At 40.3% G+C, this 60,948-nt stretch overlaps 1 protein-coding gene across 1 annotated transcript; it reads left to right on the top strand.

Moving 5' to 3' along the window:
- Nucleotides 1-393: 393 nt before the first annotated feature.
- LOC142185551 (uncharacterized) lies at nucleotides 394-48,323 on the top strand. Its single transcript, XM_075260980.1, has 14 exons — nucleotides 394-458; nucleotides 869-1,635; nucleotides 2,329-3,078; nucleotides 3,664-3,678; nucleotides 3,880-3,999; nucleotides 4,294-4,527; nucleotides 4,939-5,175; nucleotides 5,266-5,394; nucleotides 12,097-12,225; nucleotides 13,231-13,380; nucleotides 14,563-17,328; nucleotides 45,664-45,732; nucleotides 46,950-47,026; nucleotides 48,150-48,323. The coding sequence occupies exons 1-14, from the start codon at nucleotides 394-396 to the stop codon at nucleotides 48,321-48,323; spliced, it is 5,682 nt and encodes a 1,893-aa protein (XP_075117081.1).
- The last annotated feature ends 12,625 nt before the right edge of the window (nucleotides 48,324-60,948 follow it).

The following is a 60,948-nucleotide window of genomic DNA, read 5'->3' as shown; positions in this document are numbered from 1 at the left end:
TGACCCCACACAATATAATCTTCTGCAAAGTGGCCCCAACATAGTACAATTTCCTCCACAGTGGCCCCCACACAGTATAATCTGTTCCACAGATGAGTTCCCACAGAGAGGCTCTGAGTGCCACCTCTGGCACCCGTGCCAAAGGTTCGCCATCACGGGACTAAGGCTAAAATAACTATAAATCTTATCTTTAGACCTCGTTTTCATGATTTCTTATAATAGGAATGTCTCATGTTTCTATATTTGCACACCATCACCCATCCTGATCCAATTCATACACACTCATACGTTCCTTATTTATACCCTTAATCTCCGGATATCTGACAAGCTGTATTCTTGTTCTGTCTATCACCTGTTCATTGCACAGAACAACAAATTCTTTCTCAGTAAGTTATGGACAGACTGAGCCACACCTGCATCACCTTGCCAGGTTTATATGAGTCTTGCTGCCACTCCTGGTGCTTCAGTCCTTATAATACCAATATTAGTGTTCACAAAAAAGTCTGACGCACCACAAGAGGATTGATTTATGAACCGGGTAAAGTCTATTATGAAGTGACTTAAATAAAATAGATTTCATGACTCTCCTGTGTTATCAGTTGTAATGTGACCATTTTAGAGACTTAATGTGATGCAATGATGAAACATAAATCAATGTTCTTACCAATAATTTTTTTTTCCAACTACTAGCAACTACTACTTCTACTACTATACCAACAAGTACTGATTCAACAACAACTACTGAACCAACAACTACTACTACTACTATACTAACAAGTACTGATTCAACAACAACAACTATTCAACCATCAACCACATCAACAACTGTTGTAACAACAACTACTGAACCAACAACTACTACTACTAGTATACCAACAAGTACTGATTCAACAACAACTACTGAACCAACAACTACTACTACTACTACTATACCAACAAGTACTGATTCAACAACAACTACTGAACCAACAACTACTACTACTACTATACCAACAAGTACTGATTCAACAACAACTACTGAAACAACAACTACTACTACTACTATACCAACAAGTACTGATTCAACAACAACTACTGAAACAACAACTACTACTACTACTATACCAACAAGTACTGATTCAACAACAACTACTGAAACAACAACTACTACTACTACTATACCAACAAGTACTGATTCAACAACTACTGAACCAACAACTACTACTACTACTATACCAACAAGTACTGATTCAACAACAACAACTACTCAACCATCAACCACATCAACCACTGTTGTAACAAAAACTACTTCTCCAGAAACTACTACTACTACTATACCAACAAGTACTGATTCAACAACAACAACTACTCAACCATCAACCACATCAACAACTGTTGTAACAACAACTACTGAACCAACAACTACTACTACTACTATAGCAACAAGTACTGATTCAACAACAACTACTGAAACAACAACAACTACTACTGCTATACCAACAAGTACTGATTCAACAACAACTACTGAACCAACAACTACTACTACTACCATTCCAACAAGTACTGATTCAACAACAACAACTACTCAACCATCAACCACATCAACCACTGCTGTAACAACATCAACTACTTCTCCAGCAACTACTACTACTACTAGTATACCCACAAGTACTGATTCAACAACAACTACTCAACCATCAACCACATCAACCACTGTTTTAACGACATCAACTACTTCTCCTGCAACTACTACTACTACTATACCAACAAGTACTGATTCTACAACAACTACTCAACCGTCAACCACATCAACCACTGTTGTGACAACAACTACTTCTCCAGCAACTACTACTACTACTATACCAACAAGTACTGATTCAACAACAACTACTCAACCATCGACCACATCAACCACTGTTGTAACAACTCCAACATCAACTACTTCTCCAGCAACTACTAATACTATACCAACAAGTACTGATTCAACAACAACTCAACCATCAACCACATCAACCACTGTTTTAACAACATCAACTACTTCTCCAGCAACTACTACTACTATACCAATAACTACTGATTCAACAACAACAACTACTCAACCATCAACCACATCAACCACTGTTGTAACAACAACTACTTCTCCAGCAATGACTACTACTAGTATACCAACAAGTACTGATTCAACAACAACTACTCAACCATCAACTACATCAACCACTGTTGTAACAACACCAACTTCAACTACTTCTCCAGCAACTACTACTACTAGTGTACCAACAAGTACTGATTCAACAACAACTCAACCATCAACCACATCAACCACTGTTTTAACAACACCAACTTCTCCAGCAACTACTACTTCTACTACTATACCAACAAGTACTGATTCAACAACAACAACTACTCAACCATCAACCACATCAACAACTGTTGTAACAACAACTACTGAACCAACAACTACTACTACTACTATAGCAACAAGTACTGATTCAACAACAACTACTGAAACAACAACAACTACTACTGCTATACCAACAAGTACTGATTCAACAACAACTACTGAACCAACAACTACTACTACTACTATTCCAACAAGTACTGATTCAACAACAACAACTACTCAACCATCAACCACATCAACCACTGTTGTAACAACTGCTTCTCCAGAAACTACTACTACTACTATACCAACAAGTACTGATTCAACAACAACTACTCAACCATCAACCACTGTTGTAACAACAACTACTTCTCCAGCAACTACTACTACTAGTATACCAACAAGTACTGATTCAACAACAACTACTCAACCATCCACCACATCAACCACTGTTGTAACAACACCAACTTCAACTACTTCTCCAGCAACTACTACTACTACTATACCAACAAGTACTGATTCAACAACAACTACTCAACCATCAACCACATCAACCACTGCTGTAACAACATCAACTACTTCTCCAGCAACTACTACTACTACTAGTATACCCACAAGTACTGATTCAACAACAACTACTCAACCATCAACCACATCAACCACTGTTTTAACGACATCAACTACTTCTCCTGCAACTACTACTACTACTATACCAACAAGTACTGATTCAACAACAACAACTACTCAACCATCAACCACATCATCCACTGCTGTAACAACAACTACTTCTCCAGCAACTACTACTATTAGTGTACCAACAAGTACTGATTCAACAACAACAACTACTCAACCATCAACCACATCAACCACTGTTGTAACAACATCAACTACCTCTCCAGCAACTACTACTACTACTATACCAACAAGTACTGATTCTACAACAACTACTCAACCGTCAACCACATCAACCACTGTTGTAACAACAACTACTTCTCCAGCAACTACTACTACTACTATACCAACAAGTACTGATTCAACAACAACAACTACTCAACCATCAACCACATCAACCACTGTTGTAACAACTCCAACATCAACTACTTCTCCAGCAACTACTAATACTATACCAACAAGTACTGATTCAACAACAACTCAACCATCAACCACATCAACCACTGTTTTAACAACATCAACTACTTCTTCAGCAACTACTACTACTATACCAATAACTACTGATTCAACAACAACAACTACTCAACCATCAACCACATCAACCACTGTTGTAACAACAACTACTTCTCCAGCAACGACTACTACTAGTATACCAACAAGTACTGATTCAACAACAACTACTCAACCATCAACTACATCAACCACTGTTGTAACAACACCAACTTCAACTACTTCTCCAGCAACTACTACTACTAGTGTACCAACAAGTACTGATTCAACAACAACTACTCAACCATCAACCACATCAACCACTGTTTTAACAACACCAACTTCAACTACTTCTATAGCAACTACTACTACGACTACTATACCAACAAGTACTGATTCAACAACTACTCAACCATCAACCACATCAACCACTGTTGTAACAACAACTACTTCTCCAGCAACTACTACTACTACTACTAGTATACCAACAAGTACTGATTCAACAACAACAACTCAACCATCAACCACATCCACCACTGTTGTAACAACACCAACTTCAACTACTTCTCCAGCAACTACTACTACTATACCAACAAGTACTGATTCAACAACAACTACTCAACCATCAACCACATCAACCACTGTTGCAACAACATCAACTACTTCTCCAGCAACTACTACTACTACTATACCAACAAGTACTGATTCAACAACAACAACTACTCAGCCATCAACCACATCAACCACTGTTGTAACAACAACTACTTCTCCAGCAACTACTACTACTAGTATACCAACAAGTACTGATTCAACAACAACAACTACTCAACCATCAACTACATCAACCACTGATGTAACAACACCAACTTCAACTACTTCTTCAGCAACTACTACTACTACTACTATACCAACAAGTACTGATTCAACAACAACAACTACTCAACCGTCAACCACATCAACCACTGTTGTAACAACAACTACTCCTCCAGCAACTACTACTACTACTAGTTTACCAACAAGTACTGATTCAACAACAACTACTCAACCATCCACCACATCAACCACTGTTGTAACAACACCAACTTCAACTACTTCTCCAGCAACTACTACTACTAGTATACCAACAAGTACTGATTCAACAACAACTACTCAACCATCAACCACATCAACCACTGTTGTAACAACAACTACTTCTCCAGCAACTACTACTACTAGTATACCAACAAGTACTGATTCAACAACAACTACTCAACCATCCACCACATCAACCACTGTTGTAACAACACCAACTTCAACTACTTCTCCAGCAACTACTACTACTAGTATACCAACAAGTACTGATTCAACAACAACAACTACTCAACCATCAACTACATCAACCACTGATGTAACAACACCAACTTCAACTACTTCTTCAGCAACTACTACTACTACTACTACTACTATACCAACAAGTACTGATTCAACAACAACAACTACTCAACCGTCAACCACATCAACCACTGTTGTAACAACTACTTCTCCAGCAACTACTACTACTACTACTAGTTTACCAACAAGTACTGATTCAACAACAACTACTCAACCATCCACCACATCAACCACTGTTGTAACAACACCAACTTCAACTACTACTCCAGCAACTACTACTACTAGTATACCAACAAGTACTGATTCAACAACAACAACTACTCAACCATCAACCACATCAACCACTGTTGCAACAACATCAACTACTTCTCCAGCAACTACTACTACTACTATACCAACAAGTACTGATTCAACAACAACAACTACTCAGCCATCAACCACATCAACCACTGTTGTAACAACAACTACTTCTCCAGCAACTACTACTACTAGTATTCCAACAAGTACTGATTCAACAACAACAACTACTCAACCATCAACTACATCAACCAGTGTTGTAACAACACCAACTTCAACTACTTCTCCAGCAACTACTACTACTAGTTTACCAACAAGTACTGATTCAACAACAACTACTCAACCATCAACCACATCAACCACTGCTGTAACAACACCAACTTCAACTACTTCACCAGCAACTACTACTACTACTATACCAACAAGTACTGATTCAACAACAACAACTACTCAACCATCAACCACATCAACCACTGTTGTAACTTCAACTACTTTTCCAGCAACTACTACTACTAGTATACCAACAAGTACTGATTCAACAACAACTACTCAACCATCAACCACATCAACCACTGTTGTAACAACTACTTCTCCAGCAACTACTACTACTAGTATACCAACAAGTACTGATTCAACAACAACAACTACTCAACCATCAACTACATCAACCACTGTTGTAACAACACCAACTTCAACTACTTCTCCAGCAACTACTACTACTAGTATACCAACAAGTACTGATTCAACAACAACAACTACTCAACCAACAACCACATCAACCACTGCTGTAACAACTACTTCTCCAGCAACTACTACTACTAGTGTGCCAACAAGTACTGATTCAACAACAACTACTCAACCATCAACCACATCAACCACTGTTGTAACAACAACTACTTCTCCAGCAACTACTACTACTACTAGTATACCAACAAGTACTGATTCAACAACAACAACTCAGCCATCAACCACATCCACCACTATTGTAACAACACCAACTTCAACTACTTCTCCAGCAACTACTACTACTATACCAACAAGTACTGATTCAACAACAACAACTACTCAACCATCAACCACATCAACCACTGTTGCAACAACATCAACTACTTCTCCAGCAACTACTACTACTACTACTATGCCAACAAGTACTGATTCAACAACAACTACTCAGCCATCAAGCACATCAACCAATGTTGTAACAACAACTACTTCTCCTGCAACTACTACTACTAGTATACCAACAAGTACTGATTCAACAACAACAACTACTCAACCATCAACTACATCAACCACTGTTGTAACAACACCAACTTCAACGACTTCTCCAGCAACTACTACTACTAGTATACCAACAAGTACTGATTCAACAACAACAACTACTCAACCATCAACCACATCAACCACTGCTGTAATAACATCAACTACTTCTCCAGCAACTACTACTACTAGTGTGCCAACAAGTACTGATTCAACAACAACAACTACTCAACCATCAACCACATCAACCACTTTTGTAACAGCAACTACTTCTCCAGCAACTACTACTACTAGTATATCCACAAGTACTGATTCAACAACAACTACTCAACCATCAACCACTGTTGTAACAACACCAACTTCAACTACTTCTCCAGCAAGTACTGCTACTACTATACCAACAAGTACTGATTCAACAACAACTACTCAACTATCAACGACATCAACCACTGTTGTAACAACAACTACTTCTCCAGCAACTACTACTACTACTAGTATACCAACAAGTACTGATTCAACAACAACAACTCAACCATCAACCACATCCACCACTATTGTAACAACACCAACTTCAACTACTTCTCCAGCAACTACTACTACTATACCAACAAGTACTGATTCAACAACAACAACTACTCAACCATCAACCACATCAACCACTGTTGCAACAACATCAACTACTTCTCCAGCAACTACTACTACTACTTTACCAACAAGTACTGATTCAACAACAACTACTCAGCCATCAACCACATCAACCAATGTTGTAACAACAACTACATCTCCTGCAACTACTACTACTAGTATACCAACAAGTACTGATTCAACAACAACTACTCAACCATCAACTACATCAACCACTGTTGTAACAACACCAACTTCAACTACTTCTCCAGCAACTACTACTACTAGTATACCAACAAGTACTGATTCAACAACAACAACTACTCAACCATCAACCACATCAACCACTGCTGTAACAACATCAACTACTTCTCCAGAAACTACTACTACTAGTGTGCCAACAAGTACTGATTCAACAACAACAACTACTCAACCATCAACCACATCAACCACTTTTGTAACAACAACTACTTCTCCAGCAACTACTACTACTAGTATATCCACAAGTACTGATTCAACAACAACTACTCAACCATCAACCACTGTTGTAACAACACCAACTTCAACTACTTCTTCAGCAACTACTACTACTAGTATACCAACAAGTACTGATTCAACAACAACTACTCAACCATCAACCACATCAACCACTGTTGTAAGAACATCAACTACTTCTCCAGCAACTACTACTACTACTATACCAACAAGTACTGATTCAACAACAACAACTACTCAACCATCAACCACATCAACCAATGTTGTAACAACACCAACTTCAACTACTTCTCCAGCAACTACTACTACTACTAGTATACCAACAAGTACTGATTCAACAACAACAACTACTCAACCATCAACCACATCAACCACTGCTGTAACAACTACTTCTCCAGCAACTACTACTACTAGTTTGCCAACAAGTACTGATTCAACAACAACAACTACTCAACCATCAACCACATCAACCACTTTTGTAACAACAACTACTACTCCAGCAACTGCTACTACTAGTATACCCACAAGTACTGATTCAACAACAACTACTCAACCATCAACCACATCAACCACTGTTGTAACAACACCAACTACTTCTCCAGCAACTACTACTAGTATACCAACAAGTACTGATTCAACAACAACAACTACTCAACCATCAACCACATCAACCACTGCTGTAACAACATCAACTACTTCTCCAGCAACTACTACTACTAGTGTGCCAACAAGTACTGATTCAACAACAACAACTACTCAACTATCAACCACATCAACCACTTTTGTAACAACAACTACTTCTCCAGCAACTACTACTACTAGTATATCCACAAGTACTGATTCAACAACAACTACTCAACCATCAACCACTGTTGTAACAACACCAACTTCAACTACTTCTCCAGCAACTACTACTACTACTACTATACCAACAAGTACTGATTCAACAACAACAACTCAACCATCAACCACATCCACCACTATTGTAACAACACCAACTTCAACTACTTCTCCAGCAACTACTACTACTATACCAACAAGTACTGATTCAACAACAACAACTACTCAACCATCAACCATATCAACCACTGTTGCAACAACATCAACTACTTCTCCAGCAACTACTGCTACTACTATACCAACAAGTACTGATTCAACAACAACTACTCAGCCATCAACCACATCAACCAATGTTGTAACAACAACTACTTCTCCTGCAACTACTACTAGTATACCAACAAGTACTGATTCAACAACAACAACTACTCAACCATCAACTACATCAACCACTGTTGTAACAACACCAACTTCAACTACTTCTCCAGCAACTACTACTACTAGTATACCAACAAGTTCTGATTCAATAACAACAACTACTCAACCATCAACCACATCAACCACTGCTGTAACAACATCAACTACTTCTCCAGCAACTACTACTACTAGTGTGCCAACAAGTACTGATTCAACAACAACAACTACTCAACCATCAACCACATCAACCACTTTTGTAACAACAACTACTTCTCCAGCAACTACTACTACTAGTATATCCACAAGTACTGATTCAACAACAACTACTCAACCATCAACCACTGTTGTAACAACACCAACTTCAACTACTTCTCCAGCAAGTACTGCTACTACTATACCAACAAGTACTGATTCAACAACAACTACTCAACTATCAACGACATCAACCACTGTTGTAACAACAACTACTTCTCCAGCAACTACTACTACTACTAGTATACCAACAAGTACTGATTCAACAACAACAACTCAACCATCAACCACATCCACCACTATTGTAACAACACCAACTTCAACTACTTCTCCAGCAACTACTACTACTATACCAACAAGTACTGATTCAACAACAACAACTACTCAACCATCAACCACATCAACCACTGTTGCAACAACATCAACTACTTCTCCAGCAACTACTACTACTACTTTACCAACAAGTACTGAGTCAACAACAACTAATCAACCATCAACCACATCAACCACTTTTGTAACAACAACTACTACTCCAGCAACTGCTACTACTAGTATACCCACAAGTACTGATTCAACAACAACTACTCAACTATCAACGACATCAACCACTGTTGTAACAACAACTACTTCTCCAGCAACTACTACTACTACTAGTATACCAACAAGTACTGATTCAACAACAACAACTCAACCATCAAACACATCCACCACTATTGTAACAACACCAACTTCAACTACTTCTCCAGCAACTACTACTACTATACCAACAAGTACTGATTCAACAACAACAACTACTCAACCATCAACCACATCAACCACTGTTGCAACAACATCAACTACTTCTCCAGCAACTACTACTACTACTTTACCAACAAGTACTGAGTCAACAACAACTACTCAGCCATCAACCACATCAACCAATGTTGTAACAACAACTACATCTCCTGCAACTACTACTACTAGTATACCAACAAGTACTGATTCAACAACAACAACTACTCAACCATCAACTACATCAACCACTGTTGTAACAACACCAACTTCAACTACTTCTCCAGCAACTACTACTACTAGTATACCAACAAGTACTGATTCAACAACAACAACTACTCAACCATCAACCACATCAACCACTGCTGTAACAACATCAACTACTTCTCCAGCAACTACTACTACTAGTGTGCCAACAAGTACTGATTCAACAACAACAACTACTCAACCATCAACCACATCAACCACTTTTGTAACAACAACTACTTCTCCAGCAACTACTACTACTAGTATATCCACAAGTACTGATTCAACAACAACTACTCAACCATCAACCACTGTTGTAACAACACCAACTTCAACTACTTCTCCAGCAACTACTACTACTAGTATACCAACAAGTACTGATTCAACAACAACTACTCAACCATCAACCACATCAACCACTGTTGTAAGAACATCAACTACTTCTCCAGCAACTACTACTACTAGTTTGCCAACAAGTACTGATTCAACAACAACAACTAATCAACCATCAACCACATCAACCACTTTTGTAACAACAACTACTACTCCAGCAACTGCTACTACTAGTATACCCACAAGTACTGATTCAACAACAACTACTCAACCATCAACCACATCAACCACTGTTGTAACAACACCAACTTCAACTACTTCTCCAGCAACTACTACTAGTATACCAACAAGTACTGATTCAACAACAACAACTACTCAACCATCAACCACATCAACCACTTTTGTAACAACAACTACTTCTCCAGCAACTACTACTACTAGTATATCCACAAGTACTGATTCAACAACAACTACTCAACCATCAACCACTGTTGTAACAACACCAACTTCAACTACTTCTCCAGCAACTACTACTACTACTACTATACCAACAAGTACTGATTCAACAACAACAACTCAAACATCAACCACATCCACCACTATTGTAACAACACCAACTTCAACTACTTCTCCAGCAACTACTACTACTATACCAACAAGTACTGATTCAACAACAACAACTACTCAACCATCAACCATATCAACCACTGTTGCAACAACATCAACTACTTCTCCAGCAACTACTACTACTACTACTATACCAACAAGTACTGATTCAACAACAACTACTCAGCCATCAACCACATCAACCAATGTTGTAACAACAACTACTTCTCCTGCAATTACTACTAGTATACCAACAAGTACTGATTCAACAACAACAACTACTCAACCATCAACTACATCAACCACTGTTGTAACAACACCAACTTCAACTACTTCTCCAGCAACTACTACTACCAGTATACCAACAAGTTCTGATTCAATAACAACAACTACTCAACCATCAACCACATCAACCACTGCTGTAACAACATCAACTACTTCTCCAGAAACTACTACTACTAGTGTGCCAACAAGTACTGATTCAACAACAACAACTACTCAACCATCAACCACATCAACCACTTTTGTAACAACAACTACTTCTCCAGCAACTACTACTACTAGTATATCCACAAGTACTGATTCAACAACAACTACTCAACCATCAACCACTGTTGTAACAACACCAACTTCAACTACTTCTCCAGCAACTACTACTACTAGTATACCAACAAGTACTGATTCAACAACAACAACTCAACTATCAACGACATCAACCACTGTTGTAACAACAACTACTTCTCCAGCAACTACTACTACTACTAGTATACCAACAAGTACTGATTCAACAACAACAACTCAACCATCAACCACATCCACCACTGTTGTAACAACACCAACTTCAACTACTTCTCCAGCAACTACTACTACTATACCAACAAGTACTGATTCAACAACAACTACTCAACCATCAACCACATCAACCACTGTTGTAAGAACATCAACTACTTCTCCAGCAACTACTACTACTACTATACCAACAAGTACTGATTCAACAACAACAACTACTCAACCATCAACCACATCAACCACTGTTGTAACAACACCAACTTCAACTACTTCTCCAGCAACTACTACTACTACTAGTATACCAACAAGTACTGATTCAACAACAACAACTACTCAATCATCAACCACATCAACCACTGCTGTAACAACTACTTCTCCAGCAACTACTACTACTAGTTTGCCAACAAGTACTGATTCAACAACAACAACTACTCAACCATCAACCACATCAACCACTTTTGTAACAACAACTACTACTCCAGCAACTGCTACTACTAGTATACCCACAAGTACTGATTCAACAACAACTACTCAACCATCAACCACATCAACCACTGTTGTAACAACTCCAACTTCAACTACTTCTCCAGCAACTACTTCTACTACTACTACTACTACTACTATACCAACAAGTACTGATTCAACAACAACTACTCAACCATCAACCACATCAACCACTGTTGTAACAACAACTACTTCTCCAGCAACTACTACTACTAGTATACCAACAAGTACTGATTCAACAACAACAACTCAACCATCAACCACTGTTGTAACAACACCAACTTCAACTACTTCTCCAGCAACTACTACTACTACTATACCAACAAGTACAGATTCAACAACAACAACTACTCCACCATCAACCACATTAACCACTGTTGTAACAACATCAATTACTTCTCCCGCAACAACTACTACTAGTATACCAACAAGTACTGATTCAACAACAACTACTCAACCATCAACTACATCAACCACTGTTGTAACAACCCCAACTTCAACTACTTCTCCAACAACTACTACTAATAGTATACCCACAAGTACTGATTCAACAAAAACTACTCAACCATCAACCACATCAACCAGTGTTGTAACAACTACTTCTCCAGCAACTACTACTATTAGTATACCAACAAGTACTGATTCAACAACAACAACTACTCAATCATCAACCACATCAACCACTGTTGTAACAACATCAACTACTTCTCCAGCAACTACTAATGCTAGTATACCAACAAGTAATGATTCCACAACAACTACTCAAACATCAACTACATCAACCACTGTTGTAGCAACTCCAACTTCAAAGTCTTCTCCAGCAATTACCACTACTACTATACCAACAAGTACTGATTCAACAACAACAACAACTACTCAGCCATCAACAACATCAACCACTGTTGTAGCAACACCAACTTCAACTACAACTCCAGCAACTACAACTACTACTATACCAACAAGTACTTATTCAACAACAACTCAACCATCAACCATTGTTGTAACAACACCAACTTCAACTACTTCTCCAGCAACTACTACTACTGCTACTGCAACAAGTACTGATTCCACAACAACTGCTCAACCATCAACCACTGTTGTAACAACATCAACTTCAACTACTTCTCCAGCAACTATTACTACTACTAGTATACCAACAAGTACAGATTCAACAACACCTACTCAACCATCAACTACATCCACCACTGTTGTAACAACACCAACTTCAACTACTTCTCCAGCAACTGCTAGTACTAGTATACCAACAAGTAGTGATTCAACAACTACTCAACCCTCAACCAAATCAACCACTGTTATAACAACACCGACTTCAACTACTTCTTCAGCAACTTCTACTACTAGTGCGACCATACCAACAAGTGTTGGTTTAGCTACTTCAACAACTCCTACAACCCAACCATCAAACACTACATCAACCACTGTTGTAACAACATCAACTTCAACTACTTCTCTAGCAACTACTACTACTACTACTACTATACCAACAAGTACTGAGTCAACAACAACAACTCAACCATCAACCACTGTTGTAACAACACCAAATTCAACTACTTCTCCAACTACTACTACTACTGCTACTCCAACAAGTAGTGATTCCACAACAACTGCTCAACTATCAACCACATCAACCACTGTTGTAACTACATCAACTTCAACTACTTCTCCAGCAACGACAGCTACTACTATACCAACAAGTACTGAGTCAACAACAACAACTGAACCATCAACCACTGTTGTAACAACACCAACTTCAACTACTTCTCCAACAACTACTACTACTGCTACTCCAACAAGTAGTGATTCCACAACAACTGCTCAACCATCAACCACATCAACCACTGTTGTAACAACATCAACTTCAACTACTTCTCCAGCAACTACTACTACTACTAGTTTACCAAAAAGTACTGATTCAACAACAACTTCTAAGCCAGCAACCAAATCAACCACTGTTGTAACAACACCAACTTCAACTACTTCTCCAGCAACTACTACTACTACTACTACTACTACTACTACTAGTATACCAACAAGTACTGATTCAACAACAACAACTCAACCATCAACTACATCAACCACTGTTGTAACAACACCAACTTCAACTTCTTCTCCAGCAACTACTACTAGTAGTATACCAATAAGTACAGATTCAACAACAACAACTACTCCACCATCAACCACATCAACCACTGTTGTAACAACATCAATTACTTCTCCAGCAACGACTACTACTAGTATACCAATAAGTACTGATTCAACAACTACTCAACCATCAACCATATCAACCACTGTTATAACAACATCAACTTCAACTACTTCTCCAGCAACTTCTACTACTAGTGTGACCATACCAACAAGTGTTGGTTTAGCTGCTTCAACAACTCCTACAACCCAACCATCAAACACTACATCAACCACTGTTGTAACATCTTCATCTACTTCTTCCACAAGTACAACACTAGTAAGTTCCAGTTTTGCTGCCTCAACAGCAACCAATATTCAACCATCAAGTACTGCCTCAACCACTCTCTTGATAACATCCACTTCAGTTAGTTCTTCAGCAACTGCATCCACACCAATAAGCAATGTATCAAATGCTTCAAGTACAACCAGTACTATTGAACCTTCAACCTCCTTATCAACCACTGGTGTAATAACATCCTTTTCAAGTACAACCTTACCAACAAGCACTAGTTCATCTGCTTCAACAACAACCATTGCTACTCCATCAACCACAGCATCGAACTCTTCTGCTAGTTCTTCACTGAGCTCAATCACCCCTTCAACTACCGGTTCCACAGTTGTCACAGTGACAACTCCAACGGGTTCATCAGTCAGCACATACACTCCAAGTACTTATTCACCTGTTTCAACAACATTGAGAAGTACAACCACATCAACGGCTACAAATTTAACTTCTTCAACTCTGTCCTCAACCATGACACCTACCACCGTAGCAATACTCAATTCTGCTAGTTCTTCAGGAAGCACAACCACACCAAATACCAATTCGACTGCCTCAACAACCATTACTACTCAGCCAACAACTACTACATCAACACCCATTCCAACCCAATCGTCATCTAGTATAACTTTACCCTCATCATCTTCTATAACTCAGCCTATTATTAATAATTCCTCAGCGACTGTATCAACTAGTATTGTAACTACAACCGCCTCAACTAGCTCTTCCGCTAGTACTACAAGCACTGGTTCAATTGGTTTAGTAACTGGTGCTATAACTAATACCACAACATCCAATAGTACAACTGCTTCAACAACACTAAATCAACCTACTACTAGTAACTCTAGCCCGGTTACAACTAGTGCAATATCATCTACTATCACTACTACTGTAACCACTAATGGCACTATTACACCTGGTACAATGACCATAGGTCCCTCTTCTACATCAAATGCCACTAATAATATTGGCACAACTGGAGCATCTACCAGTTCTACGAGTAATATATTTAGTACTAGTCCTGTAACAGTAAGTGTTGGTACAGGGACTACCACAAATACCAGCTTATCTACAGGATCTACTGGGACTGTGACCACAATGAGTGCAACCACTATTACCCCTGTTACGAACAGTACTACTTCCACCATTAATGGGAGTACTGTTTCTAGTACCACAGGGCTTACAGTTAGTGTATACACTGGTACTACGTCTACAACAGTACCTGTTACCAATAATAACAGTACCATGACTGCAACAGCATCCACTGTTTCTAGGACTGCTACCACATCAGGGCTAAGTACAACCAGCACTGGTGCAGCTGCCACCACAATAAACACCACCACATCTGGATCCAGTACTTCCATAACGCCAATTGTAAGCTCTAATTCTACTGTTACGGCCCTTCCTGGATCTACTGCTTCTACAACCATGTCAACTAATGTTGTATCAACTATAAGTGCCATCACAAACCCCAATAATGGTACTGCTACAACATTTGCATCAACTGGACCAAGCTCATCAGGGAATGTTTCTACAACCACTAGTTCTAATTCTGGTATAAGTAGCACCACGGTTGTCAATAATAGCACTACAGCTACAACATTGGGATCAACTGGACCAAGCTCATCAGGGAATGTTTCTACAACCACAAGTTCTAGTTCTGGATCCACCACAGGTACAAGTGGCTCCACAGTCATCAATAATAGCACTACTGCCACAACATCGGGATCAACTGGACCAAGCTCATCTGTGAATATTTCTACAACCACAAGTTCTAGTTCTAGATCCACCACAGGTACAAGTGGCTCCACAGTCATCAATAATAGCACTACTGCCACAACATCTGGATCAACTGGATCAAGCTCATCAGGGAATGTTTCTACAACCACTAGTTCTAATTCTGGCATAAGTAGCACCACGGTTGTCAATAATAGCACTACTGCCACAACATTGGGATCAACTGGACCAAGTTCATCTGTGAATATTTCTACAACCACAAGTTCTAGTTCTGGATCCACCACAGGTACAAGTGGCTCCACAGTCATCAATAATAGCACTACTGCCACAACATTGGGATCAACTGGACCAAGTTCATCTGTGAATATTTCTACAACCACAAGTTCTAGTTCTGGATCCACCACAGGTACAAGTGGCTCCACAGTCATCAATAATAGCACTACTGCCACAACATTGGGATCAACTGGACCAAGTTCATCTGTGACTATTTCTACAACAACAAGTTCTAGTTCTGGATCCACCACAGGTACAAGTGGCTCCACAGTCATCAATAATAGCACTACTGCCACAACATCAGGACCAACTGGACCAAGTTCAACCGTGAATACTTCTACAGCTACAGGTTCTACTTCTGGATCCACTACAGGGACAAGTAGCACCACACTCACCAATAATGGAGTTACTGTAACCTCATCTGGATCAAGCTCATCGGGGAGTATTTCTACAGCTACCAGTTCTAATTCTGGATCCAACCCAGGCACAAGCTCTTCTACAACAGTTACTGGTAAGTTATCACATGATTTATTGTATGGTAAATATTGCCCCTCCCCTTCTCCAAAATTGGTTACATTGGCGAAATGGATTGCATAGTTCCCCCATTGGTGCCCTCTGTTGCCACAGTACCCTGCCACCTGGGGCAGATTTTCTTTTACGTACTCAACTTATCCTTCAGTTCTTATATTTTTTACACCCTCATGCACGTCATCTCACATCAATATAGCTGGTAAAACCTTCTGCTTTGCTAAAGTGATATCTTCATGTCTATACTTCTTATTTCCTTAGCTTCCAATGGAATCATGTCGACCCTGACTACTACTGACGTCACCCAAACAACCTCAGACCAATCTGCAAGTACGTATAATATAATCTATTTTTTTTTTCAGTGTCAGGGCCAAATCTATATAGGGGGAAGATTTATGTTTCTGCAGTATGTAGTGTATTGTGTTACTATCCTAACGTATCTAGGCCTCTATACAGTGTACACTATGTAGTAGGTAATGTGACTAACCTGGAATATCCAGTCCCCAGCTGTTGAATACGTAGTCAAAAAATAACACTGAAATGACTCTGTACACCAAGTCTCAGTCTATGCAGTAAAGCCAACAGATGAGCTGCAGAAAACGGGAAGTGTTAGCCTTACTTTTTTCTGAATAGTTGCATAAAAAGCAAAACATTTCAAGAGTTTTGCTGATGAGACATTCCTTTTAACTTTTGCCCAAAGATACATGTCTATCCGGTATTGTGCAAAGGTTTTAGGCAGGTGTGGAAAAAAGAATGCTACCAAAACTGGAAATGTTATAGTTTTTTTGCCAATTCACAAAATAAAGTGAATGAGTAATGTCATCAATATTCGGTGTGACCTTTGCCCTTTGCCTTCCATCAGTTCTTCTCACTACTTGCAGACAGTTTTTGGCAGACCTGGGCAGGGAGGTTGTTCCCGCCGCCATCTTGGAGAACTAAGTCCAGATCTTCTGCGGATGTAAGGTTGCTCCAATCCGTCTGTCTCTTCATGTCATCCCAGACAGACTGGATGATGTTGAGTTTAGGGTTCTGCGGGGGCTGGATCATCTCTTCCAGAACTCCTTCTCCATTGGGCCAAAATAATACCAAATATTGATGGGATTTACATTTCTACTTTCTTCATTTGCTGCACTTTGTGAATTGACAAAAATAAATGATTAACCCTTATGTTTCTGAAAACCTTTTTACTCTGCACACCTGGCTAAAACATTTGCACAGTATTGTACACAACTGTATAGTTTGGAATATTTTCAGTTCTAAACAGTTTGGGTCAGCACATGGAGCCATAGACAATAGCCCCACAATATGGCACATTGGAGCATGTGAAAATTTTCGGATACATTGTCTTTGAGTATATGAGATACATTTTGTTCTGCCTTTGTATATGATCAAAGAAAGGATCCATATAACTGTATAACATATCTTGTAAGTCCTCCCCTCGTCCACCATCAGATTCTGCTCCGCCATGCCGGCTCACCACCACGTAGGATTGTCATATAGTGTTCTGGTTTCTGCAAAATAGATACAAAGTAATATAACAGAATGTTCTTTTATTTTGTAGTTCCTTATTGGGGAATTATTCTCCTTGGACTGATCTCCATATTGGGTGTGGCCCTCCTTGTAGGTCTATTATGTGCGGTAAGTACCTACATGTTGAGGTTTTCCCTCTACTCACTAATCATACTCTATAGTAGACATGGGCAAAGCACGACCTGCGAGCCATATCCGGCCCTCTGACTGATTCAGTCTAGGGAGGTGTGTCTAGTGCAAGAAGATGGAGACATGTGGGGTGTGTCCTAAGGTACTGAGAGGGGAATGTGAGATGCAGGGTGGAGAATGTGTGTGTGTGTGTCTGTCTGCATCTGTCTGTATGTGTGTGTGTGTGTGTCTCAGTAACCTGGGGGCAGAGATGGAAGGGGAATGTTCTACTAGGGCAGAGATGGCAGATGGAGGGGGGGCATGAAACTGGGGGCAGATGGAGGGAGGGGGACATGAAACTGGGGGAGAGTTGGAGGGGGGACATAAAATGGGGCAGATGAAGGGGGATATGAAACTGAGGGAGAAATGGAGGGGGGGCATGAAATTTGGGGTAGATGAAGGGGGCACTTAAACTGGGGGGACATTAAACTGGGGACAATTGGAGGGGGAATTAAACCATGGAGGTAGCTGGAGGGGGACCTGTCTGTCCCTAGTTGCCCCCAGTTTAATGTCACCCTCCAGCTACCCCTACGGTTTAATGTCTGCTTTCAACTGTCCAATTTTAATGTCCCCCTCTAGTTGCCCCCAGTTTCATGTCCCGCTCCAGCTGTCATTAATTTATTGCCCCCCTCCAACTACCCCCACTGTTTAATGTCCCCCTCCAGCTGCTCCAGTTTCATGTCTCCTCTAGTTTCCACCAGATTAAACTGGGGCACCAGGAGAGGGACATAATACTGTGGGGCAGTTGGAAGGGAACATTCTAATGTGGGGACATATAATGTACGGGTGACTGTAGGAGGATTATACTTTGTGGGGGCACATGGAAAGATGATTTGGAATGGGCGGAGTCAACGTAGAAGTGGGTGGAGCTAAATTTGCCGTGGCGTGGCCCTCAATTTCTTATGCGGCCTCATGGGAAAATGAATTGCCCACCCCTGCTCCATAGTATGACCACATTGGAATGGAGGACCCTTGTATTTTATCATGGTGGACCCCGATAGATCATTCTTTCTAGAAAGCTGTTTATATTTGACACAATTGACATGACTATTAGAGATGAGCGAACACTAAAATGTTCGAGGTTCGAAATTCGATTCGAACAGCCGCTCACTGTTCGAGTGTTCGAATGGGTTTCGAACCCCATTATAGTCTATGGGGAACATAAACTCGTTAAGGGGGAAACCCAAATTCGTGTCTGGAGGGTCACCAAGTCCACTATGACACCCCAGGAAATGATACCAACACCCTGGAATGACACTGGGACAGCAGGGGAAGCATGTCTGGGGGCATAAAAGTCACTTTATTTCATGGAAATCCCTGTCAGTTTGCGATTTTCGCAAGCTAACTTTTCCCCATAGAAATGCATTGGCCAGTGCTGATTGGCCAGAGTACGGAACTCGACCAATCAGCGCTGGCTCTGCTGGAGGAGGCGGAGTCTAAGATCGCTCCACACCAGTCTCCATTCAGGTCCGACCTTAGACTCCGCCTCCTCCGGCAGAGCCAGCGCTGATTGGCCGAAGGCTGGCCAATGCATTCCTATGCGAATGCAGAGACTTAGCAGTGCTGAGTCAGTTTTGCTCAACTACACATCTGATGCACACTCGGCACTGCTACATCAGATGTAGCAATCTGATGTAGCAGAGCCGAGGGTGCACTAGAACCCCTGTGCAAACTCAGTTCACGCTAATAGAATGCATTGGCCAGCGCTGATTGGCCAATGCATTCTATTAGCCCGATGAAGTAGAGCTGAATGTGTGTGCTAAGCACACTCATTCAGCACTGCTTCATCACGCCAATACAATGCATTAGCCAGTGCTGATTGGCCAGAGTACGGAATTCGGCTAATCAGCGCTGGCTCTGCTGGAGGAGGCGGAGTCTAAGGTCGGACCTGAATGGAGACTGGTGTGGAGCGATCTTAGACTCCGCCTCCTCCAGCAGAGCCAGCGCTGATTGGCCGAATTCCGTACTCTGGCCGATCAGCGCTGGCCAATGCATTCTATTAGCCCGATGAAGTAGAGCTGAATGTGTGTGCTTAGCACACACATTCAGCTCTACTTCATCGGGCTAATAGAATGCATTGGCCAATCAGCGCTGGCCAATGCATTCTATTAGCTTGATGAAGCAGAGTGTGCACAAGGGTTCAAGCGCACCCTCGGCTCTGCTACATCAGAGCCGAGGGTGCGCTTGAACCCTTGTGCACACTCTGCTTCATCAAGCTAATAGAATGCATTGGCCAGCGCTGATTGGCCAGAGTACGGAATTCGGCCAATCAGCGCTGGCCAATGCATCCCTATGGGAAAAAGTTTATCTCACAAAAATCACAATTACACACCCGATAGAGCCCCAAAAAGTTATTTTTAATAACATTCCCCCCTAAATAAAGGTTATCCCTAGCTATCCCTGCCTGTACAGCTATCCCTGTCTCATAGTCACAAAGTTCACATTCTCATATGACCCGGATTTGAAATCCACTATTCGTCTAAAATGGAGGTCACCTGATTTCGGCAGCCAATGACTTTTTCCAATTTTTTTCAATGCCCCCAGTGTCGTAGTTCCTGTCCCACCTCCCCTGCGCTGTTATTGGTGCAAAAAAGGCGCCAGGGAAGGTGGGAGGGGAATCGAATTTTGGCGCACTTTACCACGCGGTGTTCGATTCGATTCGAACATGGCGAACACCCTGATATCCGATCGAACATGTGTTCGATAGAACGCTGTTCGCTCATCTCTAATGACTATATTTGTCTTCCAGATAATGGCGTGTTTCCGCCCTGCTGCCGCATACGCTGTAACCAGTTATCCGGCTTACTTGACTCATTACGGTTTGCGCAATCCTGCAAGACCATCCTTGGCGACCGATGTCGAAAACGGAATAGATCTGAACAGGTTTCAGAGAAGACCCTCAGCTCAGCAACATCACAAATGATAGACCGGAGTGACCTCAAGAACAAGGACGTTTCCAAAATTTGCTACAATTGTAGAATGTATATGAGGACAGTATTGTATTTATTATGAATTATGCTCGCCATGTATAGTCATCAGATAGGAACGTAAAGTTTCCAAATCTATTCACTGGCCCCACTACTGTAAGAAAACACCAGTATTATCCATATTACATGGTAGGGGGCTCGGATTTGCACTGAGAATCAGAAATGAAACCTCCATCAATTTAGCTTTTGCTCTACATGTTGACCATGGATTCCTATTTAAGCTTTACATTTATAGATTTTGCCCTATAGCACGAAATCCATTTATTGTAAATTTGCATATTATACTGTATATAGTAATATTTTATATTTATTAAAATTGTTATTTTTATTATGTTTTATTTAACTATAAAAATATAAACTTGGCATCATTCATCAAGGCTGCAGTTGTCCTTTTTTTTTATTTAATTGATTTTTTTTAATTTTAAATGTAATTATATTTAATTTCATTATAAAATCTTCTAATACAAAAGGCGCAGAGTACAGAAAAACATTAGGTAAAAAATTAAGAATTCTGTAACTGTATTCTGTAACGTGTTTCCAGACACAAGAACAAAGAGGTTCCGATATTCTTCCATCGAATGTAGTGGTGGTGAGGAAGACTCACTGGTGTTGGATACCATGGAGGACCAGATTATTGGAAAACTTGGTTAATCCATTTGGTAGAAAGGCAACTTTTTTTGTTGCAAATTTTTCTTTGGTTTTTGAGCCAAAGCCAAGAGTAGATACAATATGAATGGGGAATATATAGGAAGTTCTTATACTTCTCCCTTCTGCTCAATCCACTCCTGGCTTTGGTTCAAAAAACTGCAGCAAAATCTGCAACACAAGAAGCTGCTTTTCCAGAAAGTGGGGTCTTAGCCTAAGACTAAAGCCCCACGGGGCAACTCACAGCAAAAAAGCACTACAGGGAAAACCACAGCAGCAATGCATCGCGGTTCTTCCCACAGCGCTTTAGATAGAAAGTTTCCTTTCTGTTACAATTATACCTATGGGGAAATTGCCAGTGTTTCCGTAGGTATAATTGACATGCAGTGATTTCCAAAATAGTGCTGGTGGTTTTTACCGCAAAGTGGGCATGGGATTCCCTAGAATCCCATCCACTTTGCCCTGGCTGTAAAATGCCACGGGCAAATTGCAACGTTTATGTTCCATTGGGCCCCGACCTAAAGGAGTTTGATCTGTGGCGATCCAACACCCGGACCCTGCACCGATCCAGGGATCTGTCTGCCTCCAATGGCCAGAATATACAGCAGTGCACAGTAGATGGAAGCAGCTCTGCTCTTATTCACTGGAGCATCCAATGCCTTTGGGGGCAGCCAGATCAGCAGATCAATGTAGGGTCAGATGTCATTTGGGCCCTGAAACCCCTTTCATTGGTTTTCTTCTCCTACTATATGCACTTGTCTCCTATCCACAGTATACAAACACTGGGACTCCCAGTAATCTGGAGAACAAGGGTATGATGTGTATGCTTGGCCAGCACTTCTACAGGACTTCTGGGAGGGGACACCCAATCAAGAATGCACCCCACCACCCCATTCACATCCACCACTTTTGGGCACTTCCACCCACAGAAGGCTATGGAGCCAAAATGTACTGTAGTTTTTTTTTTTTTTTTATGAAGTTTCCTTAGAAGCCTTTGTGATTTGGCAATGTAGAAAACCATCATAACCATGGGGTAAAGTGGTCCTTAGCCTTTACATTGTACAGTGCGGTGTTCAGAATCAAGCAATGAAACGATTACCTGCCAGGTTTGGAGTTTTTGCTAATCCCTGCTCTTGTAGTTGAGTGTAGCTGTGTATTATAGCTGTCATCATGCCGCTGATCTCGTGGGATCAGGGCGCTAAGTATGTCAAGCTGAGCTAATCTGAGCTAATCTGAGCTAATCTGAGCTTACTCTTATGTGAAGGTGTGGGAAGTCGGCAACCACTAGAACTAGCAATAGCAGAGAAGCTTTCAAATAGATCACCCTGTTCCCTAATCGTTGGAACTCCACTGACCCAACATCTGTCACCTATAGACCAGTTCTTAGCTCAGATTTGATTAAGAGCTCCAATTTTCATGGAACAAATTTAATACAGTAATTAAACATTGTAACAAATCACTGAACTCATCACAAACACTGGACTGCCGTACATAGACACATGTAGGATGAACATCTCATGACAGAGTATCAAAAAAATCAAGTTTTTTAAGAGGTTTCGCATCTTGTGCCAGACATGTTGGAATATGTACGTCACACCAGACATCTTGGAATATGTATGTCACACTAGACATCTTGGAATATGTACGTCACACTAGACATCTTGGAATATGTATGTCACACTAGACATCTTGGAATATGTACGTCACACTAGACATCTTGGAATATGTACGTCACACCAGACATCTTGGAATATGTACGTCACACCAGACATCTTGGAATATGTACGTCACACCAGACATCTTGGAATATGTACGTCACACCAGACATCTTGCAATATGTACGTCACACCAGACATCTTGGAATATGTACGTCACACCAGACATCTTGGAACATGTACGTCACACCAGACATCTTGGAATATGTACGTCACACCAGACATCTTGGAACATGTACGTCACACCAGACATCTTGGAATATGTACGTCAAACCAGACATCTTGGAACATGTACGTCACACCAGACATCTTGGAATATGTACGTCACACCAGACATCTTGGAATATGTACGTCACACCAGACATCTTGGAAAATGTACGTCACACTAGACATCTTGCAATATGTACGTCACACCAGACATCTTGGAATATGTACGTCACACCAGACATCTTGGAATATGTACGTCACACCAGACATCTTGGAGTATGTACGTCACACCAGACATCTTGGAATATGTATGTCACACTAGACATCTTGGAATATGTATGTCACACTAGACATCTTGGAATATGTACGTCACACCAGACATCTTGGAATATGTACATCACACCAGCCATCTTGGAATATGTACGTCACAGCAGCCATCTTGGAATATGTACGTCACACCAGACATCTTGGAATATGTATGTCACACCAGCCATCTTGGAATATGTATGTCACACCAGCCATCTTGGAATATGTACGTCACACCAGACATCTTGGAATATGTACGTCACACCAGACATCTTGCAATATGTACGTCACACCAGACATCTTGGAACATGTACGTCACACAATAATATGTATGTATATTATTTTCCCGCACCCACCTTGGACCGTTGATTATTATGCATTGAGGTCCTAAATAGTAGGAGCACTACGACCATGGATGGAGATTATAATATAGATTGAGATTCAAAGCACAGAGAGCGTTGTAGAGTAGGGGAGTTTATGGCTGTCCAAGGGTCTGTTGTATGAACAGGGAGACAATTTACCTATCAAACACAAGACCATACAAACCCCTTGGAGATGTTGCCCTTGGTTGGATTCCAACCCAGGACCCAAGTGCTGCAAGGCAACAGTCCTATGCACTGAACCACCATGCTGCTGTACTGTTGGCTGCATGTGCAGGTACCATCAACTGCTGCTCATAACGTCAATAGACTCATGTAGTCAAATTATACCTAATAACACCTGAGTGTGGAACCAATCCAGCAGGGGAACCAATCCAACACCAAGACTTACTAGATCCATTCATTTCGTAGGACAATGGCCCCATTACATGCCACATGTTACCCTTCACCACTACAGAAGTTTCCACATATACACAAGCCGTGTTATGTAAACTCCTAGACACACGGTATAAGGTTATGCTATTTATTAAATGTAGGACATAGTATTCTGTGTTGTAGGAAACACCTATCAAAGGAAACCTGTCACACCATTCTTGCTGCTGGCCGTGGGGTGAGGCGTCTGCCACATAGCTTCCCTCTGGCTTTTTCGGACCCTTTGATCTTTTTTGACAGGTTTTAACCTTATACACAAAAATAGAAGTAGGTATTTATTCTCTATTTAGACTAAAATGTAAATCTAAATATGAAGGAATTTCCCACTAAAGCAAGTTATCCCATATCTAGGTATTGGCATGTACAATGAGGATCAGTCTGCCATTCCCAATCCATTACTACTACTGCTGGTTTCTTTACATGTCATTCTGCCAGGAGTAACTGTAAAATAGCAAACAGCTGAGAAAAGCCCAAGTGATAATATATAAGAGATCCGAGTAAAATGGACTACATATACAGCATATGCTGCAGCTAAAATGACACTGGCACAGACAAAAGAGGAATATGAGCACTATATATAACACTGCTTACTGTCTATGACTAACCATCATATCAGCAACAATATGGGCAGCTAGTCTGAAGTAGATAGATTGTCCTTAGACCCTCTGAGCAGTGTAAAGGCAGGAAACACCGACAAGTCTGTTATGAAAGTCCTGCCCTCCCCTACTGCCTGTGAGGATAGACCTGCCCATACCCCTTCACTATCCATATAACGTTTTGAGCCTGTTGATTTCTAAAGATGGACTTGCCCTAGTGACAGGGAGTGAACAGCAAAGTAGGAGGGAGAGAGACACATAGTAGCGGGATCTTTAAAGAGGTCTTTCCGTCAGAAAACATCAATATTTTTAAATAAAGGGAAATACATTTTGGTCAGAACCATTCACTCTGTGAAGCGACACTAAAAGTGACTGTAAAAACTCACCGGCCTATAGTAGTCAGAACACAGTAAGTCAAGAAGTGACGCGCCATCCTCACACTACCAAGTCAGAGTTCTCAGAATACAAACAGTCAAGGACATAAGTAACATACCCTTAGTGCCAGATACAATGTATACTCTATGATTGGGTGGGTGGGTCATGGGTGGGGCCTGAATACTACCATCACTCCTTGTTAGGGACTGTATATTTTGGAATATATAAACATTATTCTGCAGGGCAGTAATAGTGGAAATTCATGAAATACCGCACATGGATAATGCCATTTTTTTCATTGTTCTATAGTTTGGACTCCGCTTATGACTCTCGCAGAGGTTCACATCAGTCTGGTGAACAGTTTGAGTCTGCCACGTTGGCTCAGTGCCATGCACAGCTTGTACTGAGGGACGACCTACCTGATATTACAAAACGTTGAGTATGGGGACACAAGATACAGAGCTGGGAGACAAAACCTTGAGAATAGAATATTATCAGCCGGTACATTTTCCACCCCAGGCATTTTAGGTTTCAAAAATGTTCCTTTTTCACTGCACCCTACTGTAATAGTCACATGGGCTACTGATACAGTTTGTATATCTCTGTCTGGGATGTCTGCCCCCGGCACGCCTTGTCCTTGGTCTCATAAAAAGTGATAACTGGAAAGAGGGAAGTGGCACATCTGCACCCAATAAGGCCAGTGCACCAAAGACGCCCAACATCTATTCCCATCTTCACCCATTTTCCATTATATATAGAATAGTAATTTCACCCCATGGTGTCCAGTCCCTGCTCGGATTTTGGGTGGCTCGTCATCCCTGAAGCTACAGGGCAGTGTCCTCCATCTGATGACTCTCCATCACTGCCCATTAAGTTTTTGTTATGCCGAGGCTGACAGCAATACGACAGCTCACGAGGTATTATTGAGCCACTTATTACCTATCATTACACTTCTCCTTTACTTTCCAGATCAGTCACGTCCTCCCGTTTTACAAGTTTACATTTGAGTCAGCTCAGGGATTGAGGATATAATATCCTTTCAGTCTATAAAATGATAGTAAATCCTGCAGGTTCCTCCCTATTGTTTATGTGTCTGCATGTCCTAAGTAGGTAATGACTTAGGTTATTAATAAAAATCATTCTGATGTAATGTACAGTACTGTGCAAAAGGTGCGGAGCAATGCTGCCCAGTAAGAGGCTTACAGTAACAGAAGGGTTAATCATTTATTTGTATCGATTCTCAACATAAAGTGAATGAAGGAAAGAGAAATATGTATCTCATCAGTATTTGGTGTGATCTTCGCTCTTTGGAGGAGGAGTCCTGGAAGTGATGATCCGGCCCCTGCGGATATAGCCCTGATCTCAACATTGTCCAGTCTGTCTGGGATGACATGGAGAGACAGACGGATTGGAGCAACATCCACAGAAGATCTGGATTTAGTTCTCCAAGATGGCGGGGGGGAACAACCTCCCTGCCAAAAACAGTCTGCAAGTACCGAGAAGAACTGATGGAAAGGAAAGAGCAAAGGTCACACCGAATATTGATGGGATTTACATTTCTCTTTTCTTCATTCCCTTCATTTTATTAATTGATAGACATAAACTATTAACCCTTCCACTCCTGAAAGCATTCTCATTGTGTAGAATTTTTCCACACCTGCCTTTTGCACAGCCCTGTCTAGGCAGAACATATACTGTCGCCATATTGTACAGTACAGATCTATATGTTACTATCATGGTAAACAATTTGAAATGCAGTGGTATACTATTGTAGGGAATCCCAAAATATTAGAAAGAATTGTAGAAGAAGGCTCAGGTACGCTGACCAAATGTTCGGCAAAAAGAACCCATTATGATCTACAGATACGGCCAATCGGAAGAATTTCCTGACAAAGACTAGTGTGCGTTACAAACTGAAGCCAGAGTAGGATAGGGCAGGTTCAGGGCAGCGCCCGGTCTCCGTTTTGCAGGTTTTCTGGTTGGCAGAAGTCAGAAATATGGCATTCAGTGTCCGCCGGTGAGCGCCCGTGAGCGTCTTCTGCTCTCTGCGGTGAAACCATTTTTTTCATAACCGGACATAAAGTCCTGCATGTCCAACTTTGTGTTAGGTTAAAAAAAAAAAAAAAAACGGGTGGACACTTTGCAAACCCATTCAAATGGGTTTTCGTCTCCTGTCCAGTGCAGTGCAGAAAGTGGAAACCTGCAAAACGTAGATCTGGGCGCAGGTGTGAACCCGCCCTTACTATTTCGTAAATGCATATTGAATGGAGGCAATACAATCTTCATGTCTATAAAGTGTCATCCGTCTTTTCCAATAAGTCATAGACATGGGTTGAAGGACCACAAAATTTTTGGACTTTTTGGACTCAGACCTTACTCAGTTCTACAAACAGTAAAAATTGAAGCCCCGTTTTCAGCCATTACAGATTACGATCACTTGAAATATCATTGTCATAAACTTCTAAGAAGTTGCAAATCTGTAGATTGAAAACGTTGTCTCAGATATCCTCAATATCACCTTGAGAAAATCAATACTCTTAGGTGCTTTTCAGTTCTTCACTCTTCCTTAATAATAGGACGTCTTTTGAGTGTACTTTTTAGTTATACCAATTTGGGGAATGTCTATTGCTTGGGACGCTCACACCTGGGGGAATTGATAACTTTCCAGGTGTGGATAATTTTTCTTACTGTAGAGTGATGGATTTCGAATTGTTTGGATACAATTGATACTCTACGATCATTGCTGATGTCTTTCCACCTTGGCATTGAATGCTCCAGACCAGCAAAGAGACAAAACTTCTGTGTTGAACACAAATTCTAACTAGCATAAAATATAACTTTTATTTTGATCAGCTAAAAATAATATAGCCAGGGCTATTAAAACAAACAAATAACAAACACACCAGCAGACGTGATTAGGACAACTCCCAATACACTCTTTCAGTATGTGTCCCCACAGACTGCTGGCGCAATTATATTGATTTAAATGAGCGTCCAGGGAATAGTAAACTAACTCTCTGGCACATGCTAGTAAACACCACTTTATAGGTTCAAGAATAAGAGGTTGTTACTCTAGCTGCTGCCGTAGCTGTATAGGATAATCATCCCCCCATTATCCTGCTCTGATATCTTGCATAGAGCCCTGGAGCCTATTGACACTCATGCACACTTACACACATGCCACCCTATGTAAGCTAGGTGCGGCTTTTTTACAGATTAAGTGTGCATACCAAATGCTGGTCTTAGTAATTTACTGACATTTATGCTCTTTCACTATGTCCCTGCCTGTTCAAAATAAACTACAGGTATCCAGGTTTAAGATGCGCATAATAAAATCTCTCAACGCGTTTCAAAGTTAAACTTATCATCAGGAGAGGATGTAACAATCAAAAAAATAATAAAGATGTAGTTGCAGTTAAAACCGCATTTCCCGGTCCCTGATGGTGGGAGCCGGTACGGAGTGTCTGACGCTGACTGCTGCAGCGCTGGGGTTTAAATAGAGCCCAGACTGCTTCTAAGGATACGCCCCCTCGACATCATTCGGGTCTCCGCCAATCAGATTGCAGAGTCTCCGTGCGGAGGATAGCTCCTCCTTCTGTGGGCGTATGTTTGCCTCCGAAGCGTCCAAAATAAACAGCGCTGTTACTGTCTATGGAAGAGGAACCCGAAGGTAGGTATGTATCATATCTGACAGATATTGGGAATGAATCGCTCCACACCAAAACTCTTTATTGCCATTAATACGCAAACACACAACTCCCTGCATTTATTGGCAGGTGAAAAAGATCGTGTAGCATATAAATATAGTTAGTTTACTATTCCCTGGACGCTCATTTAAATCAATATAATTGCGCCAGCAGTCTGTGGGGACACATACTGAAAGAGTGTATTGGGAGTTGTACTAATCACGTCTGCTGGTGTGTTTGTTATTTGTTTGTTTTAATAGCCCTGGCTATATTATTTTTAGCTGATCAAAATAAAAGTTATATTTTATGCTAGTTAGAATTTGTGTGTTTAAAGGTAGCATTTTGTGCCCCTCTTTGTCAAATAAAACTTCTGTGTTGGTCAATTAATCAAAAGCGTTTGATTTATGACATCGGTTACTGCTTATCTTCTTAATTGCTCTGGAAACAATTTTGATAAATAAATAATGCCACATTGTATCATTCTTGTGTTCATCTGAGGCTGTGTTCTAAGATCCATTATTATTATGTCCAGAGACCTAAAATCACAAAATTCCAATAGGGCTGATTTTCTTTTTCTAATGACTATACACCAGACCATCTTAAGCTGTGCCAAAACCTCAATCCAGTGCGATTTGATAAATTTGTCCCATTTTTAGACTGTTTGAAGTTTGGACAGGATTTGTAAATCTGCTCCAATGCTTCTTGAGCAAATCTCATCCTCTGTTAGTTGTAAATTCTTCTGCTTTACCTCCCAATCTTCTTATTTTAGTAACAGGCGACACACCCCAGCTCCGATGTCAGTCTTCTCAACACACCTGTGTCATCTGCTTCTGATCACAACGTCATTTTTGTGCCCGATTCACGCAAATTAATCATGACAAAATACATATTTATACCGTGTGTCACAGGGCCAAGGTGAATATCTCTCCCGTCTATAGGTTTCAATGTTTTCCTATGATAGAACAATTGATATTCGTCTCACAGGGTGTGACCTCTCAGCAGTGACACACATGGCTTGTCATTCACTAACTCAGCATAAAACCCCCTGCAGTGATTTTTTTGGTAGATTTTGGAATGCAGCGGCCGGTACAGGACATATCGACTAATACTGAGAGACCGTAACGCCGCACAGCATGAAGACTGCAAGATTGTTCCTTCTTCTTATGTACCTGGCGGCACTTCTTGGCTGTACAGGTAAGACACAAGGGGATTGGACAAAAAATGTAACTTGTCTTATACTTTTTGGAAAAAAAAAAAAAAAAAAAAAAAAAATATATATATATATATATATATATATTATCTATCTATCTATCTATCTATCTATCTATCTATCCATGTATCTATCTATCTATCTATCTATCTATCTATCTCCTATCTATCTATCTATCTATCTATCTATCTCCTATCTATCTATCTATCTATCTATCTATCTATCTATCTATCTATCTCATATCTATCTATCTATCTATCTATCTATCTATCTATCTCCTATCTATCTATCTATCTATCTATCTATCTATCTCCTATCTATCTATCTATCTATCTATCTATCTCCTATCTATCTATCTATCTATCTATCTATCTATCTATCTATCTATCTTCTATCTATCTATCTATCTATCTATCTATCTATCTATCTCCTATCTATCTATCTATCTATCTATCTATCTATCTCCTATCTATCTATCTATCTATCTATCTATCTATCTATCTATCATCTATCTATCTATCTATCTATCTCTCCTATCTATCTATCTCCTATCTATCTCCTATCTATCTATCTATCTATCTATCTATCTATCTATCTATCTCTTATCTATCTATCTATCTATCTATCTATCTATCTCCTATCTCTCTATCTATCTATCTATCTATCTATCTATCTATCTATCATCTATCTATCTATCTATCTATCTATCTATCTCCTATCTATCTATCTATCTATCTATCTATCTATCTATCTATCTATCTATCTATCTATCATCTATCTATCTATCTATCTATCTATCTATCTATCTATCTATCTCTCCTATCTATCTATCTATCTATCTATCTATCTATCTATCTATCTATCTATCTATCTCCTATCTCTCTATCTATCTATCTATCTATCTATCTATCTATCTATCTATTTACTTATATTTATGTATTATATTTTTGTAACAGTTTACAATTTGTAACTATGAATCAGACATAGTAAGTCTCTAGATGGATCCAATGAAAATATTGTCATAATGTTAGAGACTTAGTATTATCATACTGAATAATAACTCCGTACGGCTTCTTAGCTATAATTATATGGTCACAGTATAATAAAAACATAAAGTGTGCAATTATTCTGCTCAGTGTGTATAGCTCCTAGACATTGTAATTTCGCTGCAGTATTTATGACACAGAGAGATTTGTACCCGTAACATACGACTATATAATACATTACTATGGATAGAAACAATAATAGTATTACTTGTAGAAGGAATTGTAGTTGTATTTATTTATTTATTTATTTATTTATTTTATTAGGTGTTTATTCCTCTTGTAATCAATATTGATATCAGTATAATCTAATAGTTATTGTTCTAATTTTTCTTTTATTAGTAATAGTACTAGTAGGAGAACTGCAATACTACTACTACTACGAATAATAATAATAATAATAATAATAATAATAATAATAATAATAATAAATATTAAAGCAAAAAATAAAAATTCTAATAAAAATAACACTAATAATAATAAGAACAATAATATATTAAAATATTTAATAATATTTAATGATTATTAAAAATAATAATAATAATAATAATAATAATAATAATAATAATAATCACAATCCTCATTATATAATATGATGACTATTCATCTTTTTCATCTTTGGTTATTTTTTCAATATCACAATTTTAATCCTAGTGTTATTTGGCGATGGTATTATTTAGTCATATGATTGGGATTATTTAAGTGACAAAAAAATATTATCATCCTCATGTTTTTTTTATGTACTTTATACTGTATATAGTCTGACAAAATTGGGATTTCTGGTACCAGTAGGGCTTATTATAAGACTTAGTATAACAGGATTAGATAATGATGGAAAGTGGGGTTTGCATTATAAAAGGGCTATATACCTACCATGTACACTACAATATACGGGATATCCATATGCAGCGTTGATCCAGGGACTTTTCCAGGAAGGAATCTGTTTCACTTAATGGAGGATTTGGTCTGTTCCAGTATCTTGTGCTTTTTGACTTCCTTTGGATCTTCTTGGGTTTATGAACATAAGTTGGACATGATGGACCTATTATTCAAATCAGAGGCGAAACAGCGAAAAAAAACGGTGGCACTTTTGATTTTTTTTCTGCTATAATGTTCACCCTACAGGAATTTTTTTTTTAGGAGTTTGTAGACCGGGTATTTTCAGACACAGGGATACCTACAATAATATGTATGTGTTTCACTGTAATTTTGACTGTTATATGTATTCTAGGGAAAGGGGTGATATAGAAGTTTTATTTTTTTATTGTTATGTTTTTTAAAACTTTATTTTTTACTATTTTATTGCCCCACTTAGGGGGCTTCAACCTACAATCTCAGGGAGATTCTGTACATTACTATTGAAGCTGGTCATAGACCAATCGTAGACCAGCTACAATGGTAATTTTCCTATGACAGGTCTGGTAGCCTTCATTAGGCTCCCGGCTATAACAGGAACAGGTCGGCTCTTGTGATCTCGCTGTGCAGGAGCTGGCCTTCAAGAAGAAAAGTGCAGGGCCAGTAGGGACCAGCCCCAGGGGCACCTTCAATTCCTTCATTGGACTCACAGTTAGTAATACCCGCAAACAGAGTGAACTCTGATCACGGGCATTAGCTCCGGGTCTCCGCTGTACATCACAGCAGAGACCCGGTAGCTATTGTGACCACTCTGCAGTAGAGAAGACACCATCATATTTACAAACCCGGCATCCGCCATAACAGCACATTAGATGTCTGAAGGTTCACATTGCTGGGACACCCTCTCAGCCCAGGGCCCACAGCATGGCCACACTCTTCCCACTGCAGGAGTGGGGTGATGATGCAAAACTGCTCCTCCGCCCCTCCCCCTACCAACATACCCCACATTCGGACTAAAAGACGCACCTTCATTTTCCTCCCAAATTTGTGGGAAAAAAATGCGTCTTATATTCCAAAAAGTATGATAGTTCTGTTTTCAATCCATAATGGACAATAACTTTGTTACTTCGGCATGTAACTATACTTAGTACCAACCATGTTTCCAGATATACTTGAACACCAAAAGTCTTATAAAGTTACATTAATTGTTTCTCTAAGATTTTAATATTGACTTTTTCATGTGATGCCAAAAATTCTTATGTCTTAGCAATGGCCAATGTATTCAACTTTAGAACTCAATTCTTCATTGTTAACTGAAACGTACTTCTTGTCTTCTAGGTGCACAGACGGCTCCCGACACAGGTAAAGTATTTATACCGTTACATTTGGTGGGTTGGGATGTGTTGCCTTTTCCAAATACATGAATAAGAGAAATAGCCACAACGGATATGGTCATGTGATTGGGGATTTACAGGGCTTTCAATGATACAAACAACTTTGCATTGAATTTATTATTGTTTTGTAGTGACCGTGCGATGTTAATATGACTGGTAATAATATCATGTCTGCTATAAAACAGATACTGTGTGATATAAATAGTGAAGGGCCCCCATTCAGTCCAATCTGCTCCATAGTGACCCTCTCATAGTACAATCTGCTCCACAGTGGCCCCAACTCATTCCAATCTGTTTCACAGTGGCCCCAACTCATTCCAATCTGTTTCACAGTGGTCCCCACACAGTTCAATTGCTCCACAATGACCCCACACAATATAATCTTCTGCAAAGTGGCCCCAACATAGTACAATTTCCTCCACAGTGGCCCCCACACAGTATAATCTGTTCCACAGATGAGTGCCCACAGAGAGGCTCTGAGTGCCACCTCTGGCAACCGTGCCATAGGTTCGCCATCACGGGACTAAGGCTAAACTAACTATAAATTTTATCTTTAGACCTCGTTTTCATGATTTTTTATAATAGGAATGTCTCATGTTTCAATACTTGCACACCATCACCCATCCTGATCCAATTCATACACACTCATACGTTCCTTATTTATACCCTTAATCTCCGGATATCTGACAAGCTGTATTCTTGTTCTGTCTATCACCTGTTCATTGCACAGAACAACAAATTCTTTCTCAGTAAGTTATGGACAGACTGAGCCACACCTGCATCACCTTGCCAGGTTTATATGAGTCTTGCTGCCACTCCTGGTGCTTCAGTCCTTATAATACCAATATTTGTGTTCACAAAAAAGTCTGACGCACCACAAGAGGATTGATTTATGAACCGGGTAAACTCTATTATGAAGTGACTTAAATAAAATACATTTCATAACTCTCCTGTGTTATCAGTTGTAATGTTACCATTTTAGAGACTTAATGTGATGCAATGATGAAACATAAATCAATGTTCTTACCAATCATTTGTTTTTTTCCAACTACTAGCAACTACTACTTCTACTACTATACCAACAAGTACTGATTCAACAACAACTACTGAACCAACAACTACTACTACTACTATACCAACAAGTACTGATTCAACAACAACTACTCAACCATCAACCACATCAACTACTGTTGTAACAACATCAACTACTTCTCCAGCAACTACTACTACTACTAGTATACCAACAAGTACTGACTCAACAACAACTACTGAACCAACAACCACATCAACCACTGTTGTAACAACTCCAGCGTCAACTACTTCTCCAGCAACTACTACTACTAGTATACCAACAAGTACTGATTCAACAACAACTACTCAACCATCAACAACATCAACCACTGTTGTAACAACAACTACTTCTCCAGCAACTACTACTACTAGTATACCAACAATTACTGACTCAACAACAACAACTACTCAACCATCAACCACATCAACCACTGTTGTAACAACAACTACTTCTCCAGAAACTACTACTACTAGTATACCAACAAGTACTGATTCAACAACAACAACTACTGAAGCATCAACCACATCAACCACTGTTGTAACAACAACTACTTCTCCAGCAACTACTACTACTACTATACCAACAAGTACTGACTCAACAACAACAACAACTACTCAACCATCAACCACATCAACCACTGTTGTAACAACAACTACTTCTCCAGAAACTACTACTACTAGTATACCAACAAGTACTGATTCAACAACAACTACTCAACCATCAACCACATCAACCACTGTTGTAACAACAACTACTTCTCCAGCAACTACTACTACTAGTATACCAACAAGTACTGATTCAACAACAACTACTGAACCATTAACCACATCAACCACTGTTGAAACAACAACTACTTCTCCAGCAACTACTACTACTATACCAACAAGTACTGATTCAACAACAACTACTGAACCATCAACCACATCAACCACTGTTGAAACAACAACTACTTCTCCAGCAACTACTAGTACTAGTATACCAACAAGTACTGATTCAACAACAACAACTCAACAATCAACCACATCAACCACTGTTTTAACAACATCAACTACTTCTCCAGCAACTACTACTACTACTATTCCAACAACTACTGATTCAACAACAGCAACTACTCAACCGTCAACCACATCAACCACTGTTGTAACAACAAATACTTCTCCAGCAACGACTACTACTAGAATACCAACAAGTACTGATTCAATAACAACTACTCAACCATCAACTACATCAACCACTGTTGTAACAACACCAACTTCAACTACTTCTCCAGCAACTACTACTACTACTATACCAACAAGTACTGATTCAACAACAACTACTCAACCATCAACCACATCAACCACTGCTGTAACAACACCAACTTCAACTACTTCTCCAGCAACTACTACTACTAGTATACCAACAAGTACAGATTCAACAACAACTACTCAACCATCAACCACATTATCCACTGCTGTAAAAACAACTACTTCTCCAGCAACTACTAGTACTAGTATACCAACAAGTACTGATTCAACAACAACAACTCAACAATCAACCACATCAACCACTGTTTTAACAACATCAACTACTTCTCCAGCAACTACTACTACTACTATTCCAACAACTACTGATTCAACAACAGCAACTACTCAACCGTCAACCACATCAACCACTGTTGTAACAACAAATACTTCTCCAGCAACGACTACTACTAGAATACCAACAAGTACTGATTCAATAACAACTACTCAACCATCAACTACATCAACCACTGTTGTAACAACACCAACTTCAACTACTTCTCCAGCAACTACTACTACTACTATACCAACAAGTACTGATTCAACAACAACTACTCAACCATCAACCACATCAACCACTGTTGTAACAACAACTACTTCTCCAGCAACTACTACTACTACTATACCAACAAGTACTGATTCAACAACAACAACTACTACTCAACCATCGACCACATCAACCACTGTTGTAACAACTCCAGCATCAACTACTTCTCCAGCAACTACTACTACTAGTATACCAACAAGTACTGATTCAACAACAACTCAACCATCAACCACATCAACAACTGTTTTAACAACATCAACTACTTCTCCAGCAACTACTACTACTACTATACCAACAACTACTGATTCAACAACAACAACTACTCAACCATCAACCACATCAACCACTGTTGTAACAACAACTACTTCTCCAGCAACTACTACTACTAGTATACCAACAAGTACTGATTCAACAACAACAACTACTCAACCATCAACCACATCAACCACTGTTGTAACAACAACTACTTCTCCAGCAACTACTACTACTAGTATACCAACAAGTACTGATTCAACAACAACTACTCAACCATCAACTACATCAACCACTGTTGTAACAACACCAACTTCAACTACTTCTCCAGCAACTACTACTACTAGTATACCAACAAGTACAGATTCAACAACAACTACTCAACCATCAACCACATTATCCACTGCTGTAACAACAACTACTTCTCCAGCAACTACTACTACTACTATACCAACAAGCACTGATTCAACAACAACTACTCAACCATCAACCACATCAACCACTGTTGTAACAACAACTACTTCTCCAGCAACTACTACTACTACTATACCAACAAGTACTGATTCAACAACAACAACTACTCAACCATTGACCACATCAACCACTGTTGTAACAACTCCAACATCAACTACTTCTCCAGCAACTACTACTACTAGTATACCAACAAGTACAGATTCAACAACTACTCAATCATCAACCACATCATCCACTGCTGTAACAACAACTTCTTCTCCAGCAACTACTTCTACTACTAGTTTACCAACAAGTACTGATTCAACAACAACTACTCAACCATCAATCACATCAACCACTGCTGTAACAACACCAACTTCAACTACTTCTCCAGCAACTACTACTACTACTATACCAACAAGTACTGATTCAACAACAACAACTACTCAACCATCAACCACATCAACCACTGTTGTAACAACAACTACTTCTCCAGCAACTACTACTACTACTATACCAACAAGTACTGATTCAACAACAACAACTACTCAACCATCAACCACATCAACCACTGTTGTAACAACAACTACTTCTCCAGCAACTACTACTACTACTAGTTTACCAACAACTACTGATTCAACAACAACTACTCAACCATCAACCACATCATCCACTGTTGTAACAACAACTACTTCTCCATCAACTACTACTACTACTAGTTTACCAACAAGTACTGATTCAACAACAACTACTCAACCATCAACCACATCAACCACTGCTGTAACAACACCAACTTCAACTACTTCTCCAGCAACTACTACTACTAGTATACCAACAAGTACAGATTCAACAACAACTACTCAACCATCAACCACATTATCCACTGCTGTAAAAACAACTACTTCTCCAGCAAGTACTACTACTACTATACCAACAAGTACTGATTCAACAACAACTACTCAACCATCAACCACATCAACCACTGTTGTAACAACATCAACTACTTCTCCAGCAACTACTACTACTACTATACCAACAAGTACTGATTCAACAACAACAACTACTCAACCGTCAACCACATCAACCACTGTTGTAACAACAACTACTTCTCCAGCAACTACTACTACTACTATACCAACAAGTACTGAGTCAACAACAACTACTCAACCATCAACCACATCAACCACTGTTGTAACAACAACTACTTCTCCAGCAACTACTACTACTACTAGTTTACCAACAACTACTGATTCAACAACAACTACTCAACCATCAACCACATCAACCACTGCTGTAACAACACCAACTTCAACTACTTCTCCAGTAACTACTACTACTACTATACCAACGAGTACTGATTCAACAACAACTACTCAACCATCAACTACATCAACCACTGTTATAACAACACCAACTTCAACTACTTCTCCAGCAACTACTACTAGTATACCAACAAGTACAGATTCAACAACAACTACTCAACCATCAACCACATCATCCACTGCTGTAACAACAACTTCTTCTCCAGCAACTACTTCTACTACTAGTTTACCAACAAGTACTGATTCAACAACAACTACTCAACCATCAACCACATCAACCACTGCTGTAACAACATTAACTTCAACTACTTCTCCAGCAACTACTACTACTACTATACCAACAAGTACTGATTCAACAACAACAACTACTCAACCGTCAACCACATCAACCACTGTTGTAACAACAACTACTTCTCCAGCAACTACTACTACTACTATACCAACAAGTATTGATTCAACAACAACAACTACTCAACCATCAACCACATCAACCACTGTTTTAACAACAACTACTTCTCCAGCAACTACTACTACTACTAGTTTACCAACAACTACTGATTCAACAACAACTACTCAACCATCAACCACATCATCCACTGTTGTAACAACAACTACTTCTCCAGCAACTACTACTACTACTAGTTTACCAACAAGTACTGATTCAACAACAACTACTCAACCATCAACCACATCAACCACTGCTGTAACAACACCAACTTCAACTACTTCTTCAGCAACTACTACTACTATACCAACAAGTACTGATTCAACAACAACAACTACTCAACCGTCAACCACATCAACCACTGTTGTAACAACAACTACTTCTCCAGCAACTACTACTACTATACCAACAAGTACTGATTCAACAACAACAACTACTCAACCATCAACCACATCAACCACTGTTTTAACAACAACTACTTCTCCAGCAACTACTACTACTACTAGTTTACCAACAACTACTGATTCAACAACAACTACTCAACCATCAACCACATCAACCACTGCTGTAACAACACCAACTTCAACTACTTCTCCAGCAACTCCTACTACTACTACTATACCAACAAGTACTGATTCAACAACAACAACTACTCATCCATCAACCACTGTTGTAACAACATCTACTTCTCTAGCAACTACTACTACTAGTATACCAACAAGTACTGATTCAACAATAACTACTCAACCATCAACCACATCAACCAGTGTTGTAACAACACCAACTTCAACTACTTCTCCAGCAACTACTGCTACTACTATACCAACAAGTACTGATTCAACAACTACTCAACCATCAATGACATCAACCACTGTTGTAACAACAACTACTTCTCCAGCAACTACTTCTACAACTAGTATACCAACAAGTACTGATTCAACAACAACAACTCAACCATCAACCACATCCACCACTGTTGTAACAACACCAACTTCAACTACTTCTCCAGCAACTACTACTACTAGTATACCAACAAATACTGATTCAACAACAACTACTCAACCGTCAACCACATCAACCACTGTTGTAACAACAGCTACTTCTCCAGCAACTACTACTACTAGTATACCAACAAGTACTGATTCAACAACAACAACAACTCAACCATCAACCACTGTTGTAACAACACCAACTTCAACTACTTCTCCAGCAACGACTACTACTACTACTATACCAACAAGTACTGATTCAACAACAACTACTCAACCATCAACCACATCAACCACTGTTGTAACAACAACTACTTCTCCAGCAACTACTACTAGTATACCAACAAGTACTGATTCAAAAACAACAACTACTCAACCATCAACTACATCAACCACTGTTGTAACAACCCCAACTTCAACTACTTCTCCAGCAACTACTACTAATAGTATACCCACAAGTACTGATTCAACAACAACTATTCAACCATCAACCACATCAACCACTGTTGTAACAATTACTTCTCCAGCAACTACTACTATTAATATACCCACAAGCACTGATTCAACAACAACTACTCAACCATCAACCACATCAACCACTGTTGTAACAACATCAACTACTTCTCCAGCAACTACTACTACTAGTATACCAACAAGTACTGATTCCACGACAATTACTCAACCATCAACTACATCAACCACTGTTGTAACAGCACCAACTTCAACTACTTCTCCAGCAACTACTAGAACTAGTATACCAACAAGTACTGATTCAACAACTACTCAACCATCAACCATATCAACCACTGTTATAACAACACCAACTTCAACTACTTCTTCAGCAACTTCTACTACTAGTGCGACCATACCAACAAGTGTTGGTTTAGCTGCTTCAGCAACTCCTACAACCCAACCATCAAACAATACATCAACCACTGTTGTAACAACATCAACTTCAACTACTTCTCCAGCAACTTCTACTACTACTATACCAACAAGTACTGATTCAACAACAACAACTCAACCATCAACCACTGTTGTAACAACACCAACTTCAACTACTTCTCCAACAACTACTACTACTGCTACTCCAACAAGTAGTGATTCCACAACAACTGCTCAACCATCAACCACATCAACCACTGTTGTAACAACATCAACTTCAACTACTTCTCCAGCAACTACTACTACTACTAGTATACCAACAAGTACAGATTCAACAACAACAACTCAACCATCAACTACATCAACCACTGTTGTAACAGCACCAACTTCAACTTCTTCTCCAGCAACTAATACTACTAGTATACCAACAAGTACTGATTCAACAACTACTCAACCATCAACCATATCAACCAGTGTTATAACAACTTCAACTACTTCTCCAGTAACTTCTACTACTAGTGCGACCATACCAACAAGTGTTGGTTTAGCTGCTTCAACAACTCCTACAACCCAACCATCAAACACTACATCAACCACTGTTGTAACATCTTCATCTACTTCTTCCACAAGTACAACACTAGTAAGTTCCAGTTTTGCTGCCTCAACAGCAACCAATATTCAACCATCAAGTACTGCATCAACCACTCTCTTGATAACATCCACTTCAGTTAGTTCTTCAGCAACTGGATCCACAGCAATTAGCAATGTATCAAATGCTTCAAGTACAACCAGTACTATTGAACCTTCAACCTCCTTATCAACCACTGGTGTAATAACATCCTTTTCAAGTACAACCTTACCAACAAGCACTAGTTCATCTGCTTCAACAACAACCATTGCTACTCCATCAACCACAACATCGAACTCTTCTGCTAGTTCTTCACTGAGCTCAATCACCCCTTCAACTGCTGGTTCCACAGTTGTCACAGTGACAACTCCAACAGGTACTTATTCACCTGTTTCAACAACATTGAGAAGTACAACCACATCAACAGCTACAAATTCAACTTCTTCAACTCTGTCCTCAACCATGACACCTACCACCGTAGCAATACTCAATTCTGCTAGTTCTTCAGGAAGCACAACCACACCAAATACCAATTTGACTGCCTCAACAACCATTACTACTCAGCCAACAACTACTACATCAACACCCATTCCAACCCAATCGTCATCTAGTATAACTTTACTCTCATCATCTTCTATAACTCAGCCTATTATTAATAATTCCTCAGCGACTGTATCAACTAGTATTGTAACTACAACCGCCTCAACTAGCTCTTCCGCTAGTACTACAAGCACTGGTTCAATTGGTTTAGTAACTGGTGCTATAACTAATACCACAACATCCAATAGTACAACTGCTTCAACAACACTAAATCAACCTACTACTAGTAACTCTAGCCCGGTTACAACTAGTGCAATATCATCTACTATCACTACTACTGTAACCACTAATGGCACTATTACACCTGGTACAACCACCATAGGTCCATCTTCTACATCAAATGCCACTAATAATATTGGCACAACTGGAGCATCTACCAGTTCTACGAGTAATATATTTAGTACTAGTCCTGTAACAGTAAGTGTTGGTACAGGGACTACAACAAATACCAGCTTATCTACAGGATCTACTGGAACTGTGACCACAATGAGTGCAACCACTATTACCCCTGTTACGAACAGTACTACTTCCACCATTAATGGGAGTACTGTTTCTAGTACCACAGGGCCTACAGTTAGTGTATACACCGGTACTACGTCAACAACAGTACCTGTTACCAATAATAGTACCATGACTGCAACAGCATCCACTGTTTCTGGGACTGCTACCACATCAGGGCTAAGTACAACCAGCACTGGTACAGCTGCCACCCCAATAAACACCACCACATCTGGATCCAGTACTTCCATAACTCCAATTGTAAGCTCTAATTCTACTGTTATGGCCCTTCCTGGATCTACTGCTTCTACAACCATGTCAACTAATGTTGTGTCAACTATAAGTGCCATCACAAATCCCAATAATGGTACTGCTACAACATCGGGATCAACTGGACCAAGCTCATCAGGGAATGTTTCTACAACCACTAGTTCTAATTCTGGTATAAGTAGCACCACGGTTGTCAATAATAGCACTACAGCTACAACATTGGGATCAACTGGACCAAGCTCATCAGGGAATGTTTCTACAACCACAAGTTCTAGTTCTGGATCCACCACAGGTACAAGTGGCTCCACAGTCATCAATAATAGCACTACTGCCACAACATCAGGATCAACTGGACCAAGTTCATCTGTGACTATTTCTACAACCACAAGTTCTAGTTATGGATCCACCACAGGTACAAGTGGCTCCACGGTCATTAATAATAGCACTACTGCCACAACATCGGGATCAACTGGACCAAGCTCATCTGTGAATATTTCTACAACCACAAGTTCTAGTTCTGGATCCACCACAGGTACAAGTGGCTCCACAGTCATCAATAATAGCACTACTGCCACAACATCGGGATCAACTGGACCAAGTTCATCAGTGAATATTTCTACAACCACAAGTTCTAGTTCTTTATCCACCACAGGTACAAGTGGCTCCACAGTCATCAATAATAGCACTACTGCCACAACATCTGGATCAACTGGACCAAGCTCATCAGGGAATGTTTCTACAACCACTAGTTCTAATTCTGGTATAAGTAGCACCACGGTTGTCAATAATAGTACTACTGCCACAACATCAGGATCAACTGGACCAAGCTCATCAGGGAATATTTCTACAACCACAAGTTCTAGTTCTGGATCCACCACAGGTACAAGTGGCTCCACAGTCATCAATAATAGCACTACTGCCACAACATTGGGATCAACTGGACCAAGTTCATCTGTGACTATTTCTACAACAACAAGTTCTAGTTCTGGATCCACCACAGGTACAAGTGGCTCCACAGTCATCAATAATAGCACTACTGCCACAACATCGGGATCAACTGGACCAAGTTCAACTGTGAATACTTCTACAGCTACAGGTTCTACTTCTGGATCCACTACAGGGACAAGTAGCACCACACTCACCAATAATGGAGTTACTGTAACCTCATCTGGATCAAGCTCATCGGGGAGTATTTCTACAGCTACCAGTTCTAATTCTGGCTCCAACCCAGGCACAAGCTCTTCTACAACAGTTACTGGTAAGTTATCAAATGATTTATTGTATGGTAAATATTGCCCCTCCCCTTCTCCAAAATTGGTTACATTGGCGAAATGGATTACATAGTTCCCACATTGGTGCCCTCTGTTGCCACAGTATCCTGCCACCTGGGGCAGATTTTCGTACTGAGGTCCAATGTACTCAACTTATCCTTCCGTTCTTATATTTTTTACACCCTCATGCACGTCATCTCACATCAATATAGCTGGTAAAACCTTCTGCTTTGCTAAAGTGATATCTTCATGTCTATACTTCTTATTTCCTTAGCTTCCAATGGAATCATGTCAACCCTGACTACTACTGACGTCACCCAAACAACCTCAGACCAATCTGCAAGTACGTATAATATAATCTATTGTATTTCAGTGTCAGGGCCAAATCTATCTATATCTAGATATATCTATATCTTTCTGCAGTATGTAGTGTATTGTGTTACTATCCTAACGTATCTAGGCCTGTATACAGTGTACACTATGTAGTAGGTCATATTACTAACCTGGATTATCCAGTCCCCAGCTGTTGAATACATAGTCAAAAAATAACACTGAAATGACTCTGTACACCAAGTCTCAGTCTATGCAGTAAAGCCGACAGATGAGCTGCAGAAAACTGGAAGTGTTAGCCTTACCTTTTTCTGAATAGTTGCACAAAAAGTTTTGCTGATGAGACATTCCTTTTAACTTTTGCCCAAGGATACATGTCTATCCGGTATTGTGCAAAGGTTTTAGGCAGGTGTGGAAAAAGAATGCTACCAAAACTGGAAATGTTATAGTTTTTTCACCAATTCACAAAATAAAGTGAATGAGTAATGTCATCAATATTCGGTGTGACCTTTGCCCTTTGCCTTCCATCAGTTCTTCTCACTACTTGCAGACAGTTTTTGGCAGACCTGGGCAGGGAGGTTGTTCCCGCCGCCATCTTGGAGAACTAAGTCCAGATCTTCTGCGGATGTAAGGTTGCTCCAATCCGTCTGTCTCTTCATGTCATCCCAGACAGACTGGATGATGTTGAGTTTAGGGTTCTGCGGGGGCTGGATCATCTCCTCCAGAACTCCTTCTCCAATGGGCCAAAATAATACCAAGTATTGATGGGATTTACATTTCTACTTTCTTCATTTGCTTCACTTTGTGAATTGACAAAAATAAATGATTAACCCTTCTGTTTCTGAAAACCTTTTTACTCTGCACACCTGGCTAAAACATTTGCACAGTATCGTACACAACTGTATAGTTTGGAATATTTTCAGTTCTAAACAGTTTGGGTCAGCACATGGAGCCATAGACAATAGCCCCACAATATGGCACATTGGAGCATGTGAAAATTTTCGGATACATTGTCTTTGAGTATATGAGATACATTTTGCTCTGCCTTTGTATATGATCAAAGAAAGGATCCATATAACTGTATAACATATCTTGTAAGTCCTCCCCTCGTCCACCATCAGATTCTGCTCCGCCATGCCGGCTCACCACCACGTAGGATTGTCATATAGTGCTCTGGTTTCTGCAAAATAGATACAAAGTAATATAACAGAATGTTCTTTTATTTTGTAGTTCCTTATTGGGGAATTATTCTCCTTGGACTGATCTCCATATTGGGTGTGGCCCTCCTTGTAGGTCTATTATGTGCGGTAAGTACCTACATGTTGAGGTTTTCCCTCTACTCACTAATCATACTCTATAGTAGACATGGGCAAAGCACGACCTGCGGGCCATATCCGGCCCTCTGACTGATTCAGTCTAGGGAGGTGTGTCTAGTGCAAGAAGATGGAGACATGTGGGGTGTGTCCTAAGGTACTGAGAGGGGAATGTGAGATGCAGGGTGGAGAATGTGTGTGTGTGTCTGTCTGCATCTGTCTGTATGTGTGTGTGTGTGTGTCTCAGTAACCTGGGGGCAGAGATGGAAGGGGAATGTTCTACTAGGGCAGAGATGGCAGATGGAGGGGGGGGCATGAAACTGGGGGCAGATGGAGGGAGGGGGACATGAAACTGGGGGAGAGTTGGAGGGGGGACATGAAATGGGGAAGATGAAGGGGGATATAAAACTGAGGGAGAAATGGAGGGGGGGCATGAAACTGGGGGCAGACGAATTGGGCACTTAAACTGGGGGGACATTAAACTAGAGACAACTGGAGAGGGGATTTCAATCATGGAGGTAGCTGGAAGGGGACCTGTCTGTCCCTAGTTGCCTCCAGTTTAATGTCACCCTCCAGCTACCCCTACGGTTTGATGTCTGCTTCCAACTGCCCGATTTTAATGTCCCCCTCTAGTTGCCCCCAGTTTCATGTCCCACTCCAACTGTCATTAATTTATTGCCCCCCTCCAACTACCCTCACTGTTTAATGTCCCCCTCCAGCTGCTCCAGTGTCATGTCTCCTCTAGTTTCCACCAGTATAAACTGGGGCACCAGGAGAGGGACATAATACTGTGGGGCAGTTGGAAGGGAACATTCTAATGTGGGGACATATAATGTACGGGTGACTGTAGGAGGATTATACTTTGTGGGGGCACATGGAAAGATGATTTGGAATGGGCGGGGTCAATGTAGAAGTGGGTGGAGCTAAATTTGCCGCAGCGTGGCCCTCAATTTCTTATGTGGCCTCATGGGAAAATGAATTGCCCACCCCTGCTCTATAGTATGACCACATTGGAATGGAGGACCCTTGTATTTTATCATGGTGGACCCCGATAGATCATTCTTTCTAAAAGCTATTTATATTTGACACAATTGACATGACTATATTTGTCTTCCAGATAATGGCGTGTTTCCGCCCTGCTGCCGCATACGCTGTAACCAGTTATCCGGCTTACTTGACTCATTACGGTTTGCGCAATCTTGCAAGACCATCCTTGGCGACCGATGTCGAAAACGGAATAGATCTGAACAGGTTTCAGAGAAGACCCTCAGCTCAGCAACATCACAAATGATAGACCGGAGTGACCTCAACAACAAGGACGTTTCCAAAATTTGCTACAATTGTAGAATGTATATGAGGACAGTATTGTATTTATTATGAATTATGCTCGCCATGTATAGGCATCAGATAGGAATGTAAAGTTTCTAAATCTATTCCACTGGCCCCAGTACTGTAAGAAAACACCAGTATTACACATATTACATGGTAGGGGGCTCGGATTTGCACTGAGAATCAGAAATGAAACCTCCATCAATTTAGCTTTTGCTCTACATGTTGACCATGGATTCCTATTTTAGCTTTACATTTATAGATTTTGCCCTATAGCACGAAATCCATTTATTGTAAATTTGCATATTATACTGTATATAGTAATATTTTATATTTATTAAATTTGTTATTTTTATTATGTTTTATTTAACTATAGAAATATAAACTTGGCATCATTCATCAAGGCTGCAGTTGTCCTTTTTTTTTATTTAATTGAATTTTTTTAATTTTAAATGTAATTATTTTTAATTTCATTATAAAATCTTCTAATACAAAAGGCACAGAGTACAGAAAAATATTAGGTAAAAAATTAAGAATTCTGTAACTGTATTCTGTAACGTGTTTCCAGACACAAGAACAAAGAGGTTCCGATATTCTTGCATCGACTGTAGTGGTGGTGAGGAAGACTCACTGGTGTTGGATACCATGGAGGACCAGATTACTGGAAAACTCGGTTAATGCTGAGACTCCATTTGGTAGAAAGGCAACTTTTTTTGTTGCAAATTTTTCTTTGGTTTTTGAGCCAAAGCCAAGAGTAGATACAATATGAATGGGGAATATATAGGAAGTTCTTATACTTCTCCCTTCTGCTCAATCCGCTCCTGACTTTGGTTCAAAAATCTGCAACAAAATCTGCTTTTCCGGAAAGTGGGGTCTCAGCTTAAGACTAAAGCCCCACGGGGCAACTCACAGCCAAAAAGCACTGAAGGAAAACCACAAAAGCAATGCATCGCGGTTCTTCCCGCAGCGCTTTAGATAGAAAGTTTCCTTTCTGTTACAATTATACCTATGGGGAAATTGCCGGTGTTTCCGTAGGTATAATTGACATGCTGTGATTTCCAAAATCATGCTGGTGGTTTTTACTGCAAAGTGGGCATGGGATTCCCTAGAATCCCATCCACTTTGCCCTGGTTGTAAAATGGTGCGGGCAAATTGCAACGTGTATGTCCCATTGGGCTCCGACCTAAAGGAGTTTTCCAGTCCTGATGTTTCAATATCTGATCTGTGGGGATCCAACACCCGGACCCTGCACCGATCCAGGGATCTGTCTGCCTCCAATGGCCAGAATATACAGCAGTTCACAGTAGGTGGAAGCAGCTCTGCTCTTATTCACTGGAGCATCCAATGCCTTTGGGGGCAGCCAGATCAGCAGATCAATGTAGGGTCAGATGTCAGATAGGTCATCAGTATCAAAAGCTCATTTGGGCCCTGAAACCCCTTTCTATGGTTTTCTTCTCCTACTATATGCACTTGTCTCCTATCCACAGTATACAAACACTGGGACTCCCAGTAATCTGGAGAACAAGGGTATGATGTGTATGCTTGGCCAGCACTTCTATGGGACTTCTGGGAGGGGACACCCAATCAAGCGTGCACCCCACCACCCCATTCACATGAACCACTTTCGTGCACTTCCACCCACAGAAGGCTATGGAACCAAAATGTACTGTAGATTTTTTTTTTAATGAAGATTCCTTAGAAGTATTGTAGAAAACCATAATAACCATGGGGCAAAGTAGTCCGTAGCCTTTACATTGTACAGTGCGGTGTTCAGAATCAAGCGATGAAACGATTACCTGCCAGGTTTGGAGTTTTTGCTAATCCCTGCTCTTGTAGTTGAGTGTAGCTGTGTATTATAGCTGTCATCATGCCGCTGATCTCGTGGGATCAGGGCGCTAAGTATGTCAAGCTGAGCTAATCTGAGCTAATCTGAGCTAATCTGAGCTTACTCTTATGTGAAGGTGTGGGAAGTCGGCAACCACTAGAACTAGCAATAGCAGAGAAGCTTTCAAATAGATCACCCTGTTCCCTAATCGTTGGAACTCCACTGACCCAACATCTGTCACCTATAGACCAGTTCTTAGCTCAGATTTGATTAAGAGCTCCAATTTCATGGAACAAATTGAATACAGTAATTAAACATTGGAACAAATCACTGAACCCATCACAAACACTGGACTGCCGTACATAGACACATGTAGGATGAACATCTCATGATAGAGTATCAAAAAAATCAAGTTGTTTAAGAAGTTTCTCATCTTGTGCCACACATCTTGGAATATGTACGTCACACCAGACATCTTGGAATATGTACGTCACACCAGACATCTTGGAATATGTACGTCACACCAGACATCTTGGAATATGTACGTCACACCAGACATCTTGGAATATGTACGTCACACCAGACATCTTGGAATATGTACGTCACACCAGACATCTTGGAATATGTACGTCACACCAGACATCTTGGAATATGTACGTCACACCAGACGTCTTGGACTATGTACGTCACACCAGACATCTTGGAATATGTACGTCACACTAGACATCTTGGACTATGTACGTCACACCAGACATCTTGGACTATGTACGTCACACCAGACATCTTGGACTATGTACGTCACACCAGACATCTTGGACTATGTACGTCACACCAGACATCTTGGACTATGTACGTCACACCAGCCATCTTGGAATATGTACGTCACACTAGACATCTTGGAATATGTACGTCACACCAGACATCTTGGAATATGTACGTCACACCAGACGTCTTGGACTATGTACGTCACACCAGACATCTTGGAATATGTACGTCACACCAGACGTCTTGGACTATGTACGTCACACCAGACATCTTGGAATATGTAGGTCACACCAGACATCTTGGACTATGTACGTCACACCAGACATCTTGGACTATGTACGTCACACCAGCCATCTTGGACTATGTACGTCACACCAGACATCTTGGAATATGTACGTCACACCAGACATCTTGGAATATGTACGTCACACCAGACATCTTGGAATATGTAGGTCACACCAGACATCTTGGACTATGTACGTCACACCAGACATCTTGGACTATGTACGTCACACCAGCCATCTTGGACTATGTACGTCACACCAGACATCTTGGAATATGTAGGTCACACCAGACATCTTGGACTATGTACGTCACACCAGACATCTTGGACTATGTACGTCACACCAGACATCTTGGAATATGTACGTCACACCATACAGGTTACACCTCTGAGGACATGTTGAGAAAAGAGGACAGTCCCTGCTTAAAAGGGAGGATGATTTTTTTTATTTTTTAATACTGAGTACAGAAGGTTTAAATGGAAAATTTTTGACTCTAACTTTTTTTTTTTTTGAAATTCCGCTTTATTTTTTTTTATTTATTTTTTCAAATATAACAAAGAATAACAAGAACTATAAAAGTGAACATATCAAAGTATACACTGTCTACAATAAGTATATGGACACCCATGCCAATGAAGATATCTGCGGCCGTGATGTGCGTCACACCTTCCGCCAATAAATAGGAAACAGCATTGGCATTAGCCGCATGCAAGATGCCACGAAGTGCAGTGTTCTCCGATTTCGAGAGAGGAGTAATTGTGGGGTACCACCAAAATGGTGGATCCTTAAGGGACATAGGCAAGAGAACTGAATTATCCAAAACTGACCGTGGCCTATGTGATTACAAAGTGGAAGGTGAACGGTGATTGTCGTAATGCGCCCTGAGTCGGCAGATCCCCAAAACTGGGAGATAAAGACTGACGAGTGCTGGCCAGAGAAACCGCACCCAACCGATGGCTCCCATACACCAGGAGTGTCACCGGGCATCCCGGAGTATTGTGTCCATCAATCCCATTGGTAAGGAAGCATCTGCTGGTTCTACCAACTATTGGATAGGAAGAAATGTTGTTTTTCTACTCCCGGGGTCCGAATCCTTATTGGTAGACAGTGTATCGCAGTTATATTCAGCATGTACTATACGCTATATGGACTCTGCTTAGCTTTCTATTATAACATTGCTAAAAAGAGTCTAATACAAGTAATGCAATTCCCTAAATGAAAAATATTTCCAAAAAAAGTTCCAAATACAGTAAATTCCCCAAACAACATGAACATAATAACGACATATTAAGTAATAAATGCCAATGCCTGGAATACCCCAATAATCCTATAATAAGACATGAGATTAGCGTTACCCTTCTGCTCCACCTTCTGGAACATGGTTACAACTGACAGGTTTGGGTACGTGAGTCTCCAAAAACCTTCTTATACTTGAGAATCATCCCAGGAGATAAAATACAGTCCTCTCTGTGGACTCTTCATCGTTCCGGCAAGGGACAGGATCGTACGGCTGCTTTTACTTTTATAGATACTATAAACTAAATGCAAAATATTCCAGACTTAGATTAGATCTGGTTATAGAAGAAGCCAAAGCAGTTACGACATCTAATTACTTATGGTATGATTCATGTAGGTGTCACCGTTCAGTCTCAGTCTCAATTTCAGTTGTGAAATTCTGCGGTAACCTACAGCTCACTATGTATCCGGATCTATAAATATAGGATTACCGCCTGCTCGGGAAGTTTTCCTTTCTCCTAGGATTTTATTTTCTGAGTTAATAACTTCCCTCCTACCAATACCTGATATGGTTACGCGTACAATAGCTTCAACGGGTTGTCCAATTGTCAGAATCTCTATACATAAATCAAATCAAATCAAACAGGCTTTATTGGCACGTCCAAATAGATATTTGGCATTGCCAAAGCTAGTAAAGTGTGTGTGTGTGTTTGTGTGTGTGTGTGTGGGGGGGGTTTGGAGTCGAGGGGGAGAGTATGGGGTGGGGTGGGTTGGGGGTGGGTGGTTTGGGGTATAACAGTCCCTGGAGTCTCATCTTTCTCTTAGTTGGTGGCCGCTATATGGGGAGGTGGGGTGGGGGGGTTTGGGGTATAACAGTCCCTGGAGTCTCATCTTTCTCTTAGTTGGTGGCCGCTATATGGGGAGGTGGGGTGGGGGTGGGGGTTTGGGGTATAACAGTCCGTGGAGTCTCATCTTCCTCTTAGTTGGTGGCCGCTATATGGTGAGGTGGGGTGGGGTGGGTGGCTTGGGGTATAACAGTCTCATCTTCCTCTTGTTTGGTGACAGCTGGACACATATTGGGCAGCGATCTCCACAGTGGCCTCTTCTTCTCCCAGTAGGATGTAGAGTTTCCTCTTCTCGTCTGCAGATATGAAGTCTGGGATGTGGGCAGAGAGTCTTTGGTAGTAGGGTCGCATGGCACGCTACGTGCCAGAACATAGAGCGGTTCCCAATCTGGCCAACCCAACACATCCATACATTACATAAACAGCTGCACTAGATGTTTGGCTGCCAACAATTATGGGCTATCTGGGGTCTCATGAAGATAACCCTATTCAAGATGGATGGGGACTATGGAAATCCCAGGGTGGTTCCTTGTTCAGGACCCTTCTGTATTAGACCAAGGGAACATCTATAAACATAGAGCAGCTCTGGTTCTGGTAGACTAGTTGAATGGATGGTCTGTAACATTGTATCTTCCATGCTGGCTTAGCATAGGCATTACATATGGTTTCCCAGGAGCCCTGTAGTCTGAGTGATTCAGGCCAAATGCAACTGAAAATACATTTCCATAAGGTAAATGCTTTAACCACTTCAGTACCGGACAATTTGTGGTGTCAGACCTCAGGTCACAATCGCTGATGCCTTACTACTGGATTTATACTTCTATATTGTTATGTACATGTATCCTTATGGTATGTTTGAAATACTAATTTTCCTTGCTAATAAAGAAATCAGCTTTGGAACAAAGAGTGTATCTAAGATGGCGCCGACTCCCTGGTTTGCTGAATTCCTTAGATTGTAACCAAGGACCAGACACATTTTCGGTTTATTTTGTATGTGCGGTTTAAAGGGCTGTAACATTTTTCTCATACGTCTCATTCGACTAATTTTTGCATCTTTTTTCGGGGCACATAGGGCTTTATTTTTATGTTGTTTTTATTTTTGAATGTGTTTTAATTCTTTTTATATCCAGGAAAATATGAGCAAAATAGGAGGGAAATTGTGTCTGGTTTTCACTTTTCTTTTCTTTTTTTTTTTTAAATTTAATAACACAAAGTGCAACTGAAAAACGTTATAAAATAGTTTTTCCTCTCCGTTATGGTAATTTTTATTTTGTATGGTGTTGTCGGGGGTGGGGCTATAACCTTTAATAACGGCATTTTATTGGCGTATTATTTTACTTATTTTTTTAATTATTTTATTTATTTATTTAAATTTATTAATTTTTAAATATTTTTTTTCAGATGCTGCCCCATAAGGTCATAAGAGACCTTTGGGGACATCTGATTACTTTTTTTTTTGTATTAGAGGCTGATTTCTCCTATAACTGGGGCTGGTATGTTTAGCCCCAGTTGCAGGAGAAATCCAGCCTCCTGCACCTTGTATACACAGTATACAGAGCTGATCTGGTCCTGTAGGACCTAGCAGCTCTTGCAAGACACTGAGCCCAGAAAATCACATGACCGCCAGGTCAGAGGGTGGCCCCATCATGGCGGCGTGCTCATTGAGCGCTGTATGCACAACGATCGAGAGGGCAGGGATGGGAGTAAACCTTCCCTGCCATCTCTCTGGGAGCTCCGGCTGAAGTTACAGCCGGCTCTCAGCTTCAGCAATTGCACGATCTCATACTGGCACGTCCTGTCAGAACAAGGCAACCACTATCCGGATGTTTATAGTCTATGAGATCGTGTGCGTCTTGTTCTCCGCTTTCTCCATGTTTTCACACAATGGCTGCCCTTTGAGATACTTTGTGTGAGCCGAACCATAAAAAGTTTTGATTCAAAGTTTTTTGCAAAGTTCAGGTTGAATCTAGTTCAATACGAATTGTTCGCTCATCTCAATGGGTAATGTGAAAATAATAACGTTATCTAAAGGTAAATACATATTTTTTATTACCAACCTCATTCCCTACAGTCAATGATTTCTATTATATCACCTTTTGTTGAATTGATGTTAGGAGAGCAGATGCAGCTCCGAGTTAATACTGAGAACCAGTTCCAGATCAAAATGGCAAACATGGTGATGAGCGTCCACCACCTCCCAGGCTGCACCAACTCCAACCCCACAGTGGTGTTCACCAGAGCCGAGGGTGGTGGGGATGGACTTGGCAGCTGTGCTGGACAGAGCGGTACGGGTCAGGAAACCCCAAACTCACAGCGCACCACAAATCACAGTAGAACCAGACATTGGGAATCCTTACCGGCTGATCTTTAGGGTTGAAGAGCAGGACCAAGAAACCAAAAGGCAGCATTGGGGCGGTGGTAAGCAAGTGGCAGCAGAGTACCAAAGCATAGATGTCCAATCCGGGTCGTCAATGTGAGGGCAGCGCAGTCCAGAGGGTAATCCAAAGTGATGGTCGGTCAGGTCGAGCAGAACAGCACAAAATCAGGTTCTGGGAGCAGAGGTCTACAGGTAATCCGGGGTCATAAACCGGAGCAGGAACAGTACACAAATCAGGAGGCAGAAGTTAATGGGGTCAGAAACACAGGCAAACAGATACAGGAGAGAAAGCGCTTACCTACAGGAACATAGAAGAAACACTGAATAACCAGCGGTGGTCCAGAGCAACAGCCCATCCTGTAGACCCACCAATAGGCCTTAAAAACCACAAGTCCTTGGTCCATCTCAGGAGGAGATCAGAACTCCCACACACCCTGTGGAGCTCCTGGCCTGACTCCCGAGACCCGGAAACAAGGAACCGGGAGCGCAGAGAGGAGAGGGCTGTCCACCTCCGCACAGTGTTATGGAGTCTCCGGCCCTACTCTTAACAATTGTTTCCTTTGGCATTCTGTTCCTTTGCCCTTATTCTTTTGTTATGGCCCATGTAGTCATTTACTTCTCAAATACACAAAAAAATTGTGAAAATTCATTTCATGTTCTCTATATGCTCAGAATACATACAGATGGATGGAGATAGAAATCAAAAACAGAGATCTGGAGACCGAAACTTCTTTATATCAGTGGTCTTCATAGTTACATAGTAGATGAGGTTGGATGAAGACACCAGTCCATCAAGTCCGACCTATAACCCTACAGTACCCGAGGTGGGCTCTCCAGGGGTTGTAAATGTTTTACTCGCAGCATCTTATGGGTAGGAGTTGCAGTTTACCAGGAGATGGAGAGCTACGAGTATATAGGAGAACAAGATTATACAGAAGAACTACAAAGGGACACAAAATGACAACTCGAGGACCCATCGAAGAGTAACACAGAATATAAACAATGTTTGTCATTTAGATACATAAGGTATGGATGATACATACCTTTGGGAATAAGAAAAAAAAAATGATACTGCTTCTCATTCCAGTAGAACAGGATTTGGTGACATCATTGAAGTTTCTTCCAAGACTGATCCAGAGATAAAAACTTCTTAAAAAAAAAAAAAAAAAAAAAAAAACGACAAAAAATTAAGACTAAGGATATTCCATGGCTATAGATTACTAGAGACTTTGTATACCAGGGATATAATATTCTACACCCAATAATATAGACAATTGTAAGTTTTTCTGATGTTTGACTGACTACGTGCTATAAAATCTCTCTCGCATTGCTGACATTATTGGACTACTGTATTGCTTGCGTAAAGACATTGTATCCGCGCAAGTCACTGCTCACTCGAAAGTGATAAAAGATAAGATAACCCAAGAAGCCATAGCAGCAATGCACATGACTGGCATCAGTCACCAAGTTATTTCCATTTAATAAGGGTTTCCAGGTCTTAATTGACACGGAACACATTCTACCGTTATTGTTCTCCAGCACCAGAAGGGTTAAAATCCATTGTCTTTTATTTCAGATATTTAGACGCTAAGGGCAATATGGAAGTGAGGCCCGGTTCAGATCTGCTTGGGGACCCCCGAACACAAACCTATACACATTAAAAAGCAGTTATCTAAGAAACCATACTGACCTCATAGACTATAACGGGGTCCTTGTGGTTTCCACTTGGTTTCCGCACGGATCATGAGAAAGTGGGGCTTGCAGATGCCAAGTGAAACCACACGGACCCCATTATAGTGTGGTTTCTTAGATAACCGATTTTTATTGCGTATAGGTTTCTGTTTGGGGGTCCCAAAGCGGACTGCCCAAATGGAAAGCTGGAGAGGCTGAGGCCTATTCAAGGCCCACACTGGACCATACCTAGGTCAGAAACCTGGGGCTGATATATCAACTGGGCAGGAATTGGTCAAATGCTATTCTCGTCCTCCCATACACATGCATACTCCCATACACATACATACTCCCATACACATACATACTCCCATACACATACATACTCCCATACACATACATACTCCCATACACGTACATACTCCCATACACATACATACTCCCATACACATACATACTCCCATACACATACATACTCCCATACACATACATACTCCCATACACATGCATACTCCCATACACATACATACTCCCATACACATGCATACTCCCATACACATGCATACTCCCATACACATACATACTCCCATACACATGCATACTCCCATACACATACATACTCCCATACACATACATACTCCCATACACATACATACTCCCATACACGTACATACTCCCATACACATACATACTCCCATACACATGCATACTCCCATACACATACATACTCCCATACACATACATACTCCCATACACATGCATACTCCCATACACATGCATACTCCCATACACATGCATACTCCCATACACATGCATACTCCCATACACATACATACTCCCATACACATACATACTCCCATACACATACATACTCCCATACACATGCATACTCCCATACACATGCATACTCCCATACACATGCATACTCCCATACACATGCATACTTGGCAGGAGTGGGAGTTGTTGATGGAAAAGAGGAGTAAATCACGGCCACACAACAGACACCGGGAGTTTCCCCTTAGTATGAATTGATTGGGAATATAAAATTCATAATGTTTTATCCCTTCTTTCCCAAACATCATCTGTCAGAGGAGAGTAAGAGTACCCAGATACTTATCAGATAGTTGGCTGCCCCTGCTGAAGTCGTGGAGGCCTGCAAAATTAATAAGGGGCCTGGAGGACCTCAATTATGAGAAGAGACTAAAATACTTCAAATCCATCTGTTATATATAGAAAAATGGGTTTCTGTCTGTCTATCTGTCTGTTCTTTATGCACGACCAAACGACTGGACCGATCTTCACCAAATTTGGCACACAGATACATCTGGTGTCCGGGAAGGTTTTAGACCGGGCATCAACTCTCTCAGACTTACCATTCCTGAGATACAATATTCCCAAAACAATGACCTACATTAGCCAATACAAACCTGCAAGTCTTTCACTCATATTCCATCTGCAATACACACAGGCACTCCACATACACAATCCAACACTGATATCCAAACTGAGATACACGCATCAGAGGATTAGATACACATCTCAGTACACAGTATCACACGCCAGAGGATTAGATACACAGCTCAGCACACAGTATCACACGTCAGAGCTTTACTCTAGCTTTCCATAGCAACCTATCCATTTTTCACTGATATCCAAACTGGGATACACATGACCACATGACGCTTATGGACACACACACAAACAACATACAAAATACACCAGTGCAAAACTGGGCAATTCTTATGGGGCCACTAGACAAACAAAAATTGAAATGTACTTCAGTCCTCCTGCTGGTATAAATATATAAATGGTCCATATCAGAAATATGGGGAAAATCTGTTCCAATCTGTGGAATAGCCTACCCCAGGATCTGGTTCTTATACGGTAAGGACTGTGAATCTGTGGAATAGCCTACCAGAGGATCTGGTTCTTATAATGTAAGGACTGTGAATCTGTGAAATAGCCTACCATAGGAGCTGGTTCTATACTGTAAGGACTGTGAATCAGTGGAATAGCCTACCCCAGGATCTGGTTCTTATACTGTAAAGACTGTGAATCAGTGGAATAGCCTACCCCAGGATCTGGTTCTTATACTGTAAGGACTGTGAATCAGTGGAATAGCGTACCCCAGGATCTGGTTCTTATACCGTAAGGACTGTGAATCTGTGAAATAGCCTACCATAGGAGCTGGTTCTATACTGTAAGGACTGTGAATCTGTGGAATAGCCTACCCCAGGTTCTGGTTCTTATACGGTAAGGACTGTGAATCTGTGGAATAGCCTACCCCAAGAGCTGGTTCTTATACTGTAAGGACTGTGGATCTGGTTCTTATATTGTAAGGACTGTGAATCTGTGGAATAGCCTAACCCAGGATCTGGTTCTTATACTCTAAGGACTGTGAATCTGTGGAATAGCCTACGTCAGGATCTGGTCACAGCAGCAACAGCTGACATATTTTAAAAAAGCCATTTTTAGAGAAAAATCGTATTGCTGGTTATGGAAATGCATAGAATGTCATTCCCTTTCCATCGCCTGGTTGCACTTGATATACATATGTCTTTTTTCAGCCATACTAACCATGTAACTATGTAATTAATGCTCATGGCCGCCTATTATCCAAGTGTGAATGTTTCTCTGTTCCATCTTAAGTCTTGTAATTGCTATGGAAATGAGACCAATTATTCTATAGTTTGCTCCAGTTGAAACTTTACGATTGGGCTGTTCCCACAAATTCCATCGCAGGAGAGTCACATTTTTTTAAGGCACAGGCCACAATATCTTATGGTCATGGTATCCTGGAATAATTAGAATATCTTACGCATGACATTATCTTCAGTCCAATTTACCGGGCATGGCAATTTAATCTATGTGCAAATATAGGTGGCTATTTTTATCGAGTGATGATCCCTAAGTGGCTCATGCAGAAATGCTCCATATACAAAGGGTATATAAGCACCACACATGTATAGTGCCGGGAGTTTTGATGTGCCGCAGCCGAGGGAGTCTGAAGACAGAAGCTACAATGGGGCATGTAAAAATGGCAGTGCTAAAGGGATTGTTTGTAGTATTTCTTCTCATTCTGAAAGCAGGTAAGTAGTAGATTTGTTATATACTGTTAATTAGATTTAATATTATTAAGATAATAATAATAATAATTTATAAGTGTTTTTAACTTTTCAATTAAATTCTTAACCCACAGAAATCTATTATAGTAGAAAATATCTAGATAGTAAATAATATATATAATAAATAATATATATAGTAGATTATACATATAGTAAATAATATATTGTAGATAATACGTATAGTAAATAATATATATGGTAAATAATATATATAGTAAATAATATATATGGTAAATAATATATATAGTAAATAATATATATGGTAAATAATATAGTAGATTATATCTAGTAAATAATATATATAATAAATAATATATATAGTAGATTATACATATAGTAAATAATATATAGTAGATAATATAAATAGTAAATAATAAATATAGTAGATTATATTTATAGTAGATTATATATAGTAAATAATATATTGTAGATAATATAAATAGTAAACAATATATATAG

Source organism: Leptodactylus fuscus, chromosome 11 (assembly GCF_031893055.1).
Source record: "Leptodactylus fuscus isolate aLepFus1 chromosome 11, aLepFus1.hap2, whole genome shotgun sequence".
Lineage (NCBI taxonomy): Eukaryota > Metazoa > Chordata > Amphibia > Anura > Leptodactylidae > Leptodactylus > Leptodactylus fuscus.
Note: the sequence above shows the minus strand (reverse complement) of the source record. Positions and strands in the feature narration are given on the sequence as shown.

Excerpts from the sequence above, each read along its gene's own strand:
- LOC142185551 (XM_075260980.1), top strand. The coding sequence starts at position 394 with ATGGACAGACTGAGCCACACCTGCATCACCTTGCCAGGTTTATATGAG. Across the intron at positions 17,329-45,663 it reads CTCTTCTACAACAGTTACTG|CTTCCAATGGAATCATGTCA; the intron begins GTAAGTTATCAC and ends TTATTTCCTTAG. Across the intron at positions 47,027-48,149 it reads TTGTAGGTCTATTATGTGCG|ATAATGGCGTGTTTCCGCCC; the intron begins GTAAGTACCTAC and ends TTTGTCTTCCAG.